This window comes from Salvelinus namaycush, chromosome 5 (genome assembly GCF_016432855.1).
Source record: "Salvelinus namaycush isolate Seneca chromosome 5, SaNama_1.0, whole genome shotgun sequence".
NCBI classification, from domain to species: domain Eukaryota; kingdom Metazoa; phylum Chordata; class Actinopteri; order Salmoniformes; family Salmonidae; genus Salvelinus; species Salvelinus namaycush.
In genome coordinates this window covers 26343677-26415416 of record NC_052311.1, presented here as the reverse complement: position 1 = coordinate 26415416, position 71740 = coordinate 26343677, and the positions used below count along the sequence as shown (strand labels likewise).

The window sequence follows — 71740 nt, the reverse complement described above, 5'->3', positions numbered from 1 at the left end:
GGAAGCGCCGCAGCGCCCGGAGGCACTTCTGCCTGTTGCAGTGGTCCGAGCCTGGGGCATGCTTGGTGCAGGCCAGGACGTACTCAGACCTCAGGGAACCACATTTCTCATACAGACCACAGTCCTGGGCTGCCTTCAGACATACGTTCTGTCCATCTAGAAGAAGAGAGGAGGCTGAGAGAGAGGGGGATGGGGATGGGGAAAGATAGAGGTGGATAGATATAGAGACAGGTATGGGGAAGGAGAGAGAGAGAAGGGGAGAGAGAGAGATAGAGAGGAAGAGGGGAGCGACAGAGAGAGAAAGAAAGGGGAGAGAAAGTGAAAATCTGGTCACTTGAGTGCTGTAGAGATGAGTGGATTGATTGGTGATAGGGTTTAGTAGTGTATTGATCAGGAGTGCCTGAGGGTAATAAATGATTGTGCTGCAGGCTACCTGCTGCCACTAAGGAGGCCATTCGAGAAGACTCCACTGGCGAGTCCTCATAGGGAGACCCGTCAAAGTCATCATAACCTTCATGATCACAGAGGAGAACATCACATTACAACCTAATAATAATATGGGAGGCAGTGTCATATTACAACCTAACATCATGACAAATCATAACAAATGCAGGAGAGATCACCACATAACCTGAAAAGAACATGACAGTAGACCGAATTGCATCATAATCTCCCAACACCACAGGAGACAGAATCACAACATAATCAAACACACACAGAAGCATCACATCATAACAGGGACTCAAAGCACTCAGCCAACATCTCATTAAAACATCACACACCTGCTACCAACATCATAATAACACCGTGTCTAAATTCCATCATGGGTACATTTACCATTCATGAGGGTCAGACGAGCCATCCGGTGACCGGTCACCTGACCCTATAAAGATGGCTGTGTTCCTCATACTGTACTGTCTTCAGTCATCCTATTTAGCTAGCCTGCCTAAGTTTGCTGCAGAGCTGTCTGACGATCATTTTACTAGTTCTTCAAAGGAGGTAGGGTATACTTTCACAAACGGTCTCTGTCCCTCTCATTGTTGTGTATTTCCCTCTCTCATGTGGTCTGTGTATCTAACCTAACGTGGCAGGCGTAAATGTGTATCCTTCCAGAGATCTGTATATAATGACGAGATGCTCATGTCTCTGCCCTAACAATGGGAGTCATTGTCCCAAAGGCAGGAAAGCAGGCATCAAGTTTAGGTCCAAAATAAGCCCATAGAAACGCATTGGGCTTATTTTTGGACTGATTTTGGCGAGTGAAACCTCTCACTTCAACTTTTCCTCTCTGAGCCGGAAAAAACTACCACAGGAAGACCAAAGGATTTTGGTGATTGTTGTTAACCATTACAGTCTAAGTCCTGTCTAAGCGATATGGAATTGTTTTAAGAAGGCCATACCAATGATCATTTAGTTCTTTGATTTTGAATTGTAAGACCCTTTGAAGTATACTATATTTTTTTTTTTACAATTATATAGGACCTAGGCAGCACAGACAGGACCCAACTAGTCACTAGTGCAGCCAGGCGAACCTCTGTGCCCAGTCCAGAAACCCCGCCCCCCCTCTGACAGCACTTATAATGCTACACAGGGAGAAAGGGATGGACAAGAACTGCCACAGGCTTTCCAAGAGAAAGTACCTTACAAACTCAGAAGCAAAGGTGACCCCTTTGATTCAGACAACCAGTCTCAAGCCTCAGTGCAATGTCTGAAACCACCAAGAGACTCCGAGCTCAGCACGGAAGCTGAGCCCCTCAACAAAAGCGACGAAGACGAGCTTCAATCTCAACAATTGAGAACCTCTGCCCAAGGTTCCCTTAAGGCAGCAGCAGACCAACTAAAGTCTAGGGCAGCTCTCTCTGCAAGTCAAGTACAAGCCTATTCAAGCAGCTCCAACCAGTCATCCCCAGAAGGAGATATAACTGCAGACCAGCTTTGAATGCTACCACAACCCTTGAGTTCAGTATGCAGGCCAGCAGTTCAGCTAGTTTGCCCTCAGCTCTTTCCAGGTCTAGATCAACTGGCCTAATCCCAGTTCCTAGGAGTTCCCAGTACCTTTCAGACCTTAACTGCTCTGTACTCGGCTCAGGCAATCTACCGTCTGCTAATACCTGACCTGTATCCAGCTCTACCTACCCAACCATGGCCCCCAGAAAAGGAGCCAACAGGCATTTACTCCAGCCATCAAAGATCTTCTCACGGGGCGGCCGGAGCCGTTCATGCCCCAAGGAGCACGAGTTCGGGAGTCGACGGGGCAGCCAAGATGGTCACTTTCTCTGCCAACCAGTAACCCGTAACCAGTAACCTACCCGAGCTGCAACAGTCAACCACAACAGCTCAGCCAGAACATGGCCTTGCAGCAAGTAATCTGTCCATACAGCCCCAGGAAGTGCTACAGATGACTCGAGTCCGATGGGAATAATGAATTAGCTGCACTACTGCGGGGGCGGCTGTTCCTGAATTCTTCAACGTGAATACACTAGATGGCCAAGATTGCCTCCTGGTCAGTTGACCCATCAGGTGACCTGTCATCCGACCCTATAAAGATGGCTGCCAAGCACACCATACAGTCTTTGGTTTGGCAGCCATCAGAGGACTCTCATCCAGGATACGTTCATGACCAAGTGAGTGTATTACTTGTGCCTTTTGACATGTTATGCTATTGTTTACCTTGGAAGTTCACAGTATGTAATCTTTTATGCTTTCGCCTTTATGCTAATTATGTTCCATTGATGTTTGTGAACACTAATACTTGTCTCTCTATTGCAGAAACCATCATTTTCCCAGTCCTCATTCATGCATTTGCCATCTGTGCTGGAACGGTTTTTGGGGCTACAATAAATGGTCAAATGTTCATTGGAGTCTTGTCTGAATTGGCGGTTAGCATCCACCCACAACTTAGTCTTTAGTCTCAGCACACTTGAGCTCTACTCTAGTGTGGTCTTAAAAGCTCCTTCAGCAGTGCATTTCTTTAATTTACCTCATTATAGGCATGTTCCAGATCTGAACTAATTACATGGTGTGAGTACGACCTAACTACACTGAACAAAAATATAAACGCAACATGTAAAGTGTTGGTCCCATGTTTCATGAGCTGAAATAAAAGATCCCAGAAATGTTCCATACGCACAAAAAGCTTATTTCTCTCAAATTCTGTGTACAAATGTGTTTACATCCCTGTTAGTGAGCATTTCTCCTTTGCCAAGATAATCCATCCACCTGACAGGTGTTGCATATCAAGAAGCGGATTAAACAGCATGATCATTACACAGGTGCACCTTGTGCTGGGGACAATAAAGGCCACTCTAAAATGTGCAGTTTTGTCACACAACCCAATGCCACAGATGTCTCAAGCTTTGAGTGAGTGTGCAATTGGCAAGCTGACTGCAGGAATGTCCACCAGAGCTGTTGCCAGAGAATTTAATGTAGATTTTTCTACCATAAGCCACCTCCAACATCGTTTTAGAGTATTTGGCAGAACTTCCAACCGGCCTCACAACCTCAGACCACGTGTAACCACGCCAGCCCAGGACCTCCACATCTGGCTTCTTCACCTGCGGGATCGCCTGAGACCAGCCGCCCGGACAGCTGATAAAACTGAGGAGTAATTATGTCTGTAATAAAGCCCTTAAGTGGGGAAAAACTAATTCTGATTGGCTCCCCAGTGGGTTGGCCTATGCCCTCCCAGGCCCACCCACGGCTGCGCCCCTGCCCAGTCATGTGAAAACCGTAGATTAGGGCCTAATTTATTTATTTCAATTGACTGATTTCTTTACAGGAACTGTAACTCAGTAAAATCGTTGAAATTGTTGCATGTTGCGTTCATATTTTTGTTCAGTATATAAATCTACTAATCTGTTCATGTAAATCCCTGTGTACTGTTTTCCTTAATGACACGGTAGGGGAGAGAACTCTGTTCTGTGTTAGAGAAGAGTGCTGTGTAATTACCGTATGCATGGTGACTAACGGAGCATGGGGGATAGCTCCATTAGCTGTCATTAACTCTCACTGACGGTGAGTCCCAAATGGTACCCAATTCCATATATATATATATATATATATATATATTAGTGCACTACTTTTGACCAGGACCTATGGGGAATAGTGTGCCCATTATGTAGGGAATAGGGTGCCATTTGGGACACAAGCCTGATAGTCAGATGCGTGGCCATGCTGTGACTGTAGCATCAGTGGCAAAACACGGTGGCTATAGGGATGTGTCACAGAGGATGGCCAGGGGTCTAACGTAGTATTGGCCAAATGGTGGGTCAAGAACCAATGGTACTAAAAAATGTAAACTGCCCCCTTCCCTCTACAAGCTAGTAATCAAACATACACACTTGGTGACACACACGCACGTCTACACCTACCACGTTTTTTATAAACTCATACACACACACGCGCGGACACACACTCACCCTGCAGGATCCTGATGCTCCAGTAGACTTTGAGGCAGTGCTCCTCTCTGCGTGCGCCGCGCTGACACTTGCAGGCCAACAGAGGGAGGTAGTGCAGGCCGCTCAGGGCCTCCAGGCACTCAATGCTGGCCTTGTTCCCCAGGGGAGCCACCGCCTCCTCGGATGCACAGTACTCCAGGGTCATGTACAGCTCCTTACACCGGGGGTCTTCCTTACACCCCCTCTCTGCCTCGACACAGTCTACAAAGCCATGGGGGAGGGGCGACAAGGAGGGGACCACACCTACAGAAAAGAGGGACGGAGGAGACAGAGGGGAGGGGGAGAATGGTCAGCCATCGTATTGGGATGAGTAGTTGTTCCAAACATTTCTAAATGGTCCACTCAATATGGTGGACAGGGGGAACCCACCACAGAATGTTGCTTTAAAAGGGCATGTCCATTCTAGTATCTCTTATGACTTCCATACAAGTACTTTCACTCTGTGAACCTATTGATTTGAATTTGGGCTGAATGCACTGACGTTACATATGAAAAGTCAATACTGGATGTGTGAATCTTTCTCTACTGTATCTCATTTCCATGGACGTGAAGGCATTGTCATTGAGTGAATCAAAAGCCAGAGTTTACAGTGTGAGGTTTCATATTTGGGAAATACCTCCTATTTTACCCCAGAAATGTTCTGCGTGATATTTTCGGCTGCTTTCGACTGTTATTTGTAAACCAATACAAAATTCTCCCTTGGTAAAATTCAATGGTTTACCCACAAACCTACAGACACACTAACGTTTTCCGATTACAGTCATTTAAAAACTCACCAGAGAGAGAGAGAAAGCGAGACAGAGACAAACACCGTTTGTCGACACACACCAATCAGAACCTTGCTGGCTAGGACAGACTCACAGTATGAGCCGCAATCAGCATGTGCTGAAAAGCACGCGCACACAACCTGAGAGGAACCCTTTTATGTCTGACTCCTGCTGTGAGGGGGACTATGGGCACGGAGTCTATCATTATTACAAAAACACAATACCACACATCCACAGGAGGGGGTACAGCAATCTGTCTGTGACACACACACACACACCCCGCCACACACTAGATCAGGGTTTCCCAAACTCGGTCCTGGGGCCCCACCTGGGTACACATTCTGTTTTTTTGCCCTAGCACTACACAGTGGATTGAAATAGTCAAAGCTTGATGATGAGTTGGTTATTTGAATCAACTGGGTTTGGGAAACCCTGCACCAGATGGCTGAAGTGGTAGAGAAAAATGAGCTTCATATTCAACAGAGCAGCATATTTAAATCGAATATGTTGAGTTTCAGGAAATAGACTACCCGAGACTCTAGGTACAACATTGATCAATGGGAGAACGCAAATTGAATAAATGAAGTACAGTGGAGCGTAAGTACGCTTAAAGGGGCAATCAGCAGTTGCTACATCCATTTCTCGACTTATAAATGAATGATATGTACCCATTGATTCTTGAAGAATATAACTTATAAAGGCTTCATAAGCTTAGTTCAACTGTCGCACCCCCATCAGAACCCAAAATATAAGCTTGTTTTACTCCAATGTCTGTAAACAAAGAAAATGTAAACAAACACTATGTAGCCTTAAAACATGGTTAAAACTATAATTTTGATATCATGGATGGTCAATCCTTGCATCCATAGCTCTGTCTATGAATTTGAGAGTGATTACATTTATCCAACCCCATCCCTCAGCATTTCACCAAACCAGGGGTTGGGAAGCCGCTTTGTTATTGTTTCTACTGCAGATTGTCGCTTTAAACACTAGAGCACCAAATACAGGTAGAGGAAGAAGACAAATTACCCATGTCACATAAAAACCAGGAAACTCAGACTTTCCCCCTGAACTAGTCACACGTTGCCATACACATACCAGGTGAATCACTCACAATCACATGACGTCACATTGACCTTATCACCTTTTGAAAGAAGTTGAGGGGACCAGTATGTATGTGGTTTGTAAGGCATTATAAATGGTAAAACCCGTTTTAACAGCAAGCTATAAAGCATTACACCTGTAGGGTTTAAGTGTTACCGTTTTACATGTAACTGATCCTGGGCCAGTTCTGATGTGTCGTTCATTAATGGTTAGGGATAGGTCATGGATTGGGAGAGCTGGCTCAAGATCAGTGGTTATGGATGCAGTGCAGTGAAGTGCGATCCCACAGTTCATATGAGGGAGCAGTGAGGTATGATGTCATGCAGTCCCCGTGTGTACAGCAGAATGGGCAAATTAAAGAGTTTCAGTGAAGACACACACACAGACACAGCCACACACACACACACACACACAAACAGGGTGAATCTCCCAGCCAAGGAGGCAAAAGCCCAACACACCATCTGTTACTCCTGTGTTAGAGTTCCAAATCATAGTTATCAACAAAAACACACATACGACCCCAAGCTACCCCATGGACACACACACACACACACACACACACACACACACACACACACACACACACACACACACACACACACACACACACACACACACACACACCCACACACACACACACACACACACACACACACACACACACACACACACACACACACACACACACACACACACACACACACACCTTCTTGGCTTGCCCTGTCCCCATATGCACACACAATCCGTATTCCAAACAAATCCTATGTGCTATCAATCCTATCATCAAATCAAAGTTAATTATTCACGTACACAGTTTAGCAGATGTTAAAGCGGGTGCAACGAAATATATTTTAGATTCTTCAAAATAGCCACCCTTTGCCTTGATGACAGCTTTGCTCACTCTTGACATTCTCTCAACCAGCTTCAACTGGAATGCTTTTCCAACAGTCTTGAAGGATTTCCCACATATGCTGAGCACTTGTTGGCTGCTTTTCCTTCACTCCGCAGTCCAACTCATCCCAAACCATCTCAATTGGGTTGAGGTTGGGTAATTGTGGAGGCCAGATCATCTGATGCAGCACTCCATCACTCTCCTTCTTGGTCAAATAGCCCATACACTTGTGTTTCTTGGCCCAAACAAGTCTCTTCTTATTATTGGTGTCCTTTAGTAGTGGTTTCTTTGCAGCAATTCGACAATGAAAGCCTGATTCACACAGTCTCCTCTGAACAGTTGATGTTGAGATGTGACTGTTACTTGAACTCTGTGAAGCATTTATTTGGGTTGAAATTTCTGGGGCTGGTAACTCTAAATTATCCTCTGCAGCAGAGGTAACTCTGGGTCTTCCTTTCCTGTGGCGGTCATCATGAGAGCCAGTTTCATCATAGCGCTTGATGGTTTTTAGACTGCACACAAAGTTCTTGAAATTTTCTGGATTTACTGACCTTCATGTCTTAAAGTAATGATGGACTGTCATTTCTCTTTGCTGTTCTTGCCATAATATGTCCTTGGTCTTTTACAAAATAGGGCTATCTTCTGTATACCACCCCTACCTTGTCACAACACAACTGATTGGCTCAAACACATTAAGAAGGAAAGAAATTCCACAAATTAACAAGGCACACCTGTTAATTGAAATGCATTCCAGGTGACTACCTCATGAAGTTGGTTGAGAGAATGCCAAGAGTGTGCAAAGCTGTCATCAAGGTAAAGGGTGGCTACTTTGAAGACCCTCAAATATTTGTTTAACACGTTTTTGGTTACTACATGATTCCTCATATGTATTTTCATAGTTTTGATGTCTTCACTATTATTCTACAATGTATAAAATTGTAAAAAATCAAGAAAGCCCTGGAGTAAGTGTGTCCAAATTTTTGACTGGTACTGTATGTGTATATTCACCAAAAATATATAATAAGAATGATACACTACATGGCTTGTCGAACATCTCATTCCAAAATCATGGGCATTAATGTTGGGCGATTAGGCCTGGCTCGCAGTCGACGTTCCAATTCATCCCAAAGGTGTTCGATGGGGTTGAGGTCAAACCACTGTGCAGGCCAGTCAAGTTCTTCCACACCAATCTTGACAAATCATTTATGTATGGACCTCGCTTTGTGCACAGAAAACGGCCTTCCCCAAACTGTTACCACAAAGTTGCAAGCACAAAATCATCTAGAATGTCATTGTATACTGTAGCGTTATGATTTCCCTTCACTGGAACTAAGGGGCCTAGCCCAAACCATGAAAAACATCCCCAGACCATTATTTCTCCTCCACCAAACTTTACAGTTGGCACTATGCACTGGGGCAGGTAGCGTTCTCCTGGCATCCGCCAAACCCAGATTAGTCCGTCGGACTGCCAGATGGTAAAGCGGGATTCATCACTCCAGAGAATGCATTTCCACTGCTCCAGAGTCCAATTGCGGCACGCTTGGCATTGTGCATAGTGATCTTAGGCTTGTGTGTGGCTGCTCGGCCATGGAAACCCATTTAATGAAGCTCGCGACTAACAGTTCTTGTGCTGACGTTGCTTCCTGAGGCAGTTTGGAAATTGGCAGTAAGTGTTGCAACCGAGGACAGACAAATTTTTCTTACAGTTGACCAGGGAAGCTCTAGTACGGTTGAAATTTGACGAACTGACTTGTTAGAAAGTTGGCATCCTATGACGGTGCCACGTTGAAAGTCACTGAGCTTTTCGGTAAGGCCATTCTACTGCCAATGTTTGTCTATGGAGATTGCATGGCTGTGTGCTCGATTTTATACACATGTCAGCAACGGTGTGGCTGAAATACCCGAATCCACTAATTTGAAGGGGTGTCCAAATACACTGCTCAAAAAAATAAAGGGAACACTTAAACAACACAATGTAACTCCAAGTCAATCACACTTCTGTGAAATCAAACTGTCCACTTAGGAAGCAACACTGATTGACAATAAATTTCACATGCTGTTGTGCAAATGGAATAGACAAAAGGTGGAAATTATCGGCAATTAGCAAGACACCCCCAATAAAGGAGTGATTCTGCAGGTGGTGACCACAGACCACTTCTCAGTTCCTATGCTTCCTGGCTGATGTTTTATATGTTTAAAAATAAACCGCAAAAGTTTTTCCGAAAGGTTCTTTGAGGATTCATTAAAATGGGTTATTTGAATAACCCTTTTAAAAGGGTTCTACGAAGAACTTATAGGGGTTCCCCAGTTTCAATTTGCAGAACCCCTAAAGGACACTCCAGGAACCTTTTCTTTTTAGAGTGTATGCTTTGTAAGGAAAGTATTCCCATCATCTGCTCTGTAGGCAAAGTATTAGTTCGCTTCTGTAGTTCGCTTCTGGAGCCAGTTTTGTCAATAAACTGCGGGTGTGGAAGTATGTTTTCGTTAGAAGAAGCCATGCTGTCGGCATTTTCTCTCTCTTGCTTGCTTCTCAAAAGTGTTTTGCGCTGTGTCAGCCTGGCTAATTTACTACTGCCCCCTTGAGAAGAGTCTGACAAATTACTAGACAGACTGGTCATCTCAATCCGTAGGCTATGATATGAGACACATTTGACAGAAGTAGGTTAACCTAAAGTAACAGAAATTCTAGTACCGAAACGTTTTTCATGTTATAGTATCGAAAGAGTTGCCTAGCCAACGGCAGTTTCTGTATAGGCCTACCGTGCAACTTGAAGCGGGCAGAGAATATGTTACATTTTTCTAAGTGTCCGCATTGTAGGCTGGTTTTTCCTTCATAATCCGTGATTGTCTGAAGTCCCTGCCGCATGCGTCTCGTGTCTGAGCCATTGAATTGCGACTCCTCTGTCCCTGTCTTTTAGCCTATTTGATTTGCTTACTTGTCGTACCTGGTCAACTCTTTACATTGATGTATACCTTTTCATTTCCCATGCATGTCATTTTCTTTCCCTTAACGTCATCTTTTTCTATGAGGAAATTATAAAGGAGTTTACAGCTAGCTTTTTATCTGCCGTTGACCTTTTCCAAAGCCCTCTTGTTCAACCCCAGCCTCCCGCTGTGCAGTAAAATCACCTCTGATGGAGACACCTGTCACCTGTGTGTGTGTGACCCGCTGGGCTGTCAAAACATAATGCGCACCCCGCCGTGCGGCGCCCGGTCCCAGTGTCTGCCTCTGTGGCTACTCAAACCCACCTGGACGCACATCTGGCGGCCATACGCACCTGTGCGCCGATAAGACGTCAACCACGATTCCGCTGTTTGCACACAGGCGTCGGTTGAGTGCGCTTCCTCATTGAACAACAACTTTACCATTTATTCTGATGTGCGGTTGGAGGTGAGTTGAATTTATATTAAGATTATTTTTTTTTAAGAAAGAGACCTGCAAGCCAGAAAGGTGTTTGCGTAAATCAAACCACGCTCACTCCGGCGAGGGAGAAACAGACAACCCACAGATGATATACAATACGACCCCTGGGAATGTCGCTGACACCAGCACACCAAACACACATTCATTAACACGGCTAATAAATACAACTGTCGATCCGCGGGGGAATTATTTGTGTAGCCTATGCATCCGGCGGCACCAACTCACAGAATATCAATTTCAGAATATCAAAAACGAGTGGTTTTAGCGATCATCAACCTTTGTCTCAAGACTGGAAATAATTTCTTAAATACTTTCATTAATCCAAAGTTTAAATTCAAGTGGTTTCCAAGTGGTTCCTACAGTCTCTCCTTTCACTAAATATTAATGTTGTCGTAAAATGTTTATTAAGAGCAGTTTATGTAGCCTAGAAGATCAAGGAATATGTTTAATACATGTATTCATTGCAGAGCATATTAGAAGCCATGCCTGCATCCAAAGCTCACTGAAAACGCGCATTTTAACCATAATGTAAAACGTTGTTATGGTGTTATCGGGGCAATTCGCCTTAGTACGAATTGAAATCATCAAATACTTAAATTAGATGAGTAAATGTGTCATGATTGCCTATAAAACCCAGGTGCTAAAAACTAATTTTAATACGGTCAGAGTAGACTAGCATGTAGCCTGAATGACTGACGACAAAAATGTATTTAACAGCATGGATACCTTCCTTAATTTTACCTCGTATGAAGATGTTGAGCAGTATTCCGAGGAGCAACATCTCCGTTATGAGTCGGGCCGAGCACAGGGACACGGGAAGGGAGATTGAATTGGACGTTGTGCGTTTGGTCCGCCACCGCTCTATTTGTCCGCACACCGACCCGCGTCACTCCGCTCAACGTTACATCCAACGGGAGTCAGGCTCCACGGTTCTGGGAACAAGTTGCAGGTATATAGTCCTGTATAACGATCAATTCCTTAGATTGCACTGGCCGAGAACCCAGCTCAGATAGATTAACTGTCACCACCGCCAAAGTGTAGCGCGTGCCCTGTAGGCTGAATACAATGAACCAAGACTCCAAAACTATTTACAGCTGTGAAACATCAGGTTACTCTGCATCCAAAGATAGATGTTCTCGAATTTTGACACTGGCTCTCGCCATTTCTCCCTCGACAGTGGCACGATAGGATCCCGTCAACATGCTGCCTGAGACCGTGAAGATGACAGATCCCTCCTCCTCGCGCTCGTCAGTTCACTGTGCGACAGTGTGTTAAATGACTTTCACAGGCACAGATGCGTCCTGAAGAAGAAGTGCTCAGACAGGTCGACGGGGGCATATAGTTAGTGGTGTAGGGCTACTGTAGCAGGCTGGACATATTCGAGTTTGCCCATAATTTCAAACTAAATAGGATTTCATGGTCGTTTGTATTTCATGTGTCAAGCCAATTAATTTCAGCCAATCTATTTACATCCACTTAAATATTGCCCTTTCGACTAATGGACTTACTGTCAAGCCAAACCATCCCTTTTTATTGTCTGACAAACTATTTTATTCAATTTTATTCTATTGATGCCATGCAGTGTCATTCTATTATACAGTCCATTCTATGTTTTATGTTCTATTTGTATTTTGTTCTATTCAGGGGGAGAGCTGTGTAATGTGTAAGTAGAGAAGAGGCTCAGGGAGGTTTATGGCTGGGCAGCCATAAATAATCATGACAGAAGCGATGAGTGGAGGATCATGAGTCTTTAAATTATTCACACAATTTCATAATTGGCAAATCCACTGCCTGAACACCTGTGTGAGTTTACGATCTAAAATCTGCATATTCTAATGAGGCCAACCTGTCAGGGTCTCACTGATTAGTAAAGACAATGGAACAAGAAAACAATGGGGATGCTTAGGAAAAACATTATCACTGGTGTCTTGTACAACAATGATCAGAATATTCAACTTCAATCTTTAAAACCAAGAGAGAGAGAGAAACAAAACTTGGATGACTTCTACAGTTGCTGGTATTTGCAACCAGTATTCCCAGTATGTTATTTTAACCTCAATTGCAAATTACAAAAAGCAATCATCAGTGGGCCATTTTAATGATGACACACACAGACTCCCACACGTAATGGCCTTGTCCCAACATACAAATGATATGCCTCTGTGTTGCCACTCCAGAGGTCATATTGGGTTATATGGGGACCAATCCAATCCACCTGGACCAATCCATTCAGCTAATTGGGGAAGAGCTCCTGGACAACATGTGACAACACAGTCACCCTTAACAGTGTTGGCAGAAAGCAGATGTTTCTGGTTTTCAGGGATACAATATTTTCAACCTAACTTCCGTTTCCCCTGAAAACAGGAGTGGGGACTACGCTCAGGCGTCTTTCTACTCTACGTTATGTTATGTAGGGGGTGGGGTCCCTGTTAGTGGAATTAAATAATTCCTCTAATGTACTCATTAATTAAATTAAATCTGTCTATTTATAAGAATTTGTAAGATACTTATTAACATAAAATAGACAGGATACAGTCTTATTAAAATTAGATAATAGTGTTTATTCTCGGAGCACGCTGCCATTTGATCATAAACACAGGTTTATATACAAGATATGACGTCATAGGTTACAGAATAAGTCTCATTGTCCTGACAAATATAAAACAGGTTCAAAAGTTCATTCCAACTTCACAGGGCACTCACATGACACACAATATAATCATTTATCCTGAAGGCTCACTATAATTTATTACCACTTTAGCAGACAACTCAAGATAATGGAAGACCTAAAAAGTTACCCACAGCCTTATCTAAACACCTCAGGGCTAAGTTGGGTCAGTTCAACCATAGTTTAACGACCCTTTCTGCTTATTTTATGACCCACAACACAAATCTCTTTTCACCAGGCATGCAGAGTTCAATTAGTTATAGTTTTATCTAAAGCTAGAATTTGTTTTAACTATTTATTAACAAAATTCCTAACAGTCCCAAAGACCCTCCCCATTATTGATTAAGGGGACCTTAAGATTCATATGTTTTGCTGCAGGCCTTATAATAAGATACTGTTGCTATGTGTCTAAAAACTCTGCCACTATACGTTGCACAAGCTATCTATATTAGTCTTTGTGGTTAAGCCCTGGCTGTTGTGAGTGTGTGCTTGCAGGCTAGGTCTGAGTCCGACTGAAACTAGACAAAGAGAAGTAACCACTGTCTGGTTTTGATATTTTGATCTTGTGAGACAGTGGACAATTATAATAAATCAGAGAAGCTACTGTGCTGGATTGCCTTATAAGGTAACCTCAGCTTATTGATACACACATACATTGACGTAGGTGATCATACCACTAGGGAGTGATCACATGTATAAAATCAGCTGTGCCCTTAGGTGGGGTGCAGAACTTACTCGGAAACATGCATGCTATCATCCCGTTGTCAACTTCTGTCTGCAATTGCATTAATAAATTAATGATTGATTTACTTAAAGATATTGTCTGTTTGCTGATTTCACCAATAAGCAAATGATTGACAAGGAACAAGGAACCTACCCCGACATTTGGCGAGCTTGCCAGGAGTGAGTGTCCACCCCGGTTGGAGGAGATTCTACACCATGGTGTCAGAGCTCCAAATTAAACAAGGTAAGCAGACACCTGTTTAATCTAAGTCTGTAATTAATTGGCATTCACTGGTGTGGTTTCCCTCTAACAAGTAAGTGGCACCTCACTCACTCTTAAATATATACATACACTTTGAATATGACGTAGTCGAATTCTAGATTGGAGAAATTACATAACTGGCTATTGGTGAAATGCCTGATGTCAATATATGATGAATGAAATGAATGATTGATGATTTTTATTTTATTTGTAGAGGTAATTCAGCGACAATTACCCAAATACTAGTTATTTGTTATTTTGTAGAGGTAATTCAGCAACAATTACCCAAATACTAGTTCGTTTTGCAGAGGTGATTCAGCAATAATCATCACATTTTATTTGTAGAGGTAATTCAGCGACAATTACCCAAATACTAGTTGTTTGTTATTTTGTAGAGGTAATTCAGCGACAATTACCCAGGCCACCTTGACCTATGGGGAGGGTGGTTTATTTTTTATTTTTGTAGAGGTAATTCTGGGAAAATTACTCAGTGAATGAGTTGAGATGTTTATGAATAGTGCGTTGTATGTTTCATTTGTTTGTTTGTCTGTGGATTATGGCGTGTTTTATTGGGTAATGGCCCAATGGTGAAATAAAAAGTTAGGAGTAGGACAGAAGTTATTTGAATAAAAGGTTGAACATATTTGTTAGTGACACTTTCCTACCATAGGACAGTATAGGAAATGTATAACCCTTGGTATACCAGTAAATTATTACAAGTAAGTTGTGTTCTGTAGCGATTTTCATAGAAAATTACTTTGTGGCGCTATTACCAGGGGCACTGGTGAATATAATATTATTGTTACTCTACTCCCTTAAGATATAATATTAGGAATTGAAGTCTCATGCGGTTGTCTCTGTGAGACCCGTGTGTGAAATATATTTGAGTTTAGTAGAACCGTTTACTATAGCCTGGATTAAGTGAGAGTAGAATTAGGATCACAGTATCACCCACTGTTGTTTAACACACACTGAAAGGAGATAGATAAGAATTTATATAGGCATATCCATACATATTACACCCACTGTAGGATAACCCTATAGAAATTGGAAAACACATTACACGCGAACTATCTAAATAAAAAGCCGGAGCACCATGGCATAGTCAAACCAGAATGAGGGAATAAGAGCAATGAAGCCTGTCACACCTGTTGAATATACACAAAAGAAGTTTCCCGCTGTGGAATTTACATTCACTTTTAAGAAATGGCATGTCTGGACAGAGAAGGCAGGAGAAAATAGATATCCAATGGCTGGTTCATTCAACAAGACTCGGTTGGATTTAGTCAAGGAGATAATTCAGACAAGAAAAATTGACAAAGAAAATGGGAAGAAGAAAAGTACCCTTGTATCAGAAACTGTGATAGGAATGATGACGCTGGAAGGACAGAAATTCATGAACAAGGCTACCGTGACCAATCTAAAGCTGGAGAAAACAATAGAGTGAGGGAGGAAAGAAATTAGTCAGGACAGAGGTACAACAGGAGTACTCCCCACCGCCCCGCCGCCGTATGAGACCCCCCTGGTGACTACACACAGATCTACCCTCTCATGCCACTGACAGAAGAAAATGGAGAAGCAACCACAATTATCCTCAAAGGGACTCTGATGAAGGAAATGGATGACAGAACAGCAGCAACAAGCAGCATGAGAACAACATAAACGGATGAGAAAAGGAGGCACAGTTCCTGGAGGGAGTTTCCCTCGCCACCCCAACTCACTCCACAGAAAGGAAGAGACTGGAAGACCCTAGACATATGGACGCCTGTAGAAAACAAACCAACTACTAAAGAAGTAAAAGAAAAGTACAAAGTGTTACCATTCATGGGTGACCTATTCAGAGACCAGAGAGAAAGGGAAGAAAGAAAAAGAGAAAAAGGGAGACTGGAAAATAATAAGTTGTATGCATTACAAAAGGAGCGGAAAGGAGCGGAAGTTGATGGAAGATCTGCAGGGGTTCATATCTGATAAGGTTAAAGAAACAATGGCCACAGACGATGAGGGAGAAAGTAAAAAGTTAAAGGATGACGTCAGACGAGCAACGGAACTGGTACAACAATACCAGAGCGAGATAGAGAGTGTGAAGAGCAACTGAGAGACTCATGGACAAACAAAGAGGGTGAGACATTCAGCAATATGCCTTTGGTGTATCGTACAGGTCCTGGAGGACAATTGACTCAGGAATACAAGGCTTGGAGTTTTGGAGACCTGGAAACAGCAGTGAAAGGCATGCCCAGGATCTCAGAAGGAGCAGAGGGTTGGATCAGGACTTTTGAACATCTACACGGGCACAACGAAAATCTATGCCTGGGTGACCTCAAGGCACTGCTGGCAAGGATGATGACCCCAGGGCAACTGGAGACACTGCTGGCGAGAGCCCGGATCGAGGATTCCCCACCTGAAACAGTATTGGGTGAGGTAAGAACACCCCTGTGGAGGACTCTGAGAGATGAATACCCCACGGCAAGAGATATGACCAGAATAAGCCATGTGGCCCCCGACGAAAACTCAGATTTTGCCGAATGGCTTGAAAAGTTTAAAGCAATATGGAATGAGGAACTCGGAGAAAGATATGACCAGAATGACACTGGATAACGCATGTTCTATGATTATACTGCCAATAATTGCCCTGAACCCATCAAAAAAAGGTTGAAGATGAAATAGGATGGGACCGAAAGACTGGGGGAGAGAAAGAAGAGTATCTCAGACATTGGTTCAGGAACTGGAAGAAATAAAAGAATGATGAGAAATCGAGGAGAGGAGGACTAGACCCTGCACTGAAGAAGGCCCAGCGTGCACAGATCGAGAAAGGAAGTGGTGGTTTTACTCACAATGTGATGGCTGCTCAAGTTGTTTCTACAGGCTCACCACAACCACAGCCTGCAGCCCCCCCACAGTCACATCTGGCACCCATGAACCTGGTGCCTGCAGGGTATGTGCCTTTCCCCATTCAGCCTTATGGTGACCCACAACCATGGACTAGGAGAGGAGGTGGGCCCGCCAGAGCTCCTCGTGACTGGAACAACACTCAATGCTGGACCTGTGGGTGGTTGGGGCATGTGCGTTCGCAGTGTGGGGGAAATGAAAGAGGAAGGGGTTACAACAGGGGCAGAGGAAACCTTGAGCCTGGCAGAGGAAGAGGTAATTTTGCTAATGCATATCATGGGGTGTATTACCCACCACCGCAACAGTATGCTCCTCAGTCACAGTACCACTCGCCCGGGGTTGGAAATGCTCGCCCGGGGCCGCCAATACGCTATGGACAAGGAGGACAAGTTAATGACAGAGGACAGCCATGGCTAATGGGAAATCAGAACACCAACAGTTCTTATTTCCCTCAGAATCAACAATGAAGGCGCCCGACTCCCCTGCTCCAGTGTCCCCAGTACGAATTCAATGATGGAAGAGAAGAGCCAGTGGTTACTCTCAACGTTAATGGACATGACCTACCATTTCTAATAGACACTGGAGCTCGCTGTTCCTGTTTAGGCAAACCTGGACAAGTTGTTCAGGCTTCCCTGAGCAAATCATCTGTTACAGTAATAGGGGCATCGGGACAGCTCAGAAATGTGTACTGGACAAAAGCTCTGCCACTGGACTTTGGCGATGGGGGTAGAATCACAGCCCCCATGTTAAATTCACCTGAAACACCTGTAAACCTACTAGGTAGAGACTTGTTAACAACCATGAACGCCACCCTGACGTTCAGAGGAGAAAGGCTAACTGCAGATATACCATGGATTACTGGAAGAAATACCATCCCGGTTATGATGAACCAAGTCTACACTGAAGACTTTACTACTATCGTGGGAAGGTCTCATAGAGACACGTGTTATCAGCTGAAACTTTTGAATCTCCACACCATATCAGAATGGTTAATGCCCTATGACGACATACTGAACCAGAGAACTTTCAATCAAGTCCTACATTGTACTATGTTCTATGACAGGGGGTAACAGGATGAAGACTACAGGGTTGATTGGATGGATTACATGAAAGGTACTCACCCGTATGTCATCATGCAGAACTGTTACGCGGGCCCTGAAGGGGTGGCAGCTGGGGTGGAAGTCTCCAGACATGCATGGCCATGGTTCAGGGGAAGTGATAAGTTCGACCCTCCTGTTATACTTCGTGTAAACCCTGGATATGAAGCAAAATACCTGGGTCCTATGGTGAGGATGATGAACCAAGACAGAACGTGGGAGGATTTGAAAAGAACTTGCTGTAATGTCTACAGCAACATGGATGGAGACCTGAAGATTGATATCGAAAATGACTATACCTGTGTGCCCTGTTACCCCGAGATAATCTTCTATGAGGAAACCGCACCCTATGGTGTATTCCCACCTCGAAGCATGGTTCTTACTGCAGAGGAAGTAAGAGATCTGGAGGAGGTCAACTCTGCCCTGTGGTCAAGCCGGGGGAATCAATTAGGCAGAATAAGGTCAGCAGAACCAGTGATAATCAAACTTAAAGAGGGATGTGCCGGACCGAGACAGAAACAATACCCCATGTCACCTGAAGGAGAGGTGGGAATTGGAGAAACAATAAACAAAACTATTGGGAGGAGACGTGATTTGCCCTTGTCACAGTGATTGTAACACACCCATCCTCCCTGTTAAGAAACCGTCGGGAAAATACAGGATGGTTCAAGATTTCAGACCACTAAATGCAGTAGTGGAACAAGAAATGGCAGTTGTTCCAGACCGTTCGACCATACTCACCAACATTCCAGCTGTGTCAACCCATTTCTCCATTGTTGACCTGAGTGGTGCTTTTTTCTCTGTGCCTCTAGCTGAGGAGAGCAGGCATCATTTAACTACAGGGGAACTCAGTATTCTTACAGTCGTCTCTCACAAGGTTATGCTTGCAGCCCTTCAATCTTCAACAGGATGCTCCAGGCTGACCTAAGAGACCTGGAGTTCCTTCATAGGAGCACTCTTGTACAGTATGTGGATGACCTACTGGTTTGCTCCACCTCCGAAGACGAGTGCAGGAAAGTATCTACTAACTGAACTCTGTAACAAGGGACACAAGGTGTCAAAGGACAAACTACAGCTCTGGAAAGAGAAGGTGTTGTTCATTGGACTGAACATTTCACATTAGGATGAGCATCTATCACCTGAGAGGGTTGAGGCTATCCTGGTACCCCCAATCCAAAATCAGTGAAGGAGATGGTTTCTTTCCTGGGATGTGCAGGATAATGCAGAAATTGGATCTGTGATTTCTCCCTCATCGCCAGACCACTCAGAGAGATGTGTGCAGGTGGTAACAGCAGAGTTCTAAACTGGGGAAAACAGAAGAGAAAGCATTCAAGGATTTGAAACAGGCCTTGGGAATGTCTCCTGCCCTTGGCTTACCAGACTACTCTAAACCATTTTTCCTATATGTAGGGGAAAAGAACGGGTTTGCAATGGCTGTGGTAACTCAGAAGAACCAGGGGAGGATGAGGCCTTGTGGTTACTATTCTACCAGACTTGATGCTGTTGAAAGGGGTTCCCATCCATGTGAAAGAGCCATGGCAGCGACTGCATTCGGCCTTGAAAGAGCACAGAACCTGTTACTAAGCCACCCTGTAACAGTATTTGTGTCACATTCAGTAATGGCAATACTGAATCATAAAAACTCCTGTATGACAGGTACAAGACTAGCAGGCTATGAATGCTTGCTTACTCAACCCAATGTTGAAATCCAAAGATGTTCTGTTGTAAACCCTGCACAACTGTTGGCGTCCCTTGAAGATCGGGAGGAGCACAACTGTGTTGGATTAATAGAACAAGACTCAAAGGCAAGACCAGACTTGTTTGATGAACCTCTGGATGACTCTGACATGGTGCTGTTCGTTGATGGATCTGCATACATAGATCAGAGTACAGGTTAAAAAACACGTAGGATTTGCTGTAGTAGATGTGGAAGGTGATATTGAGGTTATACAGCCCCTACCAGAACATTTATCAGCGCAACAGGCGGAATTGTTAGCTCTGAAAACAGCTTGTGAATTAGGGGCAGGAAAGGCACTTACTGTTTATTCAGACTCAGCTTATGCTATTGGGGTTTGTTTGTCATGGTGTGGGGCTTGGAGGGCAAGAGGGTTTACTAACACCACAGGAACACCTATTAAGAATAGGACATATGTTGAACTGTTGATTGAAGCAATGCGAAAACCTAACAAATTGGCTTGAGGCACACACAGGTAGGAGTGATTATGCTTGCATTGGTAACATCCTAGCTAATGAGGTGGCCAAATTGGCAGCAACCCGTTGTCACACACATGCACTCTACTTTCAGTCGGTTGTTTCATCTGAAACTACTGACCTTGAGAAACAGCAACAGGCTGATGTTCTTAATCATCAGGTTTGGATGGGCAAAGGGCATGCGCCCTTTGCCCTAAGTCTGGATTATGGTTACATGGTTTGACGGGTCAACCGTGTTTACCCTCCACCATGATCTCTGCTGTTTGCCGATTGGCTCATGGTGTGAGTCATTCGTCAAGGGGGGATATGGTGGAGAAGATTTCGGCCCAATGGTTTTGTCCGAATTTGACGCAGCACGTAAAACAGTTCATCTACCGTTGCGCGACATGTTTATTATATAACATAGACAAGGGAAGTTCCCCACTCCAAAAGGACCTTTTGTCCACCTTGCTATGGATTTCATAGACATGGTAGAGCGAAAAGAAAGAAAGATATACTGCCTGGTGATTATTGACCGGTTCACCAGGTGGGTGGAAGCATTTCCCACCACCAACTGCGATGCGCGAACAGTTGCAAAATTGCTAGTCAGGGAAATCATACCCAGGTTCGATGTGCCTGAGGTTTTGTCTGCAGACAATGGCACCCATTTCACAGGAGATGTGGTTGCCCAAGTAGCCAAAATGATGGGTGTTGACCAGAAGTTTGTGTCCATCTATCATCCGAAGAGTAACGGGATTACAGAGAGGTCTAATCAAACGATCAAAGGGGGGCTTGCAAAAGCCTGCCATTCCACAAACATGAGCTGGGTGGAATGCTTGCCCCTTGTCCTCATGAAAATGCGCAGCAGCCTTAACAAAGGTATTGGGTGTACACCTTACGAGATGTTAACAGGACGACCCACGAACACACCAGGTGTTCGACCTATGACTGACCGACAGATAGACATAACTGAGGCACAGTGTGACCACATTGAGTACATGAAAGAACTAACCTCTATTGTCAGGTCTCTCCACTCTGCCTACAGGAAAGCAAACAAGGTTCCCCCAGGTGAAGACCCTGACGAGCTTCCCATAAACGTTGGAGACTGGGTGAAACTCAGATTCCACAAAAGTAAATGGAACCAACCACGATGGATGGGTCCGTTCCAGGTAAATATGGGGACACCAACAGCCCTGCGAGTGGCGGAGAGGTCCGGCTGGCATCATCTCTCCCACTGCAAGCATCTCCCAGAGTGGAAGCCATGGATGAGCGAATGGAGGGAGGGAGACCAGGGCCCCGAGAACATCTGAAGGAGGAAGAATGTACAAGCCAAAGGACAGAAGCAGAGGGCCCAGACCAAAAGGCCGGAAAGAAAGATGAAGAAGAAGGCTCTAGCCAACGAGCAGAAGAAGGAGGCATCATTTTACACTCACACTCAGGTTCTATAACTAGGAAACAAAGACTACACCGGGTCTGGTGGTTTGTTTTCCCCATCGTCCTCTCCATGGGTCTCCTTGTTGGCGAAGCCACACTGACGAGTCAGTCTTCACGGTAAGAACTACCCATTCTGTAAGGTGTAATTATCCCAGCAGGCACCCGTGGATAGAATTGTTAGGAAATGGGAGCTTGAGCATCATTCCCATACTGACCTCCCTAAGCCCGAAGTCAACCCCTGCCCTGTGTCTTTGTAATAATGGGAAGGAAGATATGGGAGATACTAGAGCTTGTCGTGTATATATGGGTCAACAGAGAGAAGAGTATAGTGACAGGAGAAATTATACTAAAGGGGATTTTAGTGTGTTAGACTTACAGCAACAGGTGACAGGTGTAAACCTTTCCAAGATAGAGGAAGGCATGGGAGCACCTTTTGGATGGATGTGGGTATGCAGTGACAAGGGGTACCTCACTTTACCTCCTGGATGGGGGGGTTGTTGTTATTTGGGAAGAACAGAATAGTAAATGTTAAGAATTCCGGTCACCGATCTTTTCAATGAGACAGGTTAAACCAACTCTGAAGCGTGCCAAACGACTCATCCCAGACAATCAGGAAGCATATGGTCATGTCCTACACCCGGGTGAGATTTTTGGTATGTCAGTCATACCCTCCTGGGGTGTGGCTGTCCTGGGAAAGTGGGTAAATAATTTAACCTATTCTTTACAGGCCCATATGAATTTAACGATCCGAGGATTTAGCCAACTCTCATTAGATGTCCAAAATCTGAAAGCAGTCGCCGGCCGCCATGAGTTGGCTTTAGATTATCTTTTGTCCTTGAGTGGCCCAGCCAGAGCCAGGACTTGAATCCAATCGAACATCTCTGGAGAGACCTGAAAATAGCTATGCAGCAACACTCCCCATCCAACCTGACAGAGGTTGAGAGGATCTGCAGAGAAGAATGGGAAAAACTCCCCAAATACAGGTGTGCCAAGCTTGTAGCATCATACCCAAGAAGACTTGAGGCTGTAATTGCTGCCAAAGGTGCTTCAACAAAGTAAAGGGTCTGAATTCTTATGTCAATTTAATATACGTTTTTCATGGGGTATTGTGTGTAGATTGGTGAGGGGGAAAAACAAGTTAATCCATTTTAGAACAAGGCTAACATAACATGTGGAAAAAGTGAAGGGGTCTGAATACTTTCTGAATGCACTGTATGCATGAGTACTATGCTTGTGCATCAACATCTATTTGAAAAGGAGGAGAGACTGAGGAGAGTAGGGTGAGTATCCAACACAGACAATACCCAGATATTATTCAAAAATCTCAAACAATTTCAAATGCAAATTCTCTCTCTCCTTCTCTCTCTCCAGTTTTCTGCTTATTAGTTCCATTTGAAATGGCAAATGACAAGCAATCCAAATCAATGAGGCGGTAGTTTTCCAGCTCACAGAACCAAGAAGACAAACAAACAAGACATTCAGTGAAAACTACACAACGCAGGCTCTCACTGATCATGCTATACACCATATGCACTTCTTGTTCAAACCATGCCAATATATCCTCCAAACACTGTCTTTGAGGGCATTATCACTTTTATACAACGGGTTACCAACATATTCAAATAATGATTGACATATTTTAATGAAAAAACTTATTTGGATTAATTTGCATAAGCTGTTTTCTAGTGACATATATTTGGATGCATCCATAATAATGAGCTAATGAGGCGTGATTATGCCTGGCATAGAAGATGTGCTCTTTCGTCAGGACCAGTGGTGTAAAGTACTTAACCCTTGTATGGTGTTCATGTTTTTGTTATTCACCCAATGTTCGCGGGTCTGATGTACCCACAACATTATTGGGGTTTTAAAACAATACAGGCATAACGATTTACGTAAAGATACTTAATACCTGATACTTAGATGTTGACTTATATTAATTACAAGCAATATAGACAGCATACATGGTTAATATTTGCCATTTACCTCTGCTAGATCACATTTATCAATAAAAGCGCAATTCGTTTGTTGGGGATTTTAAAAAATTATATAAAAACAATTATAATTAAGACATGAGCGGAATAAATCATGTTTATCTTGAACAAATATAAATGAAACTAGGTTTTCATCACTATTGATGTTTATTGCTTTGAACTGAACACATTGGAAGGACAAATTTTACATACAGTATTATATGGAAATGATAAATGAGCCCCATTGATCATAAATTAAGGCCGGTCTACACACCACATGAGGGTCATAGTTTTACTGTGTGTGTTGCAAATGTATTTCTTGCACTTGATGCATGTGTACTGTGTCTTCCTGACTTTCTTGGGTCCACACACATCGCAGCACTTCTTCTTGTTGCTAACGGCTGCAATCTAGAATGATGAAAACACTTAGTTCAGGAATTTTACTAACATCTCACTCATATATAGTTACAGCAGGCCAAGGTAGGAGAGTCAGACACACACATGCAACAACATCACTCACACTTACTTCCGGTATTGGAGTAGTTGGTTCTGTGGGCCGGGCGGATGGGGCACCAGAATCCTCCTCACGATGGCTGCAGAAGCTGGGGACCTTGGGATATGTTGCTTCCTCTGGATTTCAGGTCTTACCAATGCCTTGCCCAGCTCCTCGAGAAAGAGCCGTCTCCTCTGGAGCTTCGCTCTGTTCCAATCTGGGTTCAACGCCATCCAGATGACAAACGTGTTGTACGCCGAGATGTCCAAGATGTTGAAGAATATCACAAGTGGCCAGCGTAGCATTCTTCTTTTGCAGCAGTAGCCAGTCACCAGCTTGTCTAAATTGTCCACCCCTCCTTTTGTAGCATTGTAATCCATTATGATTTCTGTTTTTTGATGTTCCTGGCCACAGATTCTCCCATCCCTATGCAGCGCTCTCATGAGTACCACATTTTTGCCTTTCTTTGGCACGTAGGACACTAGGGACATGTCGGCCGTGAACACAAACTTAGTGGAATTGATAGGCCTGTTCCGTGTATTCAACAGCTGAGGTGGGAGCTCTAGCTAATTTTTTTCATGCGGTTCCTACCATCGTCAGCTTCCTCTTGAGGAGCTTCTGTCCCAGCTTGTGCGAAGTAAAAAAGTTATCGCATGTGATGTTGTGGCCACGGTGTCCCTGTTTCACGTCCAGGACAACCCGCATCCCTTGGTTCTTCTCAGGGGCTCCTCCATTTGGCTTCCCTGTATACACTTGCAAGTTCCACGCATATGGTGAAGCAGCATCACAGGCAGCCCAGATCTTGATTCCATATTTTGTGGGTTTAGACGGTATGTACTGCCTGAAGGGGCAGCGGCCCCTAAATGGCATAAGCTGCTCATCAACAGTAACATTGGGCCCAGGGTTGTAAAACGGGGGAAGCCGGTCCACCCACTTATCCCACACTGACCTGATTGCAGCTAGCTGCCGAGCTGCTCTGGTGTCTCGGTTATCGAAGCGGATAATCCTGGGAATAATGTGGAAGTTTTCCAGAGACATTGTTGCATGGAAAAGTTCTCTGCCACTTTCTGCATCCCACAGGGTTCTGTGGATTCCCCATTGGATCTGAAAACACCAGCAAGGATAAGAACCCCAAAGTATGCATGTAAATGAGTTTGGTCCATCTCCTTCCATCTCTCTCCAAAAACATGCCTTCCCTCCAAATGAGCGCAGTCCAGAAAGATTTTCTGGATGGTGTCTGGGATGAACAGTTCAAAAGAAGACTGTGTCCTGCACTTGAGTAACCGTCATACGTGTCGGCCCTGGTTGCATCACATTGGCAGCCATGCGGGGTGACTCATTCCTTGGCCAAGAAGACCATTCAATTTCATAATTTTTTGACATCCATATTTCTGCTGATGAGCTAGTTGCTGATGGGTTGGTCCTGGGGCTGGCTGAGGGTCAATATCATCCTCTTCTTCCAACTCACTGTCAGACTCCGAATCGACAGAGACACGATCCTCATATTCAGAAAATTCTTCATCTTCCAAAGTCTTCCAAAGACACTCCTTCCACACTAGCTTCTCACTCTGCAAAAATTATTTATAAGTCCCTCTGAGCAGAGATGATTTTTGCCATACTGATTGATTGTGGTAAGGAGCAACACATGCAAAGCTATTTATTTGTTGTGTCCCTCCCCCAATTTACACCTGGCTAGGGTAGAGTGTGAGAAAATATTGCATTGTTTACAATGTTTCAAAATAATGTATTGTAATAACATTGTGCAGGTTCCCGCAAGACATTGTGTAGTTTCCCATACTACAAAGGGTAAAGAGTGCAAGAAAAGCGGGAGACAGGCAGACAGGCAGATAGCACCAAGAACCTGTCTGTCTATGTTGAAACAGCAGGCCCAGGGAGGAGGAAGGCAGAGTGAAGGCATATAGCAAACCTTTTGGATTAATTTTGACTTGTTTTTATTTACACACACACACACACTTTCCCATAATTTTATTACCCTCTGGTCCAATGGACCCGAACACCACATATGTAATATAAATGTGTAGGGGGTGCACAGTGGTGTGCACTCAATTAAAATGTGTTCTTTTACATGTTTTTCGCAGAAAATTAGCAAAGGCCAAGTTGAAAAATTATTAATTGTATCATTTTTCTTTTAGTAAACATTGAAAATGGGTCCCACAGACCCGAACACCATACAAGGGTTACGTAAAAATACTTCAAAGTACTACTTAAGTCGTTTTTTAGGATATCTGTACTTTACCTTACTATTCATATTTTTTACTACTTTTACTTCACTACATTCCTAAAGAAAATAATACATTTTCATACAATCCATACATTTTCCCCGACACCCAAAAGTACTCGTTACATGTTTTAATGCTTAGCAGGCCAGGAAAACGATCCAATTCACACTCATCAAGAGAACATCATTGGTCATCCCTACTGCCTCTGATCTGGTGGACTCACTAAACACAAATGCTTTGTGTGTAAATAATGTCTGAGTGTTGAGTGTGCCCCTGACTATCCATAAAATAAAAAAACAAGAAAATTGTGCCATCTGGTTTGCCTAATATGAGGAATTTGAAATTATTTATACTTTTACTTTTGATACTTAAGTCTATTTTTTAAATTACATTTACTTTTGATACTTAAGTATATTTAAAATCAAATACTTTTAGACTTTTCCTCAAGTAGCATTTTACTGGGTGACTTTCACTCATTTTCTATTAAGGTATTTTTACTTTTACTCAAGTATGGAAATTGGTTACTTTTTCCACCACTGGTCAGGACACTGTTGTTCAGAGGAGCTAGCCAACAACACAGTTAACACAATCACTTCAAACTGAAGCTGGAAAGACTGCAACCTAGCTGCACTTTTTTTGATTGACATTTATTTGTACACTACCGTTCAAATGTTTGGGGTCACTTAGAAATGCCGTTTCCAGCTACAATAGTCATTTACAACATTAACATTACAACATTAATTAATGTCTACTTAATGTCTACACTGTACAATGTCTACACTGTATCTACACTGTATTTCTGATCAATTTGATGTTATTTTAATGGACAAAATATGTGCTTTTCTTTTAAAAACATGGACATTTCTAAGTGACCCCAAACTTTTGAACGGTAGTGTATGTAGCTTGAAAGTAAACCCAGCACAGGACACAAACTAATTTGGGGTTGTTTAATCTGTCGAAACTTACATTTAAAATAGGATAATGTAGAAGGGAAATCACCACAAGGTGAAGTCACCATAAAGTAAAGTTCAGTCTAAATCACAATCAATTTAAATAAATCTGTCAGTACTTCAATCTCTGGTTCATTCACAAAATCATCTGCATGAACTGGCTCAGAAACATCTTGTTCCTCAGCAACAACTTCATGTTCCTCTACTGGAAGAATAACGGTCACTATCAGCGTTGCGCACAGGTTCTGTGTTTTCCTCTCGAGTTACCTTTGGATAGGAGACTTCCTCAAACACTACAAACTCAGGTGTAGAAGGCTCTGGCAAAGACTTAACAGGAGGGGTGATGGGGGTTACTGGTGCACTGTTCTTCACTAGCCTATGAGCAGGGACAGGATGGTCTCTCACACATGGCCTTAGATTAATTCTATGAACCGTTTTTACAGGCCCACCTTCTAATGGCTCGAATGCATGTGTAGTACCCTGTACGTCGATCACTCTGTACACAGTAGGACCCCAAGCATCCTGAATCTTGTTTCTACCCGTAGGTCTGTGGCGTTAGGAAACCAGCTGGCCGACATCAACGGGTGGATAGTACACTTTGTCTTTGTGAAGTTCAACTCTCTCTGCTGCTTTTTGGTCTGTGTAGTCTCTTGCTCTTTCACTTGCCTCGTTCAAACGCTCCTGGTGAACAACCAACCAGTCATGTTTCTTGTCAAGCACCTGCTCTTGACTTAACAAAGCATCAACAGGAAGGTGTGGATGGACCCCGAAAAGCAGGTAGTACAGCAAGTACCCAGTGGTGAATTGGGCATCACATTGCAGGCATACACCAACTCTGGTAACTGCTCGGGGCAACAGCGCTTCTTTTATGGAGGCAGTGTGAGCAGGAGATCATGAGTGTTCTATTAAACATTTCGCACTGAGCGGTCCCCTCAGGGTGATGGTGGGTCGTGCAGGTTTTCTTGACTCCATAAAGTTTACACAATTCGGCGAAGACTTCACACTCAAAATGTATCCCTTGGTCAGAGTGCAATCCGTCAGGCACCCAATACTTCATGAACCACTCCTTGAGAAGGACCTTAGCTGTAGTCTCCACTTTCTGATCAAGAATAGGGAACCCGAGTGAACTCAGTGAAAACATCCGTTACCAATAACACATTGTTACAACCATTAGACGCAGGTTAAAGGATGGTGAAATAAATCCACTACAACAACTTCAAGGGTCCGTGAAGCTAGGAAGGGTTTAATTGATGCCTGTATTTTGGGCTGTGGCATTTTTGTCAGAATACATCTCTGGCATTTCTTCACCCACTGCTCAACATCTTCATACATCCCAACCCAGAAACATCTCTGTCTAAGTAGGTTCTGTGTGCGTTCTATCCCCTGGTGTCCCATGCAATCATGTTCACTTTCAAATACTGGTTCTTTCAAGCAAGCTGGCAATAGGAGCTGGTGACATTCACCTACATGGGTGTCCTCAATCAAACAACCCATTTTGCTCTTTTACTCAATGCCACTGCTTCAGCGTGGACATATCTGGCTTAGTTAATCGTGACCTCTCCTTGTGAGTAGATTTTTTCTGTTTGTCCCAAAACTTCCTCAGCCCGCTGAGTGTAGGGTCATGAAACTTCTGTAACTCATCTTTAGAGTAACCAGGAAGTGTTGGTGAGTTACCCTGAGACTCACTACTATCAGTAGCCACTCTGGCTTCTGAGGCACAAACCTGTCTGATCTTACAGCACTTGGCTCCTGCTGTCACTAAGTCTGGTTCTAGAGCTGTCCCCTTTCGAATGACATGCAAATTGCCACACAATCGTCATACTTGGCATGATAATTACCAGGTTCAGGCTCCCCTGCAAATGACTGCCTACCTCGAGGTCAAACACTTCTACCTGAGCCACCCATCTTTGCTCGATGGCACCTAACTTGGCTGTGGTGAGGTGACACAGGGGGTTGTTGTCTGTTATCACAGTGAACTTAGAGCCCAAAAGATAACCTCGAAATTTCTCTGAAACAGCCCACTTGAGGGCGAGGAGCTCAGGTTTCATACTACTGTAGTATGCATTACGGAACCTCCTGCTGGCGTACGCTATTACTCTCTTCCTATCTCCTTGCTGCTGGTAAAGAACAGCACCTAATCCTAGGCCACTTGCATCTGTCTCTACAATGAAAGTACGAGCAAAATCTGGATAACCTAACACAGGAGCAGTGATAAGTTTCTCTTTCAAACAAGCGTTTAGCTTTTGCAGGGCTATCTTCTCTGAGGCACGCATTGACTAGGTCATGGAGAGGGCCAGCCAGTTTGGAAAACCCCTCAATGAACCTCCTGTATTAGCTACAGAAGCCAAGAAACGACCTCAGATCTTTGAGTGTACTGGAGACTAGCCACTGTTTTACGGAGGTGATCTTCTCTGGGTCTGCCCCAATACCCTCTGCTGAGGAAACATACTTCTTGCTGAAGGAAATGGCACTTCTCAAGCTTCACTTTCAACCGTCTCTTTCAGTCTCTTCAGAACTGTCTCAAGTCTCTCCGAGTGGTCCTGGAACATCTGAGAGAACACGAGTATGTCATCCAAGTATACTAACAGTATCTAAAAGACTAGGTCACTCATAGTAACTTGTATGAGTCGTTAAAACGTCGCAGGCCCATTACAAACCCTAAACGGCATCCTAAGATACTCCCATAGGCCAAAAGGAGTTGTAAATGCAGTCTTGTGTCTGTCACGTTCTTGCAATCCAACCTGATGGTAACCACTAGCAAAATCAATAGTCAAAAAGAACTTTGCAACGTAAAGGGCATCAAAACTTTCGTCGATGGGAGGCAAAGGAAAAGCATCACGTCCAGTTTTTGCATTCAGTCGCCTACAGACAACACATAGACAAAGACTCCCATCACTCTTACGGACTAGGACCACAGTGGAAGCGTATGAGGTCGCCTGGATGACACCCTTCTCCAGAAGCTTGATGATGTGCTCCCTAAACTCTTTGTACTGTGTAGGAGGAATGCGGCAGTAGGGCTGTGTTTCATCGACCAAATTAATCTTGTGCTTGACTTTATCAGTGTAACCCAGGTCCTCATCCTGGAAAGCAAACACGTCTGAGTAACTGGCCAAAAGAGCAGCTAGCGTGGCTTGTTCTTCTTGTGTCCCACCGATGTGTAGGCTGTCCAATATCAACTGAATGTCACTGTCAGATGTTTGACCTTCTTTTCTATATCCATAAAAATGATGCCAGCTGATTCATGATTTCAACTGGCTGAGAAACGCTTCCTGCCTGCCTGCCTGTCTCGTCCCGAGTCCCATTACTATGGGACTGTTGGAGATCGAATTTGAATATTGAAAACAATGTCGCAAATGTCGGAGAGACAGACAGCAAGGTTTATACAAATCTCCGCTGTTGTTAACTAAATGTTAGTCTAAAAGAAATGTGAGATAATGTCTAGATGCTTTTTATAGTGGAGATCAAGTTCATAAATTGCCTGGCTGGGCTGATGAGACAGTGGATTGCGCAGTCAGATGGAACAAAGTAAATAGGCATTTTAACATGATAGATTTAGTCGGTAGTAACTTGTGGAATAGACACTGGCTGGAATGCGCTTTTAACCAATCAGCATTCAGGATTAGACCCACCCCTTGTATAAAATGATATAGACATGTGCGTGAACGAACACACACACACACACACCAAATTATATACAAATCAAATCGTATTAGTCACATGCGCCGAATCAACAGCCTTACAATGAAATGCTTACTTACAAGCCCCTAACCAACAATGCAGTTAAAAAAATACAAAATAAATAAAACATTTAAGAATAAGAAATAAAAAGTAATTAAAGAGCAGCAAATAAATGCAAAAAAATGTGTTTAGTTGAAAATCTCATTTATATTACAGGCACACTGAGATTGTCAAGTTTAAGTTCAGTTCTAATGCCTCATCACACACACGGGCGCACGTACACACACACATTGCTCAACACACTTCCTTATTAAACATCGGCTGGCGGCAGTGTTTTATTGTTGTCACAGTACATAGATATGTCTCTCCTGGTGAGTGACCGCTTGGCTCCACGCATATCACTATCAGGAACATCGGAGGGCGGGAGGGGGTTGTGGTGTATGAGAGGGGAGGAGAGCACACAAAATGTGCCTCCAGAGCTAAACTTGACCAACACGCTAGACTACACACAGCAGTAAAAATTAGCTGCAGTACCAACAGCCACACAAAGGAACAATGACACATGTTATCACCTGGCTGAATTAGGCCCGTCTGCCACTGATCAGCAGTGCCCAGACACAAATCCATAAAGATCTTTCACAAATGAGACACACACACACACACACACACACACACACACACACACACACACACACACACACACACACACACACACACACACACACACACACACACACACACACACACACACACACAAAAACACACACAAAAACATGACAGCACACTGTATATATATAACTATCATTGAGTCTAGTACTCTGGCTTTATACATAGGTGGCATGAAAACAAACAAAAACATTCTTACAGACTAAAGTTCTTTTCGAGACCAATTCCCAAACACATAAATAAAATGCTGATAAATATGCTGATAAATGCTTCCGACATAATAGTCTTAAAAATACATGATCAAAGTCCTGAGTAAGAAAGGCCCTGAACACCTTCACACCAGCTTCAAACAGCTGAAAATACAAAATTTTTGGTTATTGAAAAGATATTTCACAGCGGTTTAGATGGTACAATGATTATCTAGACATTGCTTGTTTTGTCAAACTGAAATGAGGCAAACTATATTAGAATTCTAGCAACCAGGAAATGGCGGAGTGATTTCTGCATATTGCACCTTTAAAAGTTTGTTTCAAAGTCTTGAAGACTTGTTGGGAGTTGTGTAACGGCTGAGCAGAGCTGAGGAGATGCAGGGTGACAGGGAACAGATTGACTCTGCCCGGGGCACACCCTCAGGTTAGACTGGGAAAAGAGATCACTCCCTCCCCCTGATGTTTAGGTGAAAGAGGCGGGGACACAGCTGTGTGTGTGTACCGCACGCATGTGTGTGACGCCAAGGCCCTACGGCTCAGAATCTGCTGTCGCTATGCAGCTGACATGTCTTAGCAAAAGAGTGACAGTCTCCGCGACTAATTTGACTCTGAATACTACGGGAGAAGATATTCTGGAAAGTTCGCCTCTACTTCAAAATGTGCCTGCCAGCTTCTAAAACTAAGAAAGATATACAGCTGGAAATTACCGAAAGGCAGCAGCATAAAATAGCAGAAGCCAACTCAGTTTTAAATGCTTTTTCTATTGAGAAGACATTCGATTTCTTCACCAACACAGTTGCCATGAATTTCACAGTAATAAAAAATACTTCAATGGGCACAGTCCCCTGTGGCTCCCTGCTACTGCCATGTACATGTCTCCTAACCAAGGCCAATGTGACAGAAAGCAGTTGTGCTTGCAGTGCTGTAACAATTTGCAGAACTAAATCATATAGTTTCGTTTTGCATAGATAAACACAATGTGTGATACAGTGCCCTGTAACCACTAAATGGCCCTGTGCTGTTGTGAGTACTGTGGGTGTGTTCCTTTGTCGCACACGTCAACGCTTTATATTGCAGTCAATTACCACAGTCTTTCATGGTAAGATACACAAACACACACAGGATGGTGCAGAGAGAAGGGAGAGAACCCTCAAACCAGCACAAAGTGGAAAACATATTAATCTACTGTATATCCACCTCAGCATTAAGTCCAGAAACCATGGTCAATGAAAATTGACCTTGATGTAAATCTCATTAGCCTGAAGCAGAGCTCTTATCTGGAAGTCTAGATACAGTAATTAACTTTGTTTCATAGAGATACTTCAGATAAAGCAGTCTACGGGGAACAGTCAAAGAGGAGGAAACAGGAAACTCTCCCTCTTCTCCAAATGTCCATCTCACCTTTCTTTGGCAGAGGGAAATGAACAAGCTGCTCCAAAAGGCATGATCAAAAATCCATAAAAGTCATCTGAGGGTGCAATGCAGTGCACCACCTCAAAGACATGGCCAAAATACTCCACAGTAGCAATTCACTATTCACGGTTCACCCACCACCCCCACTGCGTTGTTTTATACCCAGACAGTCAGCCCCTGCTATCACACCGAAACTCACAGAGCAAGCAGGTTGATGATGTTTACAGCCCGCTTTTTTCAGCCTCAAACGAACGGCTCTAATTACCAACGGTCTGTGGCGTGGCGCTGCACATACACAGACCCCGGACCCAATAATTAAAAATGGATGTTACAGAGAGAGAGAAGACCTTGATGTGCAGGTGTAGTTGGTGTGATGGGGAGTTGCTAGCAGCAATAAGGAAACACTCCTTTAATGGCACAGACACAGCAGCCCCAGTGACACCTGGCTTCATTACACTACAAAGCAGAACCACACCAAACCCAGTCAAGCAAGCCTAACCCCATGGTCCAATCCAGCCTAATACTCTACAAAATACTACAAAACCCCATACTCCCTCCCCTCATGTACCTCCATTATATGCCATAGGCCTACAGATGAGTTACCAACACAACACCCCTGCAGGGGGAAAAAAAACTTTGTGCACAATCCAGAAAGACTGGCCGTGTGCAAACTGTGCGTTTGAGGATGTAGTCAAATCGTGTGTACTGAGAAGTTCACAAGGTCCTATTGAGAGCGTGATTATTATGATGACCCATATGTAGGCCTACATACAGCAGACCGCGGGACAGGCTGACATCTTGTGAGAGAAAGGTGTAGTTGCATCCCTCTCCGTAAGGGACCAAAGCCATCCTTTGAAACGTGTAGTTGTTTCGTTTAAATGTTTCATTCAACTCAGGAATAGCGAAGGATGCACCTGTTGAAAATGCACCTAGAACTACCTGTTGAAAATGCACCTAGAACTACCTGTCGAAACCCGGTACAGTTCAAATACTTTGAGGCTTCTCCTCTAAATTACTTTCAACATTTACTGCTTCAAATGGCCTTTCCATCACCATCGTCTTCAAACGTGACTAATTTAACAACCTTTGCACACGCCCCCAACCTCTTCTGATCCAATCGATTTTTACCTAAGGTCACGGGATTTCACCGTGGTACCACTAATGATTAGAAATCAGATTCGGTAATTGTTGCTACCTTTTCGAGACCTAGGATAATGGAGGAGCGTTCAAGTCAGGTAACAAATAGCATAACACCGTTTTTGTTTTAAAGCGTTTATTAACATATCACCGATAACTTCCCATGGACGTGAATCTAAAGCAGTTCACTAGTTAATGGCCTTCATGTAATACGATTCACACACTGGACAATGGTGTGCAATTAATGCCTTTTGCAAGTGAAGTTCTCGAAATGTTGCTTGTTTTACAGAAAACATTTGCTCATACAATTCAACACCCTTAGCCTACTTATTTGTCAGTATCACCCGAAGTGTTTCTAGTTGTAAATAAGAGCCGTTCTCGGGTATTATAAAGGTCGCAAAATGTTAACTTTGATTCTGTAGGTTTGTTTGCAAAAGCAGTTAATTGGTTAGTATTGATCTACAAGACCCACATGTCAAGTACAGAGGCCTCTGATCAACCGCCCACTCCGTTGGATAACAAAAAAGCTAATTTTCAAAATTGGACTATATATTGACAGATTAATAATACTCTCACGACGTGTCTTCATAAAGTAGATTGAAAAGATAAACGTCTCAATCTTTGTTCTAGCAGGTGTTGAACCCGGAGCGACTGAAGGCGCTGGAGATGTGGCTGCAGGAGACTGACGTCAAACTGACACAGGTCAATGGCCAGAGGAAATATGGAGGTCCACCTGATGGTATGTATGATTGGAACCAAAGGGCCTATGGTGCTGTAAATACTAATGTTTTCAGTGGTAGGCAAGAGACCGTTTGTTGAGGTATCCAGTGGCACAAAGTATTACTTAAGTCATTTTTGGGTGTATCTGTACTTTACTATATATATTTGACAACTTTTACTTCAATACATTCCTAAAGAAAATAATGTACTTTTTACATCATACATTTTCCCTGACACCCAAAAGTACTCGTTACATTTTTAATGCTTAGCAGGAAAGGAACATGGTCCAATTCATGCACTTAATAATTGAACATCACTGGTAATCTCTACTGCCTCTGATCTGGTAGACTCACTAAACACAAATGCTTTATATGTAAATAATGTTTGAGTGTGCCCCTGGCTATCCCAAAAAATATGAAAATTGTGCCTCTGGTTTGCTTAATATAAGGAATTTGACACTTAAGTATATTTTAGCAATTACATTTACTTTTGATACTTAAGTATATTTAAAACCAAATACTTAGACTTTCTCAGGTAGTATTTTACTGGGTTACCTTAATAGAAAATGACCCACGTAAAAGTATCTTTACTTTTAATCAAGTATGACAATTGGATACTTTTTCCACCACTGGAAGTATCTATTCGTCAATGTATGAAGAACTGTAGAGTTGTGGATAATATTGGCAAAATCTCTAAGACTACATGCCTACTCCATAGCATGGCAATAGCCATTTTACCTAATCACTCTAATGACACACCTGTTGGTGATGAAGTGATCAGCTCACACATGGAGAACTTACTCATCTACAGTGAACAGACTGGCAAGCCAATTGGAATTAAGGCAAATCACCAGGGGTGTATTCATTACGTAACCTTTTCAGAAGCAAACTAAAGCGAACAGTTTCTGTTGAACATTCCGATAGGTGCCTCACTGTTCCATTTGCCTCCGCTTAAGAAACGTTTTGCAACAGAATCCGTGTAATGAATACGTCCCTGGGCACCTCCGATGTTTGCTGATCTGTAAAGTGGAAAAAGTTCCACCATTACACTGCTTATACCTATCCATAACCTTCAGATCTGTAAACATCAAAAAGTTAAGGGAAAGGCTAGTGAGAGAAAATAACTTGCAAGTCAAAGCCAATCTAGTGAAGCCACTCCTGACTCCACTGCTCCCTCTGGTGGTTAGACTGGCTTGGCGCCCCCCCTGGGCCGGGCTGTGAGGTGTTCATAAGCCAGATCCCGCGGGATGTCTTTGAGGACCAGCTGATTCCGCTGTTCCGTGCCGTGGGCCCTCTCTGGGAGTTCCGCCTCATGATGAACTTCAGCGGACAGAACCGTGGCTTTGCCTACGCCAAGTACGACAGCCCTGCCTCGGCCGCTGCCGCCATCCGCTCGTTGCATGGCCGTGCCCTGGGGTCAGGGGCACGCCTCAGTGTACGGCGCAGCACGGAGAAGCGTCAGCTCTGTCTTGGGGAGCTGCCCACCAGCACAAGGAGGGAGCAACTGCTGCAGGTCAGGAGGGAGGGGTGGGTGGTTCAGCTGGAGGGACTTGTGGGGTGGGAATGATGCATGTAGAAACAGAACATTACAAAAATAGCTGAATTTACAGTTTAGACGTTTGGTCTGTGTGTGTAAATCTTGTCCCACCTGCAGGTGCTGCTGGACTTCTCTGAGGGGGTAGAGGGTGTGTCCCTGAGAGCAGGGCCTGGGGAACAGGGGATGTCTGCAGTGGTGGTCTATGCCTCCCACCATGCAGCTTCCATGGCCAAGAAGGTGCTGATTGAAGGTAGGCCAGGGTTCTCATGGAGATTCAGTGTACTGATCAGCAGCTCTTACATTTGAAATGCTCCCATCTGATCTTTAATGTTTTCCGTCTGCCTTTCCTCCTCTCTGCAGCCTTTAAGAAACGCTTCGGGCTGGCCATCACTTTGAAGTGGCAGTCCTCTTCTAGGCCCAAGCATGAAGAGCCTCCCAGACCCTCCAAAACCCCTCCTTCCTCTCCTCCCAAACCTCCCCGCCGCTCCCTCGACAGCCCCCGGCCTCCCCTGCGCCTCGCCCAGCGTCAGCTCCCTGCCTTCTCCCGGGCTGTGAGGGCGCCCTCTCCCATGGTGCACGCTGCTCCTGAATCCTCCAGGGGGGCGACCATGGTGCCTCCTGTGGATGCAGCAGCCCTGCTCCAGGGTGTGTGTGAGGTGTACGGGCAGGGGAAGCCCCTCTATGACCTGCAGTACCACAACATGGGGCCTGACGGGTTCCTGTGCTTCAGCTACCGGGTGTATGTGCCGGGGCTGGCCGCACCCTTCACTGGGATGGTGCAGACTCTGCCCGGCCCCACCCCTGGAGCCACACAGGAAGAGGCTCGCAGAGCTACAGCCCAGCAGGTCCTCAGCGCTCTGTACAGGGCCTGATAGTGTTGAAGCACAGATCCCCTACTTTGTTTTAATTATGAAAATAATTAATGTTTTGCACTTTTATATTTAGTAAGTAGATGCATGATTTTACTTTTATTTTGAACCACTTTTGCATGTTTCTGCACCATTTAATTGTTTCTCATAATAAAATGAGATTTGTCAAATGTCTAGCAGTTGTGTGGTATACATCTGAAATATGCTCATGTATCATACATGTACATTTGTTGAACTGAACTAATCAAGCAAATATCAGTTTATTGGTGGGTCAAAAGAACAGGCATTTATTCTCCTTAAGCATATTTTACCTTAGTGCTCAGACTGAAGCTGTAATGCAGTGACTTGCAACGGTGCCTCTGTCATGCTAGTTGGCATGAAACCACTGGCTTTTTATTAAGACCATTAGAGAGGCCTGGACAAGTGGAACAAATTCCACAGTTGAAGGTTGGCATTTGGGTGGTCAGCGGTGAGACCTGTGGTTAACCTTTTGGGCCTATCGGGTGATGACCCGACCATGACTTAGACTTCTGAGGTCCTTTTCTTGATTTCCTCCGCTAGTTCTGCTCTCGATATGTCAACCTGAGAGAAACATGTTTTAGGGGTGGTGTTTTATTCAACCAGGCCCATTTGAGACCCAGAGTCAAATCAAGTGAGACCTGGCCAAGGCAGCAACAATCAATACATTACATAATCTAGCCTAAAAAAAGCACTCCCATAAATATTTTAAATTCATTCGGTGGCAGTAACGTATGGATTGTAGACTACTCCATGCATCTGGTGCACAAGAAGAGAAGGCAGTCTTGCCTAATACTGTGAATGTCCTGGGGACTTTAAGTAGCAACCACCTAGCATACCAGTATGGTGAAGGAGACCAGACAGGGGTAAAGAGGGAGTTTGGTGTGTGTGACTCACCTCTCGGCTGTGGACTGTTCGGAGTTTCACCACCCCGTCCTTGAGCTCCTGCTCCCCCAGGATTGCCACCAGGGGGATCCCAGAGTCCTCAGTGCTGCAGCTGGCTCAGCAGCGTGGGGTTCTTCTTATACATCACCTCTGCCTGACAACACACACGGTCATATCAGTGCTATTAAAAGGTTACTCTTACGAATAGCCACAAAGCCTATTCAGCAGTGGTAATTAACTCTACACGCACATCTCACTCGCTGTAATCAATCACACACCTTGATCTCAGCGGTCAGTCTGAGTCTCTCCTTTAGGAGGTTCTTCTGTGCAGAGGCCACCATGACCTGAGTCTCTGTGGTGCGCACCTTCTGCGCCGATGCCTGGGGGGCCAGACCCCAACACACCAGTCAGACACACAGGCTTTCTCATGCACTTATGAATAAACAAGCCTGTGTGTAGAGCTGGCAGCAGTGATCAGACAGTTTGATAATGCCCCGTCGCCCTTCCTTACCTCAGCCTTCTGCTCCATGATGGAGAAGATCCTCTCGATGCCGATGCTGACCCCCACACTCCTGCCCTTGGGGTCAAACATGCCCACCAGGTCGTCGTAGCACCCGCCACGCTGCCCACGCTCACCTTCTCGCCCACCCCATTGAGTCAGAATGGCCTCAGATCACTCCTGTGTAGTAGTCCAACCCACGGGCCAGACTTAGGTCAAACACCACCTGGGGGAGGAGAGAGAGGACAGATTGGGAGGAGGCAGGAGGAAGGAACACGAGATTAATAATATGGCAAAAGGACTGCAACCTATCCGGCTAATTTCAGCTGATCGTATAACCGCTGACCCCCAAAACTATTTCCATTAAACTAAATGCCTCTACAGAGTAAGCTGTTGATGGACAGATTACCTCAGTTATATCACCTTGGTCACCAGACAACCTCTCACCTTGTCTGTGACCTGGAAGAGCTGTTGGTAGCTGAAGAGCTGCTTCATGTCTGTGAGGCCGGCACAGGCCTGCTTGTTCTGCGACATCTTAGCGTCCTGCAGCAGGCGCTCAGCTAGGTCCATTCCCCCTGGAACACACACACCAACCAGACAAGTAAAGATAGATCAAAGGTCAGTCTGCGTGTGTGATCTGTCCTCACCCTGCATACTGACATATTGTCCGATCTGATCAGCTGCCTCAGACAGACCCTTCTCATTCACCATCTCACTCTTTACATCCTCGCACGACATCTATAGAGAGAGAATAAAGAAACATTTTATCCTTATCAACTTGTTTTGATTATTAAAATATTGCTCAGGTTTATTGTTGATCATTTCCTTAAAACCACATAATAGTTGGGTTGAGTGCAGTGGGTTTACCTTGTCCAGTTTGTCCACTGTGGAGCAGATAGTACGGAACTTGTCATCTGGAACGCCACACACTGCAAACATCCCATCTAGAATACGTCTGTCGTTCACCTGCACAGAGAGGATATTATGGTGGGGATGAGAGTTAGGAGGAGTACGTCCACAAATTCCTTGCTTCAGATTGTATCTCAAGATGTTTGACCGTGGGTGCTGTATGTGTCTCTGACCTACCTTGAATGCGGAAGTCTCCCAGCTCCAGCTCACTCAGGATCTCGTGGACAATCTTCAGGCACTCAGCGTCTGGGATCATGGTGTCGTACTGGCCTGCAATGTCAAAATCCTGGGAGGGGGAGAGACGTACACAGAGCTAGAAAATAGGTCATGTGTATCCACAAACACCTGGATGTAGCAGAAACCAAGAACTATTCCAATGTTAAAGTTGATGTTGAAAGTCTAACACCAGGGTTTGCATTTCACTCAATAACCCGATCGCTCGGATGCTTACACACTGATAGAACTCCCTGTAGCGGCCGCGGGTCATGGCAGGGTTATCAAGGCGATAGACCTTGGCGATGTGGTAGCGCTTGATGTTGGTGATCTTGTTCATGGCCAGGTAACGGGCGAAGGGCACCTGAGAGGGAGCGGTGTCAAGGACTAGTAGACACCTGATTGGCTCACAACGTGGATAAAACCCACAAGGGGATATACAGCTGGTTTGCTTTAGGGGAATTTTGGGAATTAACTTACCAATCTGCAAGCTATCCCACTAAACAATGTATGCATCAGGACTAATACAAGGATACAGTGAGATCATATCTAAGGGACAGCAGCTCTCCTCCTTGGTCCTTCAGGTCGTAGATGAACTTAGAGTCCTCCCCATACATTCCCGTCAACGTTTCCTACAAAATCACAGATGGGAGAAAATGGTCAACCTAAGAACATTATGTATTACAAATCGAGGGGCTAGTTCATCTCTTTCTATTCTTTGTCAACGGTGTGTTTTGTGTGTGTATTTGCCACGCACACACACCTTCAGCTCAAAGAAGGGCGTGTCAATGGTCTCGGCTCCGTGGCGTTTGAAACAGCGAATGATGGTGTTGAAGATTCTCTCTCTGATGGCCATCTGCTTAGGGTTATAGTCCCTGGTGCCCTGAGAGCGAGAAGGAGAGGGAGATGAAGAGATGGGAGGGTGAGAGAGAGAGAAAAAGAGTGCATAAGCAATACATCACCTAGTGATTTGGACTTTCAATAAAGACAAGTAGTAGACATATTACACAACAAGTTCTCTTAATGATCATCCACTGCCTGTGTGGTGCACTCTCCATGGTGGCAGTCTATACCTTAGCAGTCTTGAGCGTGAATTGGTGTTTGCCTTCATCTCCTCCAATCTGAGCCTTCAGCTTTAACTATTTGGCCACTTCCTCATCGATCTAGGAAAGAAACAAACAAGGTTAAAAATCAGTGTTCACCAGGACCTTGAACCGACCCTCCCCCATTCCCATTCCACCCTCCAGAATATGGGTCTTACCTGAGACACAGTCATCCCAGAAAGGGTGCATAGAGAGAGGACACACAATCGAGACCGGCGGCCCGCCAACCCCGCACACAGACGCAGGGATGCCATACCCAGAGTATTCATTGCAGCAGGAAAGTGCGGCATCACATCAGCAGTACAGTCCAATAGAAAAAAAGTCCACCAAGCCAGGTGAGGGGTTATCCAATTCAAAATCAGGGTTATCCAGGAATATCCAGTGGAAGTGTTTGGATCCCAAGTAGTGACATGTGGAGGAGGTAGATGATGATGGACGTAGATTTGGCCCCAGCAGGGTGGTTGGCATCGAGCAGGAAGAACAGGAGAAAAGTGGTGAGCAACCCTATCACTAGGGAGGAGGGCAGGCATGACGCATCATCACAACATGGAGGACAAAACATGAGAGGCAGGGGTCAATCAAACCAACAACCCTAATCACAGCACAGAATCAAACCAACTAACTGGCCTATCACAGCCCAGAGACATGGGTGGGCGCAGGACTTAACTTACCCCTGGAATCAGAACTAGGCCTATCTCTGGACCAGACAAGCACTGGGCCGTGTTCACGAGGAACAAATCTGGATATAAAAACAAAATAATTAAACTGTGTCCTACTGAACACGACCCGACCCTAGCCTGGTGATGTAGGAAGGTCTGAAAAGTCTGAGCTCCAGCCCCTTGGCATTCAGACCCAGGTAAATTAAAAAGATATAGAAACACAGAGAAAGAGAGGCAGAGAGAAACGGGTAGGGAGAGGTAGAGAGACTAAAGGTGGAGACAGACTCAGTGCAAGAATCTCAACATTTTGCCATTGAAAGGAACTATGTATTCACACAGGCTGGAAAACAAATGCACAACGATTGACCAGCCCACTAACAACTGCGCATGTTATGACAGCTATCTTGCTAATTATGCCAAATTACAGGGAGATTGCATCATCAGCTGTGATGCCTGACAGCTATTTTTTGCTGAATAATTTGGGTCACTATTATTAGCTACCTTAGTAGCCACGTGCATCAGAATATAATTCATTATTTACTTCGCATGTCATTTACTTCGCAATGACATGAATGCCACTTCTAATTGAGCTAACTATTTTGCGATTCATTCATCTGATAGAGAACCGTCGAGGCCGGTGTCTTGGCACTGCTACCGCTAGTTTATCGTATATGGCACGAGAGTTTGTTTCCACCAAATGTCAATAAAACTGAACGTCGTGAATACTGACCTGCTCTTTGCTTGCTTTCTCTGTCTTTAGCTTCCGCACGACTTCTCCTTCTCCTCTTGCATCTGCGCTTTATCGGCCATGGTGTTGTATCTAATGTCAACGAAACTAGAAGGAATATCTATGTGCTACTGCTGCTAACTCTTCCTCGAAGACCGGAAGCTGAGATCCGACAGTCGCAGTATATTCAAGACGGCGTTTGTCAGAGCGTGATGCAACAATGTAGCAATTTAGCGCTAGTAAGTAGTACATACCAGATACATTATAACAATCATGTTTTAGCAGAAAGACATGGAATGAAACGAAAGCACGCACAATAAAAAGTGCAAGGAGTTTCATACTTCCTACACTGACTATTAACTTTATTTTGTACTGAACTATACATCTCAGATATTATACAGTATGACTAGTGTGCTTTTCACTAGATGTATGTGTAGGGGATGTAGCTCAGTGGTAGAGCGCATGCTTTGCATGTATGAGGCCCCGGGTTCAATCCCCGGCATCTCCACACCTTTTGACAAAGATCTGTTTTCTGGTGTTAAAATTGTATTTAGCGGATGAAGTTGACTATAATGCACCATATACCCGGATATATGAAGAAATTCACCAATCCACAAACAGTGTTTCTCATCAACAGAAATAGGTTAAATATGAGATTTAATTTTATGGATTTTTTAAAGATTTTTAATTTTCTTTCCAGTAGGCTATTATTTGTTATCTACGTTATCAGGACCCAAGTTAATTCAAGAACTCAGATATACATGACATTGGTTGAGCCTAATAGCCTAACTTAGCATATAGTATATTATATATTCATAGTATATTCTGTAGCCCTATTTTTCTGTCATATATCACGTTCTGTTACTTTTTAGTATTTGTATTCACTTGTAGTTTGCTTGCTGTTGGTTTTTTACATTACGCTGTTGTATTTAATTGCACAGTTTACACTGTATCCTGTGCATATGACCAATCAACTTTATTTGGATTTGATTTTATAACATTGTCACGACCATTTTATTATCTGATAGTCAAGGATTTGTGCTGCACTTATTCTTATGAACAAATGTCAACAGGCAGTCTGATGTTGAGTTGTCTAGTCTCAGATTTCTGCATGTGCTCACTGAGAATGTTTTGTAAACAAACATCTGTGTTTTGGTGTGAAACTTGATATATTTTATTGTTTAGAATGTCTCTCTGAAGGCATAAAAATGTCTGCTACAACTTAGGTTATGCTTGTAATGTGTAGATTGTCAGTAATATAATACCCTATTTTAGCCACACACACACTTCTCAACTCTAGCAGTGGTGTCTCTGCAACATCCAATGTTTATGCTCCCTTTTAGACATCTAGTTAACAGGGGAATGTTGGAGGCACAGTAGTCACATTGTGACCTGCAATACCCAGCTAACAGCAGGACCTACATAGTCACAGTATGAATCTGTATTGTCCTCCAAGTTAAATATGGAGTTGGCCTCACTTGATACCAGTTACTGTAAGTCTAACTCCAGCTGTCCTAGACATGATACCAGTCTGTTTCAGCACTGAGATGCCTGCCTGTTTGCCAGTATACCATACTAGTTTTACTTTAATTGAATTAAAGAGCCTCTACAGTGAAAAATGAAATCAATCAGATTGTGTCAGTTGATGATCTGGTGATTTCAACAACCTTCCCAACTCTGTTCTTGTCATTTGAGCAGACTGACATCATGCAGTGAACACCTTTCCTTCTAGAACTACAGGTATGTGACAGGATGTTACAATTAGCGCAGTGAGATCTTTTATTTTCTTAATTAAGATTATTATTATAAAAAATGTTTTGTCACGTTATTTGTAACTTATTTTGTACATGATGTTTCTGCCACCGTGTCTTATGACCGAAAATAGCTTATTGATATCAGGGCAGCGATTACTAACCCCGTACTGGAGGAATTCTTCTTCAACGAGTCGTACGGGAAGGATTTACTCCAGACACCCGACAAGGCCCTCATCCCCGTCATTCGCAGGAGGAAAAGACGGAGATATCGTGGACACCAGCCCGGGTATCCGTTGCCGAGAGGGTAATCTACCTTTACTATCGGTCCAATTAGCCAACATACAATCAATCAATAATAAAATAGATGAACTACGAGCACATATATCCTTCCAACGGGACATTTAAAAACTGTAATATCTTATGTCTCACTTGAGTCGTGGCTGAACGACGACATGATTAACATACAGCTGGCGGGTTTTAAGCTTTTTCGGCAGGATAGAACAGTGATCTATGGTAAGACAAGGGGCGGAGGGCCTATGTATATTTGTAAACAACAGCTGGTGCACGAAATCTAAGGAAGTTTCGAGGTTTTGCTCGCCTGAGGTAGAGTATCTCATGATAAGCTGTAGACCACACTATTTACCAAAAGAGTTTACATCTATATTTTTCATAGCTGTCTATATACCACCGCAGACCAATGCTGGCACTAAGATCGCACTCAATGAGCTGTATACGGCCATTAGCAAACAGGAAAACGCTCATCCAGAGGCGGCGCTCCTAGTGGCCGGGGACTTTAATGCAGGGAAACTCAAATCAGTTTTACCAAATTTCTATCAACATGTTAAATGTGCAACCAGAGGGAAAAAAACTCTGGACCACCTTTACTCCACACACAGACACACATACAAACTCTCCCTCGCTCTCCATTTGGCAAATATGACCATAATTATATATTATTATATCCTCCTGATTCCTGCTTACAAGCCAAAACTAAAGCAGAAAGCACCAGTGACTCAGTCAATAAGAAAGTGGTCAGATGAAGCAAATGCTAAGCTACAGGACTGTTTTGCTAGCACAGACTGGAATATGTTCAGGGATTCTTCAGATGGTATTGTGGAAGACACCACATCAGTATCTGGCTTCATCAATAAGTGCATCGATAACGTCGTCCCCACAGTGACCGTACGTACATACCACAACCAGAAGCCATGGATTACAGGCAACATCCGTACTGAGTTAAAGAGTAGAGCTGCCGCTTTTAAGGAGTGGGACTCTAACCCAGAAGCTTATAAGAAATCCCGCTATGCCCTCCGACGAACCATCAAACAGGCAAAGCGTCAATACAGGGCTAAGATTGAATCGTACTATACCGGCTCCGACGCTCGTCGGATGTGGCAGGGCTTGCAAACTATTACAGACTACAAAGGGAAGCACAGCCATGAGCTGCCCAGTGACACAAACCTACCAGATGAGCTAAATTACTTCTATGCTTTCTTCGAGGCAAGTAACACTGAAACATGCATGAGAGGACCAGCTGTTCTGGATGACTGTGTGACCACGCTCTCTGTAGCCGATGTGAATAAGACCTTTAAACAGGTCAACATTCACAAGGCCGCAGGGCCAGACGGACTACCAGGACGTGCACTCCGAGCATGCCCTGACCAACTGGCAAGTGTCTTCACTGACATTTTCAACCTGTCCCTGACTGAGTCTGTAATACCAACATGTTTCAAGCAGACCACCATAGTCCCTGCGCCCAAGAACACTAAGGTAACCTGCCTAAATGACTACCAACCCGTAGCACTCACATCTGTAGCCATGAAGTGCTTTGAAAGGCTGGTCATGGCTCACATCAACACCATTATTCCAGAAACCCTAGACTCACTCCAATTTGCATACAGCCCCAACAGATCCACAGATGATGCAATCTCTATTGCACTCAACACTGCCCTTTCCCACCTGGACAAAAGGAACACCTATGTGAGAATGATATTCATTGACTACAGCTCAGCATTCAACACCATAGTGCCCTCAAAGCTAATCACTAAGCTAAGGACCCTGAGACTAAACACCTCCCTCTGCAAGTGGATCCTGGACTTCCTGACGGGCCGCCCCCAGGTGGAAAGGGTAGGGAACAACACATCCGCCACGCTGATCCTCAACACGGGGGCCCCTCAGGGGTGCGTGCTCAGTCCCCTCCTGTACTCCCTGTTTACTCATGACTGCATGGCTAACCTCAGGAGGCTGAAGAAATTCGGCTTGTCACCAAAAACACTCACAAACTTTTACAGATGCACAATCGAGAGCATCCTGTCGGGCTGTATCACCGCATGGTACGGCAACTGCTTCGCCCACAACCGTAAGGCTCTCCAGAGGGTAGTGAGGTCTGCACAACACATCACCGGGGGCAAACTACCTGCCCTCCAGGACACCTACACCACCCGATGTCACAGGAAGGTCAAAAAGATCATCAAGGACAACAACCACCCGAGCCACTGCCTGTTCACCCCGCTATCATCCAGAAGGCGAGGTCAGTACAGGTGCATCAAAGTGGGGATCGAGAGACTGAAAAACAGCTTCTATCTCAAGGCCATCAAACTGTTAAACAGCCATCACTAACATTGAGTGGCTGCTGCCAACATACGGACTCATCTCTAATAAATCAATATGAAAAATGTATGTAATAAATGTATCACTAGCCACTTTAAACAATGCCACTTTATATAATGTTTACATACCCTACATTACTCATCTCATATGTACTGTATATACTGTACTCTATACCATCTACTGCATCTTGCCTATGCCGTTTGGCCATCGCTCATTCATATATTTTTATGTGCATATTCTTATTCATTCCTTTACACTTGTGTGTATAAGGTAGTTGTTGTGAAATTGTTAGGTTAGATTACTGTTAGATATTACTGCATGGTCGGAACTAGAGGCACAAGCATTTTGCTACACTCACATTAACATCTGCTAACCATGTGTATGTGACAAATAAAATTGCATTTGATTTGATATCCTCCATGTTCAATAGTGTAAAAAAACAGTACATCTGAAAGATGTCAGTTGTGAGGCATGCTACATGTTGAGTGAAAAACAAAGACTACATGCAATGCTGAGTGCCCCAAAAGTTTCTCAGTTGCCTGGGGAACCACAAGTTCAGCCCCACAATTGGGGCATTCGCAGATTCCCAGACACACTACCCCATTCACACATTCAACCTTATACCCCCTTGCCTGTTTCAGGGGTCCAAAAATACAGCCTCCATGAATTAACCATCTCCCCCTCCAGCACATCACCTTTGACCCCGCTCAACCACCACATACACTTATGGTCAGCCCCGTTGTCAAGACAGCAGGGTGAACTACTTTACTATATTTTTTTAGTTTGGAAGCCAACTCTATAGATTAAAGTAATTTGAATATTGTCAGTGGAGTTAAACCACAGACTAATGGGGTGATGTTGTGTTGAGTGGTTGAGGTTCAGAATGAGGGGTTTAAACAAAGAGTGGTGGTGAAAATTTTGCTGTTCGGTCTGCATTTTATCCCTTTTTGTCTCTGTTTTGACATGTTATGGTAAAAGATCAGGGGGATCAAGCTTCCTTGTAAAAAAAGGGAGTCCTATCTATGCATGTTTTTTCAATCATACATTTTTCCCTGAGATAGAGGGGATGAAGGAAAAAGAGAGAGACAGTGTATCTCTACTGGTGCATCTCCTGCATTGTCACTCAGATCTGCTTACTTTTGTCTCTGTATCACTTTGTAGCTCAGTTGGTAGAGCGTGGTGCTTGTAATGCCATGGTAGTGGGTTTGATTCCTGGGACACCCATATGTATGACTGTAAGTCGCTTTGGATAAAAGCGTCTGGTATATATTATTTCTCTCTTACTGTTTGGTGATTGTCTTTGGAATTGTCTGTCTTAATCAGTATTATTTCCAGAAGGAGGTCAGTTGGCTTCAATAATACCCCTGTAGAGGGCAAGAGAGAGAGAGAGAGAGAGAGACAGAGAGAGAGAGACAGAGAGCCAACGAGCGAAATAGAGAGCGAGATCTGTTCAAATCTTTGTCTTTAATTTTTTTAATCCTGTCGTTAAGAGGATTTCATCAAAATGTTACTACCCCCCCCCCCCCACCTCACTACACACAGTCAAACATGTGGGGACACACACACACACACACACACACACACACACACACACACACACACACACACACACACACACACACACCATCTACGCTGTCTCATTCTCACTAATCCAACAGGGAGAGGCTTTAGTTACACATACAATACATTTTTATACGCAGTGCCAAACATGTTTCTGAGCCTAATTGTTTTATTTTAAAAACATGGATTCATTCAGAATGTGGTTTTCATATTGAATTTGCTCTAGGCTACATAGGAACTTCTCACCATTGATTAGGAGCTGAACATTTGGAAAGCACTGGCAGCCATATGGTGTGAGTGAGTGATAGAGAGAGCAAGGGAAACTGTCAATCTTCTTACGGGATGGAAAGAGGCTTTATCTCCATTGATACACACCACACGTACAAACACACGCACACAGATTTCGATGTAGGGGTGGTGGGGGCTGTATGGAGGAAACTATTGTGAGAGCTCAGAAACATGAAGGGGGGGGGGGGTCGGGTTAGCATGAGGGATGAGAGAGCGCCACATCTGTTCAGATTGAGTGCGAGTGAGAGAAGAGAGAGTGCGAGAGATCATCGAAAGAAGGACATAAAAGTCAGGGAAGAAGAGCTGGTAAGCATAGGATAAACTGCATTTTATCTTGTTTTGTCTAATGCTGCTCTGTCAATCATTAACTGTCGTATGTGTGTACACACTTTGTTTCTATGTATGCACTAGTTTGTTATGTTTCCAGTATCGGTGTACAGATGTATTTAGCTTTAACTGGTATTATATGTTTCTCACCCTCTCTTCATTAGTAGATTAGCAGTATGTATATTAGCATGTACAGTATATTCTTTTTAGCTAATGTGTTTCTCTGCAATATTGTCTGACAGAGGGTGTTAGAACCATTTGTGCGTGATGCACATGCACTGAACCAGATGCTGGGTCCAGGTCCAGAGTGCATGTTTAGAACCCAACATAATTAAAGAATCCATTCATTAACACCCATTGACCCTCACTGCACTTTCATGACTCAACCACCACATGCCACCCTCCTTACTGTACCCCTCCCTTATTTTCTTATTGTCTTTCTTTCTTTCTTTCTTTCTTTCTGTATAGCCTACCTTTTCTCTGTCTCTCTCATCCCTTTATTATCTCCCTTCATCCTTGAAACAAAGGCAGAGACACCACAGCTTTTATTTCCTCCCGTTCTCCTTCTATCTGTCCCTTGAGAAAAGGACTGAACCCCCATTCCACTTTATCTCATTACTTTACAACTGTCCTCCACCGTCCCTATATCCCTCCATCCATCCCTCCCTCTTTGCCCCCCTTCTTTAACTAAATGACACCAGCTAATTTAATTAAACCACCACATTCTTCTCAGCCCCCTTACACCCACCCCCATCCCATCCACTTTCCATCTGCATTTAAATCCAGTGTCTTCTTGTACGTACTAACACAACCCTCCCCTACTTATTTTATGTTAAATGTTCTTCCATCTCCTGATTAGATATTTCTTGATTCATTTGCCTATTGAACATGTACTGTTAAAGTCGGAAGTTTACATACACTTAGGTTGGAGTCATTAAAACTAATTTTTCAACCACTCCACAAATTTCTTGTTAACAAACTATAGTTTTGGCAAGTCGGTTAGGCCATCTACTTTGTTAATGACACAAGTAATTTTTCCAACAATTGTTTACAGACAGATTATTTCACTTATAATTCACTGTATCACAATTCCAGTGGGTCAGAAGTTTACATACACTAAGTTGACTGTGCCTTTAAATAGCTTGGAAAATTCCAGAAAATGATGTTATGGCTTTAGAAGCTTCTGATAGGCTAATTGACATCATTTGAGTCAATTGGAGGTGTACCTGTGGATGTATTTCAAGGCCTACCTTCAAACTCAATGCCTCTTTGCTTGAAATTATTGGAAAATCAAAAGAAATCAGCCAAGACCTCAGAAAAACAATTATAGACATCCACAAGTCTGGTTCATCCATGGGAGAAATTTCCAAACTCCTGACTATGGTTTGCAACTGCACATGGGGACAATTTTTTGGGGAGAAATGTCCTCTGTTCTGATGAAACAAAAATAGAACTGTTTGGCCATAATGACCATCATTTTGTTTGGAGGAAAAAGGGGGAGGCTTGCAAGCCGAAGAACACCATCCCAACCATGAAGCACGGTGGTGGCAGCATCAAGTTGTGGGGGTGCTTTGCTGCAGGAGGGACTGGTGCACTTCACAAAATAGAAGGCATCATGAGGTAGGAAAATTATGTGGATATATTAAAGCAACATCTCTAGACATCAGTCAGGAAGTTAAAGCTTGGTCGCAAATGGGTCTTCCAAATGGACAATGACCCCAAGTATACTTCCAAAGCTGTGGCAAAATGGCTTAAGGACAACAAAGTCAAGGTATTGGAGTGGCCATCACAAAGCCCTGACCTCAACCCTATAGAAAATTGTTGGGCAGAACTGAAAAAGTGTGTGTGAGGAAGGAGGCCTACAAACCTGACTCAGTTATACCATCTCTGTCTGGAGGAATGGGCCAAAATTCACACAACTTATTGTGGGAAGCTTGTGGAAGGCTACCCAAAACGTTTGACCCAAGTTAAACAATTTAAAGGCAATGCTACCAAATACTAATTGAGTGTATGTAAACTTCTGACCCACTGGGAATGTGATGAAAGAAATAAAAGTTGAAATAAATAATTCTCTCTACTGTTATTCTGACATTTCACATTCTTAAAATAAAGTGGGGATCCTAACTGACCTAAGACGGGGAACTTTTAGGATTAAATGTCAGCAATTGTGAAAAACTGAGTTTAAATGTATTTGGCTAAGGTGTATGTAAACTTCTGACTTCAACTGTATGTAGCCTCCATCTCCTGACTATCTTCATTGACATTTTCATTCATTATTTTCAGTATAATATTGTATCTTTGCATTATTTTGGCTACATATTTCAATTTTCTCAATGATAAATGGGAGATTTACTCACTTTTCTGCTGAGTAAAAAACTAGGCTATACAGCTTCGTTGCGATACAGTGCTGGGCTGTTATGATAATGTATATACCTCTGCATGTTTAAAGGATTTGCGACATATAGTGCAAAGGCCAAGCTTTGTAAAGCCATTTAAAGCCTTTAACATAAAGTGTGTAATGTAATGACAGCATGATCAGAGATAGCATGGAAGTTTTCTTTGGCAACAACAGCAGAAAACTAACATGTAAACCGGTGCTCTCCCATCTCCAGAGCGTTTTACCAGGAGTGCCAAAACGTCCCGAGAAGCACCGGTCCTGTCACAGCTTGTCTTCACTCCTCACGTCAACCCGACCATGAAGGACGGATGACACTTCGGAGACCCGGACCCCTCGCCTGGATGAACTGACCTAAGGCGATAAATGTTCACTCCAATTTTGTTTTGCGAGTTTCATTGGAACATGCGAGTGCCAGCGGGATGAAGGAAGCAGCGTGGAGTTTTCTCCTGCTGTGCGCGTGCACGCAAACCGTGTCCGTGGCCGGGGTCCAAGGCTCGACAGTTGCCCCAACGGACACAACAGCATCCACCTCTGCTCCTGTTACCCCCACTGACGACCAAAGCACAGGACTGGTGGTGAGGGGAAATGCGGAGGCGTATAATACCCTAGGGCTATTTTATTATTCATTCGGCATGGATTATTTATTTCAGCAAGTTGCTATCATTAGTGAAAATAGTCACAAAAAAAAGAGTGAAATAATGAATAGGAAAAAAATGTGAATACAAATTCACTACCAAAGTGATAAATCATATGCCCTTATCGGATTTTGTATCATACACTTTTTTCACTTGACATCGTTGCCTGCAAGGCCATAGTGTTGAGCAAGCCTATATGTTTTATTGTGAAACTGGGCCATCATGGACATGGAGCTGTACCTTCACAGAATTAGTCTAGATACTGTACATACACACTTTGAAGAGCAGTCAAACTCTGATTTTCACTTATCTAATCTTCACTTAGCTTAGTGATCTCTTTGCCCTCTCAAAACGTCCACTTCTGCTACTCAACATATGTCTCTAAGCAGCACAAATAACGTTTTAGGACTGACCTACTACAATGCCTCTCAATGCAATGCCTCTGTTTCCTGTCCCAGGATTGGCTGACCAGGTATGGCTACCTCCCGCCCTCAGACCCCTCTACTGGACAGCTACAGGCCTGGACAGCTGTCACTCATGCTGTTAGAGCCATGCAGAGGTTCGCAGGCCTCGAGGATACAGGAGTTGCAGGTGAGAAAATAGAAATAAGGTTGGGAAAATTAGGTTGATTATATCCATCCTCTCTGTGTTGCTCTCTCTCACTCCTCCGTCTCTGTCTCTTTTTATCTCCCGATCTCGCTTTCTCTCTCTCTCTCTCTCTCTCTCTCTCTCTCTCTCTCTCTCTCTCTCTCTCTCTCTCTTTCACTCCTGTGTTACTGACCTATTGTTGACCTCCTCTCTCTCTGTCCTCTCTCAGATGAGGAGACACTGGCTCTGATGCGAGCCCCACGATGTTCACTGCCAGATGAAGGGGAGGAGCCAAAACCACTGGCCAATCAGCTCCAGGAGGGGCAGAGCCTGAGGAGAAAGAGGGCTGTGACCACATGGACACGAAGGAACATCAACTGGAGGTTCATTAGACTACTTCTCACTATTCCTCCATCATCTCTGTATCTCACTAATCAACCCATTGTCACTTTCACTCTCAATACCTCTCTAATTCTCCCTAGGTTGCGTTCATACCCCACCTCCTCCTCCCTCTCCCGTGAGACGATTCGCTCCCTGGTGTTTTACGCCCTGAGGGTGTGGGCGGACCCAACCCCACTGGAGTTCCACGAGGTCAGTCTCTTTCCCTGGATGTGTTAGTTGAATACAAAGATTACCCCCTCTTTCTCTCGCTCTCTCTCTCTCTCTCTGACCTCACTTCCTATTAATCCAATACCAGGTGGGAGGCTCAGAAGGGGCAGACATGCAGGTGGACTTCCTCCATGGTTTCCATGGTGATGGATACCCCTTCGATGGGGCAGGGGGAGCTGTTGGCCACGCCTTTTTCCCCTCTGACCCTGCTAGAGCGGGCGGAGTACACCTGGATGCTGAGGAGGAGTGGGCGTTCCGCCAGCCAGGTGAGTGACAACAAAAGAACAGCAGAGAGCGGTACTGGGGGATTCAAAGGGCCCGATTCCAAATCAAACAGTAGATCTGAAAGTTAAGGGTAGGTATTCGTATTGCACTGATAGCCCTCTGGTAAGGTAGGTGGAATTTAAGTTTGAGTCTCCACTGAGGTTCACAATAGAAATGGGTTTGGATGTACGTTTTCAATTTGGAGAATGTTATGGACGCAGTCAACACACTACTAACAATCGCCCTAATCTGAACCAACCCCCCTCCCCCACCTCACCCCAGCCTCTGAGGGTACTGACCTGTTCACGGTCCTGGTGCATGAGTTTGGCCATGCCCTGGGTTTGTCCCACTCGTCTGCCAGGCGTTCTGTGATGAGACCCTACTACCAGAGCCCCGTAGGAGATCCTCTACACTACCGCCTGGGGCCCCACGATCTGGAGCACATCACCAGGCTCTACGGTCAGTGTCTGTGTGTGTGTATATGTGTGTTTGTGTGATTGGTTCTGAAACGACGGTGTTGTGTTTGCAGGTAATAGAAATCATCTCATGGTCACAGACGTTCCCCGGTTGGCTCCTGAACCTCAGCTGCGGCATCGCGACAGGCACGGACACCGACACAGACACAGGTACTGGCACACTTCAGACACAAGGACACAGACAGGGAAACAAAAGAGGATAAGGGTTAGCCACTCAACAAATAATACTCTCTCGGCCTTCCCTCCCTCCCTCCCTCCATTTCACTCCTGCCCTCTCTGCTGCTCGCTCCTTCTCTTTCAGACATTCTGTAGACCGCTGTAACACTAGCTTTGATGCAGTGGCCAACATTAGGGGAGAGACGTTCTTCTTTAAAGGTGAGTGTGGTGTAGGTAGGCTGCCTGTTGGTTGGGTTCTGCTGTGACTATTGTCCCCAGGTTCCCTCATTATTCTACTGGCATCATCGCCCCCCGGTGGATATAACCACGATTACAGGGCTGTGTACTGAACTCATCTCTGTCTCACCTCTTGTCATCTTTCCTTCACCCCATCGTCCTTTCTCTCGTTCTACCTTTCCTACCGTGCCTTCCTCCTTTCTGTTCCTCACCTCGCTCCCGCACTCCTTCACCTTCTACATTTTTTTTCTTCCCTTTCTCATCTGTCACCTCCTGACCAACCTCCCTCTCTGGCAGGGCTGAGTATGTGGCGGGTCAGTACTGGGGGGCTGGTGTCGGGCCGGGGGGCCTCGGTGAGGAGGCTGTGGGGGGGTCTGCCCCCTAACCTGCCCCCTCTGCAGGCTGTGTTGGAGAGACACTCGGACCACGCCATCATCTTCATCACTGGTAGGTAACCTCTGACCCCAGCCACCCCACACACTAGACCTCCACACAGATAGCTCTGTGTAGAAGTTGCCCTAAGCCACAGATCTAGGATCAGTATTCCATCCCTGACTCCTAACCTTAACCATTTAGAAGGGAAATGATAACCTGACCTTATATTGGTCTGATTATTCTACTCCACATAGCATCACAATGCATCAGTGACACATTATGAACAGAGGAGAATAAGTGCTACTCAACTGACTAAACTGTTCAAGTTTCTCGATTGCTTGAGCACATTTGTCAAAATGACAGTCAAAACATTAAATACATTACACAAAATCAACTACCTCCATCAAAACATACAGCCTGTTATGTCATGAAAAGTTTTTCATTGAAAAGTCTACACCTGCATTGCTTGATGTTTCGGGTTTTAGGCCAGGTTTCTGTACAGCACTTTGTGACATCAGCCGATGTAAGAAGGGCTTTATAAATACATTTGATTGATTATTTCAATCAATCGTTACACAATGGCCCAATAAATACTGACTACAACACATCCTAAGATGTTTTTTTACCCTTACTTTACATGGAAAGTGACTGAGAACACATTCTCATTTACAGCAATGATTTGGGGAATAGTTACAGGAGGATGAATGAGCCAATTGTAAACTGGGGATGATTAAGTGACCATGATTTTGAGGGCCAGATTGGGAATTTAGCTTGGACACCAGGGTTAACACCCCTACTCTTATGATAAGTGCCATGGGATCTTTAGTGACCACAGAGAGCCAGGACACCCGTTTAACGTCCCATCCGAAAGACAGCACCCTACACAGGGTAATGTCCGCAATCAATGCCCTGGGGGATTGGGATATTTTTTTAATCCAGAGGAAACAGTGCCTCCTACTGGCCCTCCAACACCACTTCCAGCAGCATCTGATATCCCATCCAGGGACTGACCAGGACCAACCCTGCTTAGCTTCAGATGCAAGCCAGCAGTGGGTCACAGGGTGGTATGCTGCTGGCCAATGGCTAACCCTCTTTTGTAGGTCTGTAACATTGGTTGATACTATAATTATAGTATGCACCATAAAAGGTAAGTAAACATATTATCACAGCATGGGCTGTATTCTTTTTTCCTAAAAAGGATTTTACCAAAGATGACCAATTGTAAAGTAGATGGAGGGAGTCAGGAAACAAGTGCAGTTAGTGAATTTAATTACGAAGAACATGGAACGATACAAAACAAAGGAAGCGTTAAACATGGAAACATAAACAATACTGCCTGAGGGGTGAATACGATGGAGTGCTTGATAAAGGTTGAGTAATCAGGGAAGTGATGAAGTCCAGGTGTGTCTGATGATAAAGCACAGAAATGTGTAATGATGGGTTGCCAGGACGGGTGGTTAGTAGACCGGCGATGTCGAGTGTTGGAGAGGGGGAGTAGACGTGACACCAAAGCAGAAACAATGTCACTCAAGAGCATGAATATCCAGAAACAAACAGCTTTATTTGACCTTTTTCCATTTTAACTGAGAGCTGAACTATCTTCCTTTATGGGCCCCTTTACCGCTCCTTTGTCCTTGCCCTCAGCCTCTTACTTGGTCCATGCTTGCATTCAGCTACTCAGAGGTAACCTCTTTAATACATGAATAAGGACTGATTGCAGATTGAACAATTGTTCAAAGAAGGTTTGCACCCGTGCAGAAGAGGTGCACATTCATGGGAGTAATTTGTATCAGCTGTGACCAAACGTTTCCATTTTGTTTGTCATTTTTTGCTCAACTGAGTTGTGCAACTTTTGTAGAGAGTTGTGTTTACTGTTTTGCAAAAATGTGCTTAGCTTTTGCAATGTGAAAGCAATGAGAAATGACTTACTGAAGAATACTGTTGTGCTCATTAGGTTATGATGGAGATCAAATGTTTATTTTTTATTTTTTTATTTCACCTTTATTTAACCAGGTAGGCTAGTTGAACAAGTTCTCATTTACAACTGCGACCTGGCCAAGATAAAGCAAAGCAGTGCATCACAAACAACAACACAGAGTTACACATGGAATTAACAAACATACAGTCAATAATACAATGGAAAAAGTCTATATACAGTGTGTGCAAATGAGGTAGGATAAGGGAGGTAAGGCAATAAATAGGCCATTGTGTCGAAATAATTACAATATAGCAATTAAACACTGGAGTGATAGATGTGCAGAAGATGAATGTGCAAGTAGAGATACTGGGGTGCAAAGGAGCAAAATAAATCAAATAAATAACAGTATGGGAATGAGGTAGTTGGATGGGCTATTTACAGATGGGCTATGTACAGGTGCAGTGATCTGTGAGCTGCTCTGACAGCTGGTGCTTAAAGTTAGAGAGGGAGATATGAGTCTCCAGCTTCAGTGATTTTGCAGTTCGTTTCAGTCATTGGCAGCAGAGAACTGGAAGGAAAGGCGGCCAAAGGAGGAATTGGCTTTGGGGGTGACCAGTGAAATATACCTGCTGGAACGCGTGCTACGGGTGGGTGCTGCTATGGTGACCAGTGAGCTGAGATAAGGCGGGGCTTTACCTAGGCGACGAATATGAAGCGAGGGCCAGCCAACGAGAGCATACAGGTCACAGTGGTGGGTAGTATATGGGGCTTTGGTGACAAAACGGATGGCACTGTGATAGACTGCATCCAATTTGCTGAGTAGAGTGTTGGAGGCTATTTTGTAAATGACATCACCGAAGTCAAGGATCGGTAGGATAGTCAGTTTTACGAGGGTATGTTTGGCAGCATGAGTGAAGGATGCTTTGTTGCGAAATAGGAAGCGATTCTAGATTTGATTTTGGATTGGAGATGATTAATGTGAGTCTGGAAGGAGAGTATACAGTCTAACCAGACACCTAGGTATTTATAGTTGTCCACATATTCTAAGTCAGAACCGTCCAGAGTAGTGATGCTGGACGGGCGGGCAGGTGCGGGCAGCAATCGGTTGAAGAGCATGCATTTAGTTTTACTTGCATTTAAGAGCAGTTGGAGGCCACTGAAGGAGAGTTGTATGGCATTGAAGCTCGTCTGGAGGTTAGTTAACACAGTGTCCAAAGAAGGGCCAGAAGTATACAGAATGTCTGCGTAGAGGTGGATCAGAGAATCACCAGCAGCAAGAGCAACGTCATTGATATATACAGAGAAGAGAGTCGGCCCGAGAATTGAACCCTGTGGCACCCCCACAGAGACTGCCAGAGGTCCGGACAACAGGCCCTCCGATTTGACACACTGAACTCTATCTGAGAAGTAGTTGGTGAACCGTGGCGAGGCAGTCATTTGAGAAACCAAGGCTGTTGAGTCTGCGCCGAATACAACAGGTGTAGACCTTAGTTACATACGCCGAATACAACAGGTGTAGACCTTACAGTGAAATGCTCACTTAGTAGCCCCTAACCAACAATGCAGTTAAAAAATATATATAAAAATAAAATATGAGTAAGAATAAGAAATAAAAGTACCAAAAGAGAGCAGCAGTAAAATAACTAGCGAGACTATACACAGGGCGATAGAGTCAATGTGTGGGGGCACCGGGTAGTTGAGGTAATATGTACATGTAGGTAGAGTTATTAAAGTGACTATGCATAGATGATAACAACAGAGAGTAGCAGCGGTGTAAAAGAGGGTAGGGAGGGGGGTCAATGCGAATAGTCTGGGTAGCCATTTGATTAGATGTTCTGGAGTCTTATGGCTTGGGGGTAGAAGCTGTTTAGAAGCCTCTTGGACCTAGAACTTGGCGCTCCGGGGCCGCTTGCCGTGCGGTAGCAGAGAGAACAGTCTATGACTAGGGTGGCTGGAGTCTTTGACATTTTTTAGGGCCTTCCTCTGACACCGCCTGGTGTGGAGGTCTTGGATGGTCAGGTCTCTGACCTTTTCCCTATAGGCTGTCTCGTTGTTGTCGGTGATCAGGTCTAGCACTGTTGTGTCATCTGCAAACTTAATGATCGTGTTGGAGTCATGCCTGGCCGTGCAGTCATGAATGAACAGGGAGTACAGGAGGGGACTGAGCACAACACCCCTGAGGGGCCCCTGTGTTGAGGATCAGCGTGGCGGATGTGTTGTCATTAAAAGTGTCTTAGCAATCTAGAAAAAACGAACATGATTCTAGTTTCTCTCTCCGCCCATATTCATATACCCTTATGAATTGTAAACCAAACCTGAACCTTGAGAAGACTCTTTATTGCCTCTTTCTGTTTTGTGTTTTAGAATCCCAGTTTTGGCTGTTCAATGACCTCTCTCTCCAGGAGGGCTACCCCCGCCCGCTCTCAGCGCTGAGGAAAGGGGGAGAGACAGAGGGAACGGGAGGAGAGGAAGGAGAGGAGGAGCAGGGCCTGATGTGGGACCCAGAGGAAGGACCAATGTGGGGGGACATTGGAAAAGGGGAAGCAGGAGGAGAGAAAGAAGAGAGTGAGACCTGGACCGAGCTCATCAGAGGAGGAGTGAACGGGATTACGACAGAGAGAGACGGTGAGAGCGAGAGTGAGAGAGAGAGAGATGAACGAGGAAAACAGAGACTGTGAGATTCTATGAAACTGACTGTGAAAGATTATATGTGAGACACCTCACATAATGTACAATACTGTACATGTGTGAATGTATGTCAAAAAAAAAATATTACATAGTATACATAGTATTTTCAAATGCACAGCCCAAACAAGTACTTTTATTTTAATATTTTAATGGTTATTTGTAAAAACCAAATAGTATACCAAAATGTATTTCAAAGTATTTCAAAATACTTATTTCAAATACCATTTTGAAATACCTGGTTTAAATGTATAGGAGTGTATTTGAGTCAGTGTATTAAAACAATACTTGTTTTGAAATGTATTGAAAAGTAATTGAAATACCAGGTCTGATCCCTTCCTCAGGCTCCATCTACCTCTTCAAAGGAGATTCATATTGGAAGTTCCCCTACCCAGCCTCTGTCCCAGAGGTAGGATACCCTCGATCCCTGGCCACCGATTGGTTGGACTGCCCTCACCCCTCAGCACCTGTCCTAGACGACTTCTCTCGCTCTCTGTCTCCCCCTACTGGACGGCAGGAGCTCCGTGAGAGGGGGAAGGAGGAGAGGGGGAGAGAAGAGAGGGGTGGCCAGAGCGGCCATGGCCTAGACAGAGACACAGACACAGACAGAGAGGGACTGCAGCACTGGCCCTGCACTTGCCTGAATGGAGCAAAAGTTAGCAGCGTGAGCATGACTTCGTTCATATGTGCCCTGCTGTTGACTCTCCTCTCCCTGATAACTGTGTGGTGTTAGGCTACGTCCCAATACTCTCGACGGCGTCCTCCTCTCACCCCCTTCTATCCCATGGCTACGTCCCAATACTCAACAATGGCCTCCCCCTTTCTCACCCCACCCCCCCCATTCCCTCCAGGTTGTGGCTGCTGTTGTCAATGGTGCTAGGCCCTTTCTCACCTTCCACTATGACAAAGTTTACCATGCACCCTTACAATCCATTCCACATACCTACCCTTAGGTCTGTGGTATAGGGGATGGGTTAGGAGAAGGTGGGAATTTGGGACACAACCAAGATGTCCCTACACCCCAAAGGAGGAATGTTTGTCCTGGACATTTCAGATGAATTATGAACAGTTATCTGCTGTTGGTGTACCTCTTTGTCTGTCTGTGAAATGTATCCATTAGCACCTTGTTGTACAGCCTACACTTGATGATTTCAGAACGTTTTATCTGACCAAATAAAATAAAACAACTCTTGCCTTCAGTTTTCATTGTTAAACCATAAACGCAGATGACTAATCTATATTTTGATACTAATAGCAATACACATCACCATTAGGTTCATAGTCACCATCAAAATGTGCCTCTTGGGGTGCTGCCCTATAGGTCCTTGACCAAACAAACTATAAATAATTAATAGTTGTAGAGGTCCAATGGTTTAATCTTGCTGTCACTGGGGTAGTTTTGGAATTTCCCTGCACCCTAGCGTTCAGCCACATGCCGATTTGGGTAACTTCAGTATTACGTAACTTGGGGAGAAACATTATATTAAAACACTCCACATCTTACCTCTGTATAAATTGGTGTTTCAGCTTATTGACAACCAAGGCTTCATTCTTGCTAAGAACTTACTTCTCTGAAGGCTCAGTTTACCTTGATCTACACGATGTGTGTCCTCTACTTGGCCTCTCTCCTTGCTCTGTTGTCAGTGGGAACAGCAGTACCGGCACCAAAGGATTGTGGACATCTGGTGAAACTGCTCGCATCGGAAGACCAACATACTGTGAGTACATCGCCTATCTATAGAGTGGACCTCAATAGAGGCCCACAGTGGTATTGGGGTATGTTAGAAATAGTGATGATTTCCAATATGTGAACTGTATTGTATTGACTCTAATGGAATTTAAAAGACATTTGACTCCAACTTATAGGCAGAATACAGCCTCTGCCCTCAGGCACTGTGCTTCACAGACAAATAGTGATATAAAAGGGAAATGTGTGAAATTAAATGACAGACCAATACATTTTCCCACAGATCTTTGGGAAGTGGATCTTCATCGAGGGTTTCTCGGACCATGAGATGTTCAACGCAATACTGAGAAAGACCAACAGCTCATGGATTGAAATCCTTCCCACTTCACACACCGAGACGGTCCTTTTGAACCAGGGAAACTTGATGTAAGTGATAGTAACTCTCTACAGCCTTGTCTCTAACCACTTGTCATGTGTCATTTGACACAGTAGCTATGCTATGTGAATAGACATTCTACAGCTCTAAGAAAAATATCTTTCTAGTGATTATCTCATTTCTTCTGCCAGTGATGGAAAATGTCTTGACTCCTCTGCCAACATGACCTTTTCCAAAAACATTTTTCAAATCTCACGTAAGTCAAACATTATTGACTGGCAGGCCATCCATGATCTGATAGAAAATATGCTGTTAAATTACTGTGAGTTACTGTGTTTTTTTTCTTACATAGAGAATAATGTAACTTCCACTGGACACCTCCTACTATCCTGCCCTGACTGTCTCGTCATGGACTTCAATACCACCATGGGCGAAGTGCATATCCGATGTCTCTATATCTTTGGTAAGTGTGTGTGTGTGTGTGTGTGTGTGTGTGTGTGTGTGTGTGTGTGTGTGTGTGTGTGTGTGTGTGTTTTTTTGAGATCCCTCCAATGGCCAGAACCAACATTTACCCAACAAATATGTGGAAACCTTGGTCAATCAAGTCAAAGACTCAACCAGTTTCTTTCTTCTTCTATTTCCAGGGAAGACCAGGACACTGCTGGAGGCAGAGTTGAAACAGTTCCGGGAGCAAGCAGAATGCCTCCAGTATCCTCAGCCTGCACAGTATTCCTATGATGGAGTTACAGGTCATTATTAACCCTAACCTATTCATCAAAAGAACACCAGGCAACATTTAGTATTATGGTGGTAGGGTTGAAGAAAAATATATAACAAATATATACTGTATATTTAAAATAATATATATATTTACCAAAAAATATATATAGGGGATTGGAAATTATGCAGACAATTACATTGATAGAAGCCACATTCTACATGCAATATTAAAGCTTAAAAAAGGTTATTATTAGTTTACGTTGTCATTCATCAGTTTAGAATAGATCCCTGTTGGCCGAGTCCTGTGTTCATTTAAACCTTGTCCAAGTTCTCATTAACGTCTCCTCTCTTCTCTCTGCAGAGTTTTGCACTGAGAAAAAGGAGAGCTCACACATTGTTGAGTCACAAGATGAAAAGGATGGTTCACAGTGATATGGCTTCTGGGGATGGAATGGTTGCGTTAATAAAGTGGTGCACTCTCATACTGACTGCTTGTTTTGAAATGCATCCTCATCCATAAACACAGTGAGCACGCATGCAAACAGGCAGACACACACTCCCTGTTCTACCTCCTTAAATATGTCATATATCATCAGGGACCGGGGTAAACAACACCGGACTCATCACACTTTCCTGAGGAGTACCATTGTCAACTTCAAACCACGTTGACAATTCTGACCCCACCCTCACCCATATGACTCGATCGAACAGGAAGTCCATGATCCAGTTATACAGACGTCCCCCAATGCCCAATGAACGCCAGGGTTGGTAATTTACCTGTCTTATATCAGCTCATCTGTGCTGAGGTGGTATGGGTGGAAGTATTCAAGGTGTGTCCTTAAAAACCAATGTGCCAATTTCAATCAGCGCTACTGGTGATATTAAAGACTCACCTAAAGCTGGTCTCAGTGGTAACGCAATTGGTTATGGCATCGACTTTGCCAGCAGAAGCGCACAGTATCCTGATCAGTAGCCTATAACCAATACTTGATTAAAATATCACACGCAGCAACAACAAAAAAAGCCAACAGACATTGTTTTTTTCTTTATATTGGACATTATTTTTGTCCATGCAGCTTGTGTGGACTCTTTGGGCCTACATGTTTGTTATAACTAGGCCTATTGTAGGGTTACTGTATACTATTCAATATATGAATAAGACAAACACCCATGCGCAGCTCCAAGGCATTCTTAACTCAAATACTTCTGCTAAGTATCAGAACTCAGGATAAGACCCAGATGCAGACAGCTAGAGTCACAGATGTTTAGTGACTCGGGGGGCAGGCAAAAGACAGGTCAACGGTAGGCAGAGGTCCGTAATCCGGGGCAGAGTCCGTAAGGCACAGAACGGCAGGCAGGCTCAGGGGCAGGCAGAGGTTCGTAATCGGGTCAGAGTCAGGCAGGTACACAATGGCAGGCAGGCTCGGGATAAGGGGCAGGCAGAATGGTCAGAACCGGGGAAACTAGGAAACAGAATCTTGAGAAAATAGGAAGACTGGAAAGCACACTGGTAAGACAAGATGAACTGGCAAGAGACAAACAGGGAACACAGGTATAAATGCACAGGGGATAATGGGAAAGATGGGCGACATCTGGAGGGGGTTGGAGACAAGCACAAAGACAAATGAAACCGATCAGGGTGTTACACTAAGTTGAACTCGAATTCAAATTGAGAGACTGAAAAATAGCTTCTATCTCAAGGCCATCAGACTGTAAAACAGCCATCACTACCACAGAGAGGCTGCTGCCTACAAACAGACTTGAAATCATTGGCGACTTTAATAAATTGATCACTAGTCACTTTAATAATGCCACTTTAATAATGTTTACATATCTTGCATTACTCATCCCATATGAATATACTCTATTTCATACCATCTATTGCATCTTGCCTATGCTGCTCATTAACTGCTTATATAACTGCTTATATAACTGCCATATATTTATATGTATATATTCTTATTCCATCCCTTTACTTAGATTTGTGTGTATTAGGTAGTTGTTGTGGAATTGTTAGATTACTTGTTAGATATTGCTGCACTGTCGGAACTAGATGTCCAAGCATTTCGCTACACTCGCAATAACATCTGCTAACCAAGTGTATGTGACCAATAAAATTTGATTTGATTTTGAAATCACGCAGTTCCACAATTGCCCAGTAGGTGGGGTTGAGACCGCACTGAGACCGGCGCACCTCAACTGTCGCATCACCTTTTTAAGGAAATGTTGTAGGCTAACCAGGGGTTGTCATGTATGTCAATCTATTTTATGAAGAGATAAGGAAGTGACTTTCAGGCTTTTCATCATAGAATGTCCTTGGCGCTGTCATGGAGTAAACGCGAGAAGAACCTGAGTGGACTATCACCTGTGGATTCATTTGAACGGCAGCACTGTTTTCAGCATAAACCGAAGTCAGACGGAAGTTTTCTATTGACAGTTTGAGAGATGAGATGAGGCTCACCCATATGAAACTTGGATGTATTCTGGCTTGTGCTTTTCTCTCTCTAACCTGGTTTACCGCTCATAATGGAAATGGTAAGGTGTTGCACATGTCACACTATTCTGTTTACATGATTATGTATTAGGCTACACACTTTTCTCAAAAGGTTAAACCTTGTACATAACTGAATTCAGTTTTCTATTGTTTTCAAATGGTAATATTTGAAGCTAAATACGTGATAAATTGAACATTATAAACTGGGTGGTTCGAGCTCTGAATGCTGATTGACTGACAGCTGTGGTATGACAAAACATTTATTTTTACTGCTCCAATAACGTTGGTAACCAGTTTATAATAGCAATAAAGCACCTAGGGGGTTTGTGGTATATGACCAATATACCACGGCTAAGGGCTGTGTCCAGGCACTCCGATGCATTGTGCCTAAGAACAGCCCTTAGGCGTGGTATATTGTCCATATACCACACCCCCTCGTGTCTTATTGCTTAATTATACAATAGGTGGGTCTAATCCTGAATGCTGATTGGTTAAAACTGCATTCCAGCCGGTGTCTATTCCACAAGTTACCACTGGCTAAATCTATGACATTAAAATGCCTATTTACTCTGTTCCATCTGACTGCGCAATCAGCTGTCTCATCAGCCCAGCCAGGCAATTTATAAACTTGGTCTCCACTATAAAGAGCATCTAGACATCACACATTTCTTTTAGACTAACATTTAGTGTTCAAAAGCAGAGATTTGTATTAACCTTGCTGTCTGTCTCTCTGATATTTGCAACATTGTTTCAATATTCAAATTCGATCTCCAGGATGAGACAGATAGGCAGGCAGCGTTTCTTAGCCAATCGAAATCATACATCGTCTGGGATCATTTTTTGGATATATACAAAGAAATGTCAATAGAAAACAGGTCAAACGAAACGAAGTACAGCTAGTTTGCAGTCTTTTCAGCTTCAGTTTGAAGTGATTGTGTTAGCTGTGTTGTTGGCTAGCTCCTCTGAACAACAGTGTCCTGACAAGTGAGCACATTTTCTATGCCAGGAAAAATTGCGCCTCATCAAATAAAATTTGATTGGTCCCATACACGTGTTTAGCAGATGTTATTGCGGGTGTAGCGAATTGCTTGTGCTGCTAGTTCCGACAGTGCAGCAATTTCTAACAAGTAATATCTAACAATTTCACAACAAATATCTAATACACACAAATCTAAGTAAAGGAATGGAATTAAGAATATATAAATACATGGATGAGCAATGGCAGAGCGGCATAGACTAAGATACAGTAGATAGTATAGAATACAGTAAATACATATCAGAAGAGTAATGCAAGATATGTAAACATTATTAAAGTGAATAGTGTTCCATTATTAAAGTGGCCAGTGATTTCGAGTCTGTGTATGTAGGCAGAAGCCTCTCTGTGCTAGTGATGGCTATTTAACAGTCTGATGGCCTTGAGATAGAAGCTGTTTTTCAGTCTCTCGGTCCCTGCTTTGATGCACCTGTTCTGACCTCGCCTTCTGGATGATAGCGGGGTGAACAGGCAGTGGCTGGGGTGATTGTTGTCCTTGATTATCTTTTTGGCCTTCAGGTGACATCAGGTGCTGTAGGTTTCCTGGAGGGCAGGTAGTTTGCCCCCGGTGATGTGTTGTGCAGACCACACCACCCTCTGGAGAGCCCTGCGGTTGTGGGCAGTGCAGTTGCCATACCAGGCGGTTATACAGCCCGACAGGATGCTCTCAATTGTGCATCTGTAAAAGTTTGTGAGGGTTTTATGCCTTCTTCATCTCACTGTCTGTGTGGGTGGACCATTTGTTTGTCAGTGATATGTACGCCGATGAACTTAAAACTTTCCACCTTCTCCACTGCTGTCCCGTCGATGTGGATAGGGGGGGGGGGGGGGGGGGGGGGTGCTCCCTCTGCTGTTTCCTGAAGTCAAGGATCACCTCCTTTGTTTTGTTGACGTTGAGTGAGAGGTTATTTTCCTGATATCACACTCCCAGAGCCCTAGCTCATTGTTATGGATGTATCCAAATACATGTCACTAGAAAACAGCTCAAACTAATGCAAAATCAGCTACTTTGCTGTTATTCTCGCTGGACTTTTTGACGTGACTGTAAGTTAGCCGTAGTTGGCTTGTTAGCAAGCAAGGGATATGAACGTTGCCAGCCAGTATGGCAATGGAACATTTAGAACGAACGACTGGGTTATGTCCATATATACAGAACAAAAAGACTGAACGACTGGGTCGTGTCTCTGGCAACCAAACCGATAGAACGAACAACCAGGCGGCTTGGGTAGCAACCCTAGATTTTTGTCGGGACTATATCTTGTGGAAGGATGAAATAGTATGAATAAATAAACATTTTATGAAAATATGTAAATGATAATTTGAATGTTAGTAAGCCATTGTATGAAAGTGATAATGCCCTCGAAGCCGTTGTTTGGAGGATACATTGGCACGGTTTGCCAATATAACAACACCCGTGCCATTATATCCGCCAAACAACGGCTTCGAGGGCATTATCACTTAATTGTAAATTGGGTGGTTCAAGTCCTGAATGCTGATTGGCTGACAGCCATGGTATATCAGAACGTATACCACGGGTATGACAAAACATTTATTTTTACCGCTCTAATTACGTTGGTATCCAGTTTATAATAGCAATAAGGCACCTCGGGTAGTTTGTGGTATATGGCCAATATACCGCGGCTAAGGGCTGTGTCCCGGCACTCCTTATTGCGTCGTGGATAAGAACAGCCCTTAGCCGTGGTATATTAGCCATATACCAAACCTCCTCTGGCCTTATTGCTTAGTTATATTCAATCATATAGGTCTACCTAGAATTTGAATGGTTCTCATCTAGATGTATTGCCATGATTCTGCAACACCAGGGACCGCGTTTATAAACATTACATAAGTACAAAATATACCCCAAAATGTGCGTGCGCCAGTTTTAATGCAAACGTTGGCATTTATCTTGATGTGAGAATGTGCTCACCTCCCTGCAAACCTTAGACCATGTGTAAGCACATCTGTTTTAGTGATTGAAATAATCATTGTATTGCAAGCTGGTAAGTAAATACAAATACAAATACAAATAAAAAACAGGAAAACATATATTAACAATTCAGCCATGAGTGAGAAAAGCGACAATCTGTTTTATAATTTTAGAATCTAAAATAATTAGACATAGGAATCTTTTTTCTATTTTATTTTCATAACCAATGCAGAATATATTCTCACCTTTTCTAGCCATGATATTCCCCAAGGACCCATACAACAAATAACCATGCACATCTCTCATTTAATTGGACCTAGTAGCCTGGTAAATAGATAGACTATATGTATTTCAAGTTTTGCAATATCATAGGCAGCATGGTTTATAATACCTGTAAAACAGTCTAATTTAAGAGCTGATATTTTATATTGAAGTAAGCCTATGTATCAAGTTTCAAGTTTGTCACGTGCACAAGTACAGTGAAATGTCTTTCTTGCTTGCTCTTTCCCAACAATGTAGTAATTAATATCAGTAGTACTATAAAAACAAATAGTCAAGTTGCACAAAAAACATAATTAGAAATTCAGCTTGTAAATAGAACTGTATACTGTAAGTACTGTGATTGCATTCTTTGACTAGCCTGCCCTACAATGTTTCAGAATTCGGACAGTCCATCATATTTAGGTTGAGGGAAAAGTCAATTTAAAACATTGGTGAATTAAAACGTTCTGCTGACAGGTCCACGACAATTTGCAATTGTTTTCTCGTTCAGAAACTGACAGTCATTTTCCAGATACAGAATAAATAACTGCTAAATATGAAAACATTCTGCCAACACATTAAATAGACCGATAGTTTAAGGAAAATATTTGACAGTATGGGTAGGCTACAGTAGGCCTATTGCTATGCGATAGGTGTCATGCCCTGACCTTAGAGAGACGTTTTATTTCTCTATTTGGTTAGGTCAGGGTGTGATGTGGGGTGGGCATTCTAGTTTCTTTATTTCAATGTTTTCTATTTCTTCGTTTTTGGCCGAGTGTGGTTCCCAATCAGAGGCACCTGTCTATCGTTGTCTCTGATTGGGAATAATACTTAGGCAGTCCTTTTTCCCTCTTTCATTGGTGGGATCTTATTTTTGCATTGGTTGTTATTTTGCCCTGCAGAACATCACGTTCGTATTTTGTTTTGTTGTTGCAGGTGTTCATTAAATAAATAAATAGAATGAACACGTACCACGCTGCGCTTTGGTCCACTTCTTCCCATGACGATGTCTACCTTGCACAACAAACATTACTTGGCTACTCAAAATCCTTGATCTGGCCAAACGCTGCGCCATGCTCACGGACGTTAGTTTCTTCTCTGCAATGAAGTATGTAGTGAAACAATAGAGCAGCAGAAGAATTCAGTTTGAATCATCAGGCAACAACAAATGCTTAATTTGCTCTCTCGTGGGGCTACCAGTGAAGCACACAGAGTGAAAGTCATGATGACTTTATACCATGGTACCAGTTTTACATGGTTTAATACTTCAAGATGGCGCTGCAGACGGCACCCCGACAAGACTAGGTTGATGAACAAATAAACTACCTCTACCCTCCGTTCTATTGGTGAACGTTCAATCACTGGAGAATAAAGTGGATGAGCTCCGCTCGAGACTATCCTAACAACGGCACATGAAAAACTGTAATATCCTATGTTTCTCAGAGTCGTGGCAGAATGAAGACATGGATATACATCTTGCTGCTTTTTCTAAGCATTGTCAGCATTGTCATTGACCGGATGGCAGACGCGGGTATGAAGAAGGGAGGAGGGGTACACAATCTCTAAGGAAGTTTCACATTTTTGCTCGCCTGAGTTACAATACATCATGATAAGCTGCAGACCATACTATTTACCAGGAGACTTTTCATCTGTATTTTTCCTAGCTGTCTATTTACCACCACAAACTAATGCTGGCACTAAGACCGCATTCAACAAGCTGTATAGGGCCATAGTCAAACAAGAAAATGCACACCCAGAGGCGGCGCGTCTCTTGGCCGGTGATTTTAATGCAGGGAAACTGAAATCCATTACCAGTATGTCACCTGTGCAACTAAAGGCGACAAAATTATAGATCACCTTTACTCCACACACAGAAATGCACACAAGGCTCTCCCTTTGGCAAATCTGACCATAACTGTATCCTCCTGATTCCAGTTTACAAGCAAAAACTCAAAAAGAAAGTACCAGTGATGCGCTCAATACGGAAGTGGTCCGATGATGCTAAGCTACAGGACTGTTTTGCTAGCACAGACTGGAATATGTTCCGGGATTCATCCGATAACATTGAGGCATTTACCACATCATTCACCGGCTTCTTTCATAAGTGCTTTGACGAAGTCTTCCCCACAGTGACCATACGTTTATATCCCAACAAGAAGCCATGGATTACAGGCAACATCCACACTGAGCTATTGGCTAAAACTGCCACTTTCAAGGAGTGGACACTTATGCGGAAGCTTATAAGAAATCCCTCTACGACCTCCGACAAGCCATCAAACAGGCAAAGCAGCAATACAGGACAAAGGTGGACTCCAACTACACCGGCTCTGACACTCGTTGGATGTGCGCAAGCGAAATGCCTTGTATGCTCGCTTCAAGGCAAGCAACACTGAACCATTGGTTACGAGGACGCATACTTGGAGCATGAACTAACCAGCTGGAAAGTGTCGACACCGACATTTTCAACCTCTCCCTGACCCAGTCTCTAATACCTACGTCTTTCAAGCAGACCACCATAGTCCCTGTGCCCAAGATAACCTATCTAAATGACTATCACCCCATAGCACTCACATCTGTAGGCATAAAATGCTTTGAAAGGCTGGTCACAGCTCACATCAACACCATCATCCCAGACACCCTTGACCCACTCCAATTTGCATAACACCCCAACAGATCCGCAGATGACACAATCTCTATTGCTCGTCACACTGCCATCTCCCACTTGGACAAGAGGAACACTTGTGAGAATGATGTGAGAATGCTGTTCATCGACTACAGCTCTGCGGTCAACACCATAGTGCCCTCCAAGCTCTTCACTAAGCTCAGGACTTTGGGACTGAACACCTCCCTCGGCAGCTGGATCCTGGACTTCTTTACGGGCCTCCCCCAGGTGGTGAGGGTAGGCAACAACACATCTTCCACGTTGACCCTCAACGGGGGTCCCTCAGAGGTGCGTGTTTAGTCCCCTCCTGTACACCCTGTTCACCCACGACTACGTGGCTGCGCACGACTCCAACACCATCATTAAGTTTGCTGACGGCACAACGGTTATAGGCCTGATCACTGACAATGATGAGACGGCCTATAGGGAGAGGTTTAGTGATGTGGCAGTGTGGTGCCAGGACAACAAACTCTCCCTCAACGTCAGCAAGACAAAGGAGCTGATTGTGGATTACAGGAAATGGAGGTCCGAGCGCACCCCTATCCACATCGACGGGGCTGTAGTGGAGCGGGTAGAGAGATTCAAGTTCCTCCGTGTCCACATCACTTAGAAATGAACATGGTCCGTACACAACACAGTCGTGAAGAAAGCACGACAAATTCTTCTTCCCCCTCTGGGCTGAAATAAATGGGCATGGGCCCTCAGATCCTCTTGACTGGCTGCATCACCGCTTGGTATGGCAACTGCAAGGCACCTGACCGTAAGGCGCTACAGAGGGTAGTGCGTACGGCCCAGTACATCACTGGTGCCCGAGCTCCCTGCCATCCAGGACACCTATACCCGGTGGTGTCAAAGGAAGGCCCTAAAAATGGTCAAAGACTCCAGACACCCAAGTC

At 43.9% G+C, this 71740-nt stretch overlaps 5 protein-coding genes, 1 non-coding gene and 1 pseudogene across 6 annotated transcripts in view; 5 read left to right on the top strand and 2 right to left on the bottom strand.

Moving 5' to 3' along the window:
• LOC120047456 (GDNF family receptor alpha-4-like) overlaps positions 1-11872 on the bottom strand; it is an 18373-nt gene extending 6501 nt beyond the window's left edge. Inside the window, exons 1-4 of the mRNA XM_038992984.1 lie at positions 11386-11872; positions 4419-4700; positions 434-511; positions 1-174 (exon numbers count right to left, since the gene is read on the bottom strand). The exon at positions 1-174 is cut by the window's left edge and continues 178 nt beyond it. Of these exons, the coding sequence (XP_038848912.1) occupies positions 1-174; positions 434-511; positions 4419-4700; positions 11386-11425 (574 nt within the window). The 5' untranslated portion in view covers positions 11426-11872. The remainder of the gene's footprint in view (positions 175-433; positions 512-4418; positions 4701-11385) is intronic.
• Positions 11873-34740: 22868 nt separating this feature from the next.
• On the top strand, positions 34741-37958 carry dnd1 (DND microRNA-mediated repression inhibitor 1). The gene is made up of 5 exons (XM_038992537.1): positions 34741-34761; positions 35297-35402; positions 36570-36895; positions 37037-37169; positions 37280-37958. The coding sequence occupies exons 1-5, from the start codon at positions 34741-34743 to the stop codon at positions 37789-37791; spliced, it is 1098 nt and encodes a 365-aa protein (XP_038848465.1). The 3' UTR covers positions 37792-37958.
• Positions 37403-42884, bottom strand: LOC120048115 (annotated as a pseudogene).
• Positions 42885-43237: 353 nt separating this feature from the next.
• On the top strand, positions 43238-43309 carry trnaa-ugc. Its single transcript has one exon. It is a non-coding gene; the product is annotated as a tRNA-Ala (tRNA).
• An 8848-nt stretch (positions 43310-52157) lies between these two features.
• Positions 52158-60749, top strand: LOC120046989 (matrix metalloproteinase-17-like). The gene is made up of 10 exons (XM_038992536.1): positions 52158-52313; positions 52832-52964; positions 53191-53344; positions 53444-53552; positions 53659-53836; positions 54117-54293; positions 54364-54460; positions 54612-54685; positions 55001-55150; positions 60026-60749. Exons 1-10 carry the CDS (start codon positions 52158-52160, stop codon positions 60412-60414), a joined length of 1617 nt encoding a protein of 538 aa, XP_038848464.1. The 3' UTR covers positions 60415-60749.
• A 350-nt stretch (positions 60750-61099) lies between these two features.
• On the top strand, positions 61100-62946 carry LOC120048114 (saxitoxin and tetrodotoxin-binding protein 2). The gene is made up of 6 exons (XM_038993829.1): positions 61100-61399; positions 61652-61794; positions 61936-62000; positions 62097-62207; positions 62389-62493; positions 62826-62946. Exons 1-6 carry the CDS (start codon positions 61283-61285, stop codon positions 62894-62896), a joined length of 612 nt encoding a protein of 203 aa, XP_038849757.1. The 5' UTR covers positions 61100-61282; the 3' UTR covers positions 62897-62946.
• Positions 62947-71712: 8766 nt separating this feature from the next.
• Positions 71713-71740, top strand: part of LOC120046988 (alpha-1,3-mannosyl-glycoprotein 4-beta-N-acetylglucosaminyltransferase B-like) — an 18477-nt gene continuing 18449 nt past the window's right edge. Inside the window, exon 1 of the mRNA XM_038992535.1 lies at positions 71713-71737. Within this exon, the coding sequence (XP_038848463.1) occupies positions 71713-71737 (25 nt within the window). The remainder of the gene's footprint in view (positions 71738-71740) is intronic.

What these genes read in the sequence shown, in the direction of transcription:
- LOC120048114 (XM_038993829.1), top strand. Translation starts at nt 61,283, where the DNA reads ATGTGTGTCCTCTACTTGGCCTCTCTCCTTGCTCTGTTGTCAGTGGGA. An exon ending in AAACATTTTTCAAATCTCAC is followed by an intron (nt 62,001 to 62,096) that starts GTAAGTCAAACA and finishes TTTCTTACATAG; the next exon opens with AGAATAATGTAACTTCCACT. An exon ending in CCGATGTCTCTATATCTTTG is followed by an intron (nt 62,208 to 62,388) that starts GTAAGTGTGTGT and finishes TTCTATTTCCAG; the next exon opens with GGAAGACCAGGACACTGCTG.
- LOC120046989 (XM_038992536.1), top strand. Translation starts at nt 52,158, where the DNA reads ATGAAGGAAGCAGCGTGGAGTTTTCTCCTGCTGTGCGCGTGCACGCAA. An exon ending in CCCCACTGGAGTTCCACGAG is followed by an intron (nt 53,553 to 53,658) that starts GTCAGTCTCTTT and finishes ATCCAATACCAG; the next exon opens with GTGGGAGGCTCAGAAGGGGC. An exon ending in GGACACCGACACAGACACAG is followed by an intron (nt 54,461 to 54,611) that starts GTACTGGCACAC and finishes CTTCTCTTTCAG; the next exon opens with ACATTCTGTAGACCGCTGTA.
- dnd1 (XM_038992537.1), top strand. Translation starts at nt 34,741, where the DNA reads ATGGAGGAGCGTTCAAGTCAG. An exon ending in ATATGGAGGTCCACCTGATG is followed by an intron (nt 35,403 to 36,569) that starts GTATGTATGATT and finishes TCTGGTGGTTAG; the next exon opens with ACTGGCTTGGCGCCCCCCCT. An exon ending in GGAGGGAGCAACTGCTGCAG is followed by an intron (nt 36,896 to 37,036) that starts GTCAGGAGGGAG and finishes TCCCACCTGCAG; the next exon opens with GTGCTGCTGGACTTCTCTGA.